General features: G+C 44.0%; 1 long non-coding RNA gene across 1 annotated transcript; it reads left to right on the forward strand.

The window, feature by feature from the left end:
• Positions 1-5,318: 5,318 nt before the first annotated feature.
• Positions 5,319-41,703, forward strand: LOC130358060 (uncharacterized). The gene is made up of 3 exons (XR_008889390.1): positions 5,319-5,375; positions 24,988-25,011; positions 41,532-41,703. It is a non-coding gene; the product is annotated as an uncharacterized LOC130358060 (long non-coding RNA).
• Positions 41,704-72,089: the final 30,386 nt, after the last annotated feature.

Consider the following 72,089-nt stretch of genomic DNA (forward strand, 5'->3'; position numbering starts at 1 on the left):
TTCCTTTGGAGCATACAGCAGCTCATTAGTACTGGAAGGATTAAGATTTTTTAATAGAAGTAATTTACAAATCTGTTTAATTTTCTGGCACCAGTTGATTAAAAAAAATTGTTTTCCACCGGAGTACCCCTTTATATAAGCTATACAAGTTTTACCGTACAGGATTGGACGCTTGACCTCCTTCTTCTATAACAATAGGGTTCAATAGACGTCTACTAAATTGTCAGGTCATGCTGAGAATTGTAGTTTATCAACAGCTGAAAAAACATAGGTTGAAGACTACAGGTCTAAAGCATATGTGGGGCCCATGTGGTTCCTGTTTCTTTTTTTTTTACTTCACTGGTTATTAATTTTCTTGCTGTCACATTATTTCTAATACTGTATTGCTCGGCTTAACTTACTGATGCTGAACATCTGTTAACAACTTTTACAAAGAGGTCTCTAAAGCAATATGGGATTAAGATCTTACACATTCTGATTGAAAGTCACCAAAGCCCCATCTGCTATCAGCGCGGTATGTTTATGTATTCATAGGTTGATTTACAGAAAATGTCATTAACACAATTTCTTTTACATAAGTTTATTATGTTATTGTTGTTTTCTTCATCTTTGTTTAATGCAATAATGGCCTATTGCTGTAAAGGTTCTCATTACAGTTCACAGTTTTTAGTCAATGGCATACAGAATGCCCAAGGGACCAGAGACTGATTTTTTTAGGTAGCGGCTGGTATTCGCAGTGGGAGCTAGAATCCCAAGAGAATATCTATAAATGAAGTTTCCAATCCTACGGTTATACGGTTTTGCAAGACTATAAAATGGACAATTAGACCTGACTCTAGTAACCTTATGGCTCAATATAAACAGGGCTCCTAAGCAGTTTAAGCTGTATCCAAGGATTCCAGATGGTGGCAAACACTAGTGTATCATCTTGCTATACTTGAGATCCTGTTAATCGCAACATGACCGTACTTATTCTCGGCCAATTGAAAGCGCCGAAAAATAAGCCATAGAGCTCTGGAATGGGGACAGACCATAACAAAGAGTCAGCTCTGAGAAGGTATTTTACTTGTCTATTTAGATCTGACAAAATCAGAGATGTCAAGATTACTGTGTTAACCCAAATCAGAAGACATTGAGAGGAACACAATAATATGTGTTTGGAAAGTACAGTATTTGACACACAAAAAAAATATATGAAAAAAGCAGTAAACAGACAAAAGACAAAATAAATAAATAAATAAATGAAAATTTAAGTTCCCCTTAAAAAATTGACTTAGATTTTGGATTTTGGAGTAGATTTTGGTCTTCCAAATTATGACTCTGTACAGTCAGTATTTATCAGTTTTGCCTGTTGACAGTTTCTTTTTACCCTTTTTTTTTCACTTTGGTTTTCGTGGACATGCACCAAACTTATCATTTGGTGCAAGTTGTTAGTAATTTTGGCTCAAATGTTGAAATCAGCTGTTCACAGCGCCTTTTACACAGAACTCACCACCACAGAGGACATGTATTTTACCCTGTAGAGCAGCCATTTCGGAGTCCCTCCTGCAGTATATCAGCAAGCGACATGAGTTACCGTATTTATCGGGGTATACCACGCACTGGCCTATAACATGCACCCTCATTTTACCAAGGATATTTGGGTAAAAAAAGTTTTTTACCCAAATATCCTTGGCAAAAGGAGGGTGCGTGTGTGTGCATACGTATACCCCGATACACTGTTTCTGAGCGTCGCTGCCCGCTTTTCTCCCCCTGCCTTTCCTGGGGTCTAGAGCCCTGCTGCCGCCGCTTCTCTCCCACTGGCTATCTGCGGCGCTGCCCGTTCTCTCCCCCTGGCTATCGGTGCCACTGCCCCATTGCCGGCGCCGATAGCCAGGGGGAGAGAAGCGGCGCCGGCAATGGGGCAGTGGCGCCGACAGACAGGGGGAGAGAAGGGGCAGCGGCACCCATTGCCGGCGCTGCTGCCCCGTTGCCTCCCCCATCCCCGGTTGTATAATTACCTGTTGCCGGGGTCGGGTCCGCACTGCTTCAGGCCTCTGGTGTGCGTCCCCTGCGTCGTTGCTATGCGCTGCGAGACGCAATGATGTCACTCGTCATTGCGCCGCGCCGTGCAGTGCATAGCAACGATGCAGGGGACGCACCACGGAGGCCTGAAGCAGCGAGGACCCGACCCCGGCAACATGTAATTATACAACCGGGGATGGGGGAGGCAACGGGGCAGCGGCACCGGCAATGGGTGCCGCTGCCCCTTCTCTCCCCCTGTCTGTCGGCGCCGCTGCCCCATTGCCGGCGCCGCTTCTCTCCCCCTGGCTATCGGCGCCGGCAATGGGGCAGCGGCACCGATAGCCAGGGGGAGAGAATGGGCAGCGGCACCGATAGCCAGGGGGAGAGAAGGGCCGGCAGCAGGGCTCTAGACCCCAGGACAGGCAGGGGCAGAGAAGCGGGCAGCGACGGCAGGTCTCTGCACCTGCAAAGCCACTGCAGTTCATTGATTTAAAGCACCCACTTTAAATAATTGAACTGCAGCTGCTTATAGGTGTATAACACGCAGGTAGACTTTAGGCTAAAAATTTTAGCCTAAAAAGTGCGTGTTATACACCGAGAAATACGGTATTTTCTTTTGTGGGGTTTATAGCCACCATGTGAAATGGATTTTTATTTCCAACTTGGGTATTTTTTTATTTTTTTTACTTTAGTGCAGTGGTCTTCAACCTGCGGACCTCCAGATGTTGCAAAACTACAATTCCCAGCATGCCCGGACAGCCTGGGAGTTGTAGTTTTGCAACATCTGGAGGTCGGCAGGTTGGAGACCACTGCTTTAGTGCTTTACCTTTCCTGAACCTGTGTGGCCATGTCCAATGCTGGCTCAACGGAGGGTGAAGGTTCCTCAGAGACAACTATGTCACAGGATAGTATTGAGCAGCCCTGGAGGCGTCGCTGCTTTCACAAAAAAAAATTTTGTAATGTATTTTGATGCCTTTACATTTTCTGACATTGCTAAATGTGTTTTCCATGTGCAAAATTTCTTGGCGGGGATTTGTGCCAAAAACTGGATTTGCGCCAAAATTGCACCAAAGATCGATTGGCGCAAATGATGAATTACTGACTAAAGTTAAAATCACACACAGGACCGTGTGATTTTGAGAAAGTTGTAAAAATGACAATGGAGAAGATGCTCCAAACTTTGGCACAAAAAGACACTGCGCCAAAGTATTGCGCCAAAGTTACGTGAAAAAAACCCCCACATAAATCCTTTGATAAATACCCCCCCAACGTCCTGATGTAAGTTAGAGAGTTATTCTCATCTATTCCCAATACTAGGATGTGCTATCACTTTTTGATTGGGACTTCCTCTGGAAACTCTACCGATCCTGAGATTTAGGTACCGTTATTCCCTTGCCATCACAATTTGGTCCTTTTTAAGGACTCTCCATACTCTTGCTCATTTTTCCAATCACTTCACAAACTGATTGTTGGTTTGTTGCCTAATATAGCCCACACTTTGAAAGAAACCTTTGTAATTCCTATGAACTTTGTGAAAAACAACATATTATAATGTTATTTATGAGGGATTTGAAGAAAAAAATAGATAAGCTAAAGGACTGAACAAATATGAGTAGGCAAAAAAGCCCATTGCTTGCTCCAAAAAGGGGGAACATTTTTGTTCCCCTGAACTAACCCTCTATCTTTAAAATTATTTATAATATGACCTTATCTACCGTTTCGGGAAGTCACCCAACCAAAGAAACAGGATCACCAATACAATTTACAGTAGAAAGTATGTGCCTCCTTGTACTCTAATTATTATAGCACTATAAGAGCTTGGTTAACCCTAAAAAGGGTTATCCCACAAACAACTCTTATCTCCTATACACAGGATAAGTGATACCTGTATGTTCATTTAGGGTCCAGCCATTGGGGCCCAAATTGATCTAGAGAATGGGGATTCTGAGTTTTCTTTCACGATGGACTGGTCTCATGTGGACACTGCTTCTCCATTCAGTGACATTTATCTAGCCGAGCACTGTACTAGGCTATAGTAAGCAGGACCATAGACAGTGACTACAGTGGTGAATCCCCAGAAACCATATACTTTGGACAGGGGATAGGTTTACCCAGAAGAATCTGTATTACATTTCCAAACATTGGAATCAGATCAAAGTACATACACTGGTTGCCATGATTTATGATTGATATTGGGTGGAAAGAGATGTGCTTGTTTACCTAAAAAGTAACATTATGGGGGACATTATGGGCTGCCCTTGCATCAAGTGCAGAAATATAGTCCTGCCAGGGAATGATGTACATTTCTGCAACATTCAGTGTTGCAAGTTGGCCCAAAAGTCACATGCGAGGAGGACAAGCCCCAACACACCCCCTCCATGCTAGGCCAAGCCCCCTTCTAGCCTCCTTAATGTTTGCACATATATTGCTTTTTTTTGTGTGAACATTTTCCATTTATCCACAAAACTGAGCAACACTTGGGTATGTATGCCACTAACGCTGCTTAAAAAGTGCCCCCTGTTGTTAGAAACCATTGGAATACTACTTCATCTACTATACCATACACTACCATACTGTCCACTATTAAGGACACTACTTTTGGGTCATCTACTACATTTCTATGGTCAGCTATTAATATCCAGTGGTTTAGGTCTAGACTGCATATTGTATTGAGTCTAAAAGTTATTGCTACTGTAAATAGTATTGCCATTGGATGATTACAATTATCCTCTTCTTCTAGAACATACATGGCAGAGTGAATAAACAAAGCAATACCCAAATCTTATGTCATAAATACCCTCCTGTGAAAGCAATGCATACATTTAAAAAAAAAGTCCCAATTGGACTAGAAGAGCCAATGTGAGTGATAATAATCCTGATTCAGTGCTGTGGAATGCATTGGTGCTAAAAAAAAAAAAATCAATCAATAAATAAATAAAATAAGTAAAAACAAATAAACATTTCACATAACATGATCCAAATGCACTCTTTACATTGTAAAATGATTTCACGTTATCCAAATAATTTCTAAATTCTATCTATGTAAATTATTGCATGCAAAAATTTTTCTACAAAGCAGCCACGGAACATACCACATCCTGCTGGGGGAGACTGAAAGTAGGACTCGCTGCTAGGTCCTTTTCCTGGTGAACAGACAAAAACACAAAAATGACCTATTTGTTTTGTGGTGCCTGTTGAGCCGTGGGTGATTAACATTTAAATATTATTATTATAATTTGTCATCATGCAGCAAAATTCCTTTAATCCAGCATCCTATAAACCATAACGTATAATAAACTAATTTTTTTTTTTCAGACAAAACTGAAATATATTGTGGAATTGTAGAACACTGGAAGCAAAATATCAAACCAGTAAGGAAATACTTCTGTTTAAAAATAAGCTATAATAGCATATTATGTGTTATATTATATTTTTATTATGTAATATTTTGGAATTTCTTCATTTTTTTTATGCCCATGTGTCTTATCCACTTATCAAAGACTATCTGATAATGCTAAAACTTCAATAATCTGCCACATATTAATTCTCACTAATACTAGATTTAATTAATTTTAAGTGAAAGCTAAGGGCTTGTTCACATCTGCATTCGGGAATTCATTCAAAAAACTGAGCTGAATGGTCTGTTGCCCAACAGACACCAATGGGTCCTGACAGAACCCATTGGGGGAGATTTATCAAAAACCTGTGCAGAGGAAAACTCTCCCAGTTGCCATTAACCAATCAGATCACATCTTTCATTTTTAGGAAGGCCAGTGAAAAATCAAAGAAGGGATCTGATTGGTTGCTATGGGAAAATGGACAACTTTGCCTCTGCACAGGTTTTGATAACTCTCCCCCATTGACTTTACTGGGGTCCATCTGGTGTCTGTTGATTTGCAGGATTTGAGCGGAGAAAATATTACTGCCAGCAGGATTTACTATTGACCACTGAATGCATAGAAGTAGGCCGTCTTGGCACTATAATTGAACCAATGCTTGAGTGTCACATGGCAGCAATGCAATTTTTTTTAATCCATTGTGCATTAGAAAGTATTGTACAGAGTGGTGCACATAGTCGGTGCTCCATAACAAAGATACTAACACAGCTGTAACCACCCAAGACTGGAGACTCTGGTGCACACATCCCATTTTCACAATTGTTATACATTTTTCACTTCCTTATTTTCTTTGCCTTTGGAGACCACATCTCTGTAAGGTTCTCACAAACCCTTAAAGATGACCTCTCCTGATATGTTTTTTTTAGATATCTATTTTATCAGAATACAAAACAAGAGCTGGGAATATCATGCCAAAACATTTTCCATTGACAGTGCTACTACATAATAGAAACATTAATGACTACCTGTCACCAAATAAAACTTTTAATATAATGTTCCTTGTGTAATTAGCAGACACTTTACCATTCACTTGCTTTTAAAATTATCAACAGAAATATGTTTAAAATGTAAAAGAAAAAATGGCCACTAGTTGGCTCTGTTCTGTTCCCTGCCACAATTAATACAGTGAGTTTCGTAAGTGAAAGCTCCACAGATTCTCACAGAAAGCTGCACAAACTGAAAGCTGCAGGAGAGCTTAACTGATAGTAGCACAGACTTAAAAATGCTCAGAGCCTGAGGTCTTCTATTCATCACAGCACTACAAAGATGTGAGGGCGGAAGTGGTCCCCCAGCAAGCTTCAGTGATGTCATGCCTGCTGGGAAAGAGCCACTTTCTCCTGCTGGGAGATTGCACTATGTGAGCAAGAAGAACGGTAAGATAAAGCTTTTTAAAGAACAGTTTATTTGGTGACAGGTACTCTTCAATCGCGAAATAAGGGCAAGCTTCAATGTGGTCCAGTTGTTCTGTTGTCATTGAAAGGGTGAAACCATGAAGAGAAAAATGAATGATTTTAAATTGTGCCTCCGTCTAAATTTCATTTTTGGCTACCCTAATGTCTCCTGCTGACCTTGCCAAATATTGGCTTGGCAAGGTCAGCAGTTGCAACTTTAGATTGTTCAAATTTTTCTGAAAAGATATGAAAGAGAATGGATAGGGCCCTTACATCACAGAAAGTCATCAAACTAATTTGGGGAACAGTCCTTCGATAGATCACGAAAATAGGGGGTGGGGGGAAAATGCTGTCTGTTGGATATATTACAAAAAGTGTCCTGATCCAAGCTAGTCCCAGAATTCAGAAAAGGTAAAGCAAACCTTGGTTCAGAGTGATGGAGACAATGCCCTACTGTTTAATTCCCATATTTTTCTAAGTTCTATACAATTTATTGTCCCTGCCTAATATGGATTCTGGATGAGACCATAACGGAATGTCTTTCCTAACTAAGAAGTACAGTTTTGCCCCAACCTGCATACCTTCCATGCTGCTATAGTGTCCTGGAGTAACAAGCTGCATTTCAACAGGAAAGAAAGACCAGAATATCTGGTGCACAAAAGGTGAGGTTCACCGATAAACCAAGTGAGCTTTTATGTAAACATTGATTTAACAACCGATACCTCTAATACAACCAACTCCATGGCAGAGAAGACAGGATAAATTATACATTCAGACATCAGAAAAGAGACATCCCTGTTTTGTCCCTTTCTCGGCTAAGAAGCAGTAAAAAGAAAACCCAGAGTATGAATTCAAGGCTACAAAGATGCATAAAGGGATAAAAGGCCAGTCAGAAAGAGCCCATAAAATCCCATGTGCACCCTCCACACCTATTCCTATCGCATTACCAACAGCTTTTTAAGCATCAATGAAGGTAATAGTCGGGGCTGGGGCCTCCTGATGTGTGTTTTAGTGAAAACTTGCATTCTCTGTGCATTAATAATTCTGTAGCAACTTTTCCTATACTTCTGCTTTGTGACATTCCACAGTTATTCCACAGGGCATTCCCATTACCCTTGACAAAAAGGTGTATCCATTTTCATATTCTGGTTTCATCAGTGCAGTGTCCCAATACCCATGTCACTGCTCCAAAAATATGAAGTTGTCATATCTTGTGTAGAATTTGTGAAGAATTCCTTTCCAGGTGCCTAAATCTGAATATAGGGTATAGGGAGTTAAATGCTTAACTGTCCTTTTGTTTGTTATATAGCCATTTCAGCATACTCTAAGGTATCACAAAAGTGTAAGGATTAAAATCGATCATTGGTCGCTTGATACTCTCCATTCAGTTTCTATGTAGAAACTTCTTGTAGCGCATTTTTCTGCCCTAATAAGTGCATACCACATATGTACATCTAAGTAGTGTACTATTTTTTACCTGTTAATCTGTCAAGAGCCTACATACTGTGAAAGGACAGCCAAAAGTGCTCATCGCCTGGTGTTGTACTCAGATACTTTTTTAAGTGTACTCTAGTGCATTTTTCTGCCCTCATAAGTGCATACCACATACCTACATCAAAGCAGTGTACTCTTTTGTAGCTGTAAATCTGAAACAAGTCTACATACTGGGAAAGTCCAGGCAAAAGCAATCACTGGCTGGTTTTCCAAGTGTACTGTAGCACATTTTTTGCCCTCATACGTGCATAACACATACCTACATCTAAGTAGTGCACTTTTTTGTACCTTTTAATCTGTAACCTACATATAGTGAAAGGCCAGGGAAAAGTAATCACTGGCTGTTTTATGAAAATACGTTTTCCAAGTGTATTGTAGCGCATCTTTTTGCCCTCACACATGCATACCACATACCTACATCTAAGTGGTGTAACATTTTGTATCTGTTAATCTGTCAAGGGCCTACATATTGTGAAAGTCCAAGCAAAAGTCCTCACCGGCTGGTGTTTTACAAAAATACAGAGTTTTTAGGCATATTGGTGCCCATTTTTCTGCCCTCATCAGTGCATGCCGCATACATACATCTAAATAGTGTACCATTTTGTACCTACTAATCTGTCAAGAGCCTACATACTGTGAAAGTCCAAGCAAAAGTACTCATCGGCTGGTGTTGTACTCAGATCGTTTTTTTTTTTAAGTGTACTGTAGAGCATTTTACCACCATCATCAGTGCATGCCACAGACGTACATCTAAGTAGTCTACTATTTTGTATCTGTTAATCTGTCAAGGTCCTACATACTGTGAAAGTCCAGCCAAAAGTACTCATCGGCTGGTGTTGTACTCAGATACTTTTTTAAGTGTACAGGAGAGCATTTTTCTGCCCTCATCGGTGCATACCACATACCTACATCTAAGTGGTGTACTATTTTATACCTGTTAATCTGTCAAGGGCCATTTATTAAAACATACCTGGATAGCATGCAGCGAGCACATATATATGTGAATGAACAAGCGTGTAATAAATTACTCACAACCACATCATAGTAACATAGTTCATAAGGTTGAAAAAAGACCAAAGTCCATCAAGCTCCACCTATAACCCTAGTGAGTCCCTACTGTGTTGATCCAAACGAAGGCAAAAAACCCTCATACTAGAGGTAAAAATTCCTTCTCGACTTCAAATATGGCAGTCAGAATAAATCCCTGGATCAATGTTATGTCCCTAAAAATCTAGAATCCATAACCTGTAATGTTATTATTCTCCAAAAATGCATCCAGATCCCTTTTGAACTATTTTATCCAGTTCACCATGACCACCTGCTCAGGCAGAGAATTCGTCTGGTCTTCTTGCAGATTTCTTTTAATTGCATGATTTCGTTACGGTCACATAAGATATTTCTTTTCAATCCTGTTTGAAAATATCTGGGGTACGATGATTTACATCCATAGGCGTGCGCACGCTAATCAAGCCCACGCTCAGGGGCGTCACTAGGTCAATTTATTCGGGGCCTGGGTCCCTGATGTCAACTGCCCCGGCTTTTTTTTAAATCTTCCTCCATTTTTTTAAATATATTTATAAAACAGTGGGGCGCTCTGGCCCCTGCGAGGTCCCCTTCAGGAGCACGCAGAAGGGGACCCCGCTCAGGGCAGGTCCTCCGGTCCGAAGTTCATTAGGCCTGGCCGGGGACACTGCTACTTTAGGAGTAGCACACTTCCGTGCGCAGGGACGCCCCCCTGCCCCGGCTGCTCTGAGCAGGACGGAAGCTCGGAGCTTAAACCACTGCAGAAGGCAGCAGCCAGGCGTGACCAGGAGCCGCCCAACGTGATCTACAGCCCGCCTGATGTCATCTGCAGCCCGGAAAGGTAAAAAGGGCGGGGGGGGGTTGGGGGGTTGTTGGGGTCAGGGATCAAAAGATTGTGAAGGAGGGGGTCTGTGGAGGGACAGTCACAGAACAGTGCGAAGAAGTGGTGGCAGAGGGGGCTGGGAAGGGGCAAATGTACAGGAGGAGGGGACAGAGGGGCAGGGAGCGGAGGAGTCTAAAGTAGGGTGCCACCTGGCCGGTATTTATATAACCAATCCACCAACTCCCAGAATGTTGCACCATATACTATACCAGTGTTTCCCAACCAGAGTGCCTCCAGCTGTTGCAAAACTACAACTCCCAGCATGCCCGGACAGCTGTTGGCTGTCCGGGCATGCTGGGAGTTGCAGTTTTGCAACAGCTGGAGGCACCTCTGGTTGGGAAACACTGACCCATACTATATTCTACTATATAGTCCAACAGGCTGGGAGTTGTAGTTTTCGTTTGGGGCAGCTGCTGAGCCACAGGCTGTATCAAGGCATGCTGGGAGTTGTAGTTAGTAACTAACTGCAACTCCAGAATTTAATCAAAAAGACAAAAGAAAGCAATCAAAAGGTCCCATCGAAACAAAAATGAAACCGTTAAAAAACACAGATCGGGGCGCAAAAAAATGCCCCTCATACAGGACGTATAAGGCGAAATAAAAAAAGTTATAGGGGTCAGAATAGGAAAAAAAATCCCCCCGCATATGTGTATCCTGTGATGTCACGCATATATAATTAATTGTGTGTATATTTTGTGTGTTTTTATACACTGTTTTTGCACTTTATATGGAGTTTATCCTGAGAAACTACTTATACTCAAGTGCAATAAGATAAATGTGGGCTAATCCATAGGTGGCAGCCTGTATATTTTATTGTATGGAAGGTCCCTATTCAAATCAGTGTCTATATTATTAATGTACTGGGAGACCCATCATTTTAACCTGATAAGTGTTAATTCCTACATGCCAATCTAGCTAACAACCTACCTAACTGGTTTCCTACTTCCCTGGCTATCTAACTACCTGGCTACCTACATAGCAAGCTGGCTACCTGACTACCTACCTGGCTATCTAGCAACCTGAATATGTACCTACCTACCTATCCATCTACCTAACTACCTACCTAGCTATCTATCTACCTAGCAACCTAACTACATGGCTACCTAGCTAATTACCTACCTGGCTACCTAGCTAGCTATCCACCTATGTTGCTAATAACCAACCTTGCTACCTACCTAGCTATCTACCTAGCAACCCAACTACCTACCTGTATCTACTTAGCTAGCTAACAATCTACCTAGACACTTAACAAGCTATCTAGCTAACAACCAACCTAGCTATGAACATACCTAGCTACTGACATAGTTGCAACCTACCAATGTAGCTAGCTACCTACTTACCTGCCTACCTACCTATCTAGCTAACTAACAACCTACCTACTTTCAGACGTATTTATCTAATGAGGGGGTCTATGTGGGGGATAGGCCTACTTAATGGGGGTCCTACTATCCTTATTATGAGAGGGCATTGCATTGGAAAAATGCAGAGTCAAACATGTTTTTCCTGCAGATGCTAAAGAGACGATTTTTACCTGGAAGAAGTTGACATGTCAATCTGATCCAGATGCACAAGAAAAGGAAAGAGGACATCGCTGATCAGAAATGATGTTACCTGTGAGTCCCTAGATGTTACTATAATCCCCTATATGGTATACAGATCCTTTGTACAGCTGGTGTCTACCTTTATATGATCCTGGATACAATTACTTATATGGTATGCAGGTTTGCAACAAAGTCCAAGACCACAGCACAATAGTTTATTGGTTCCCCAAAAGGTTTTTTTGAGGAACCAATAATTAATAGCTCTTTTTTTCCAATTTTGGTGCTGTGGTCTTGGACTTTCTTGCATGTTTGGTATCTGGGTGACTACGGGGACAATGGATTTATCTAGTGCTGTCTTATCTGTTTATGTATGTGTGCATGCAAGCAAGAGTGTATTTGTGTGTTTGTATATGTGTGCGTGTATGTGTATGTATATGTATGTATGTATGTGTGTATATATATATATATATATATATATATATATATATATATATATATACACGCATGCGTGCGGCGTGAGTTTGTGCTTTAGGGTGCACACCCTAATGCAATAAGCTGCGCACGCCTATGTTTACATCCAAAACAGCATGAATACCTCAGCTCCAGCCTGCCGCACTACGTTGCGGAGACCACCCCCTTAATCATTCGCACCGGTGTGGAGCTCTAGCTAGGTTAAATATGCTGGTGAACACTATTGTATTAACCCTTTTAGCGTTGGTTTTATTTCAACATAATATAATCACCACCAGCTCTTTCACATAACCATAGCTATTTACAAAAATGCTTTATAACAGCACACTTCATTCATCCCTTTCGGTTCGATCGTTGCTAATTCTGTTAGCCAATATGCCTCAGTAGTGCTTTTTTGTTCTCTTCTTTATTTATTTTTTTTCTACTTCTTCAATTACTTGCCATTTGCCAGATCTATTACTGTATGTCCAAATTGTTTAAAATGGCATGCTACGCTAGTTTCTCCATAGTGCGTTTCTTTCATTCCTTCTTGCTCCAAATGTGAATACCTCATTATCATTGATTTATGTTCACTGAGTCTCACTTTGATTTGTCTTGAAGTTTGGCCAAAATAGGCTTTGCCGCAAGGGCATTTTAGGAGGTAAATCACATTGAAACTCAGACAGGAAAAAAAAAACGTATTTTATATTTTTGGTATCTTTCGTAGGATGATGAATACAATCACTCCTTATGATACTATGGCACTGGAACATGATAGACAAGGGTAAGTACCATTCTTTTTTGTTGCTAGAAAATCTTTTTTTTTTTTATTTTTTTTTTATTTAACATCGCTTCTTATCAATCTATCTCTGATTGCTTTTCCTTTTTTTTTAAACGCAAACATTGGTGGATCTCTAAATAATTTCCGTTATTTTGAATCAGCTCTCAAGATACTCCAATATTTTTTAATTACATTTTGTATAATTATTGACCATTTATCATATTTACCTGTATACATAATTGTGTTTTGCATATTTTTTCTGTTCTCTGTCTAAATCTTTCTCTCGGTGTTCTTCCAATTTCTTCTGATATTTTTTCCATTTCTCTTTTTTTTATAACCTTTCTCTACAAATTTTTCAATCAACTTTCTTTTATTTTTAGTGCACTTTTCATCATTGCTAGACATCCTTCTTGCTCTTATGAATTGACTTTTAGGGAGTCCCTTAAAGGTAGTGGGTGAATGATAAGATTTACGATGTAACCTGCTATTTCTATCTGTGGGTTTATTATATAACGTGGTTGTGATATCTGCACCCATTTTATGAATTTCTACATCTAAAAAATTTATAACTTCTGCATTATATGTTAAGGTAAATTTGATGGTCTCATGACTTGATTAAATTTTTCCACAAATATTAGCAAACATTTTTCATCACCTTCCCATAACATGAAGACATCATCCACGTAGCAAAGCCACGTGGATGATGTCTTCAGGCCACACGTACCAAAGACATGTAATTCTTCATAATTTGCCTTAAAGGCGTTAGCCAGGCTAAGGGCTACTGATGAGCCCATAGGAACTCCTCCTATCTGGAGAAAAAAAAAATCATCATCAAAACGAAAATAATTTTTGGACAGAGTAAGATCCAACAGGGACATCAAAAAATTTAGTTTTCGATTATTTATATTAGCATTCCTTGCCATAAGTTCTTGTACACATTGCATGCCCTCACTTTGGGGAATGTTTGTGTACAAGCTTTGTACATCTAGCGTACAAAGGAATGTAACATTTTCAAATTTACATTCTTCTAATTTATCCAAAAAATGGTTAGTGTCAAGTAGACATCTACTAAATTTTTAAATTTCTGGTTGTAAATAGCTTACCACAAGAATCGAGAGGGGCTGCCACAGGGACGGCGATCCGGAAACGATCGGTGGTCCCGGTGGTCTCTCGGCAAGGTGTAAAAAAAACGGCATTCTAGAATTATTAATGTGTTTGCTAATTTTTCAGAACTAATACCTTCTGTAATGCTTTCCCTAATTAAATCATCAATTTCATGTTTAAATGTCCATGTTGGATCCCCCCTGAGTTTAACATATGTTTTAGAATTAGACAGTTGAGATAAAGCTTCTTCCATATAATACTCACGATTCATCACTACAATAAGGGGGTGGGGCCATTGTAGTGATGAATCGCATGTATTATATGGAAGAAGCTTTATCTCAACTGTCTGATTCTAAACTCAGGGGTATCCAACATGGACATTCAAAAGTGAAACTGATGATTTCGTTAGGGAAAGCGTTACAGAAGATATCATTTCAGAAAAATTAGCAAACACATTAATAAATGATAATCCTAGAGTGCCGTTTTTTTTACACCTTGCCGAAGATCCACAAGAATCGAGAGAGACCACCAGGACGACCGATCATTTCAGGATTAGTGTCCCTGTTGCAGCCCCTCTCGATTCTTGTGGATAGCTATTTACAACCAGAAATTTAAACATTTTGTAGATGTCTACTTGACACTAACCATTTTTTGGATAAATCAGAAGAATGTAAATTTGAAAATGTTACATTCCTTTGTACACTAGATGTACCAAAGCGCTTGTACACAAACATTCCCCAAAGTGAGAGCATGCAATGTGTACAAGAACTTCTGGCAAGGAATGCTAATATAAATAATCGAAAACTAAATTTTTTGATGTCCCTGTTGGATCTCGCTCTGTCCAAAAATTATTTTCGTTTTGATGATGATTTTTCTCCCCAGATAGGAAAAGTTTTTATGGGCTCATCAGTAGCCCCTAGCCTGGCTAACGCCTTTATGGCAAATTATGAAGACATACATGTCTTTGGTACGTGTGGCCTGAAGACATCATCCACGTGGCTTTGTTACGTGGATGATGTCTTCATGTTATGGGAAGGTGATGAAAAAATCTTTGCTAACATTTGTGGAAAAATGTAATCAAGTCAAGAGATCATCAAATTTACCTTAACATATAATGCAGAAGTTATACATTTTTTAGATGTAGAAATTAATAAAAAAAAAAGGGTGCAGATATCACAACCACGTTATTAATAAACCCACAGATAGAAATAGCAGGTTACATCATAAATCTTATCATTCACCCACTACCTTTAAGGGACTCCCTACAAGTCAATTCATAAAAGCAGGAAGGATATCTAGTAATGATGAAGAGTACACTAAAAATAAAGGAAAGTTGATAGAATTATGTATACAGGTAAATATGATAAACGGTCAATAATTATACAAAATGTAATAGCATGTCTTTGTTTGTACCCCATAATTGTAAGCGCTGTGGAATCTGTAGGCGCTATATAAATAAATAAATAATTAAAAAATATTGGAGTATCTTGAGAGCTGATACAAAATATGGGAAATTATTTAGAGATCCACCAATGTTTGCTTTTAAAAAAGGAAAAACAATCAGGAATAGACTGATAAGCGATGTGAACTCAAAAAAAATTTTTAAGTCAGATTTTTTAGCAACAAAAAAGAATGGTACTTACCCTTGTCTATCATGTTCCAGTGCCATAGTATTATAAGGAGTGATTGTATTCATCATCCTACGAAAGGTACCAAAAATATAAAATACGTTTTATTTTTTCCTGTCTGAGTTCCAATGTGATTTACCTCCTAAAATGCCCTTGCGGCAAACCTATTTTGGCCAAACTTCAAGACAAATCAAAGTGAGACTCAGTGAACGTAAATCAATGATAAGGAGGTATTCACATTTGGAGCAAGAAGAAATGAAAGAAACGCACTATGGAGAAACTAGCGTAGCATGCCATTTTGAACAATTTGGACATACAGTAATAGATCTGGCAAATGGCAAGTAATTGAAGAAGTAGAAAAAATAAAAATAAAGAAGAGAACAAAAAAGCACTACTGAGGCATGAGGCATATTGGCTAACAGAAGAAGAGCTGGTGGTGATTATATTATTATGTTGAAATAAAACCAATGCTAAAAGGGTTAATACAATAGTGTTCACCAGCATATTTAAAGGGTTATTCCAGGAATTTTTATTTTTATTTATGCTACAGGGGCTGTAAAGTTAGTGTAGTTCACAATATAGTGTCTGTACCTCTGTGTGACGGTTTTCTCACAACTCTTCTGTGATTTTCACCCCGATATTTATTTTTACCAGCACACAAAATGACTGTTGTCTCAGATTTTTCCCAGGTTGCAATGCGGCCGAGACCTGACTCACTAGTCACCTGATTACATGGAGCCTGTCTGCTTCAATGGGTGGAGGGATCGCTTGGTGGGAGAGAGATCATTCTGCGACTAATGCAACAGCTGTAGGCACCCTGATTGAAAACAACAGGTCTTTTGAATGGATGAAGCTCATTTATGTTTCAATTGGTGGGGTGAATGATGTGTGGGATAGAGGAAAATGGAATTTTGGGATTTGTAGTAAAAAAAGAAGCCCCAAGACAAGTGCAGATCCTTCCTAAGCATATCCATTACTACCTGCCAGGTACTTACTAAACTCACCTTATGGTGGATAACCCCTTTAACCTAGCTAGAGCTCCACACCTGTGCGCATGATTAAGAGGGTAGTCCCCGCAACATAGCGCAGCGGGCTGGAGCTGAGGTATTCAACATCTTACCTGTTTGGGATGTAAAACATCGTACCCCAGATATTTTCGAACAAGATTGAAAAAAAAATATCTTATGTGACCGTAAAGAAATCATGCAATTAAAAGAAATCTGCAAGACCAGACAATGTGGTCGTGAGTAATTTATTACACGCTTGTTCATTCACATATATATGTCCTCGCCGCATGCTATGCAGGTATGCTTTACTAAAAGTGCATTGATGGTGAACAATAGCACCAACTACCTGTGATGAACTTGTTATATGTTTAACAATATATCGTACAAAGAAGTGTAGCCTACTGTTATTGAATCTGTCAAGAGCTTACAATAAAAAAAAAAAAAAAATTACAGAGTTTTTAAGCTCATTGTAGCGGATTTTTCTGCCCTCATAAGCGCATACCGCATACATACATCTAAGTAGTGTACTATTTTGTACCTGTTAATCTGTCAAGGGCCTACATACTGTGAAAGGACAGACAAAAGTAATCTCCTGCTGCTGTTTTACAAAAATACAGAGTTTTTCGGCGCATTGTAGCGCATTTTTCTGCCCTCATAAGTGCATATCGCATACGTACATCTAAGTAGTGTACTATTTTTGACCTGTTAATCTGTCTAGGGCCTAAATACTGTGAAAGGACAGCCAAAAGTACTCATCGGCTGGTGTTGTACTCAGATACTTTTTTAAGTTTACTGTAGTGCATTTTTCTGTCCTCATACATGCATACCACATACCTACATCAAAGCAGTGTACTATTTTGTAGCTGTAAATCTGTAACAAGTCGAGATACTGGGAAATTCCAGGCAAAAGTAATCACCGGCTGGTGTTTTACGAAAATAAGTTTTCCAAGTGTACTGTAGCGCATTTTTTTGCCCTCATACGTGCATACCACATACCTACATCTAAGTAGTGCACTTATTATACCTGTTAATCTGTAACAAGCCTACATACAGTGAAAGGCCAGGGAAAAGTAATCACTGGCTGTTTTATGACAATATGTTTTCCAAGTGTACTGTAGCCCATTCTTTTGCCCTCATACGTGCATACCACATACCTACATCTAAGTAGTGTACCATTTTGTACCTGTTAATCTGTCAAGGGCCTACATACTGTGAAAGTCCAAGCAAAAGTACTCACCGGCTGGTGTTGTACTCAGATACTTTAAGTGTACTGTAGAGCATTTTTCTGCCCTCATCAGTGCATACCACATACCTACATCTAAGTAGTGCTGTTTTGTTCCTGTTAATCTATCAAGGGCCTATGAAAGGACATCCAAAAGTGTACACCTGCTGCTGTTCTCTACAAATACTGTTTTAAGCGCAGTGCAGCGTATTGTACTCCCCTCATATACACACTAAGTATGTCAGGCAGAGAAGTGCCAGGACGTGCACAGAGGAGTGGCAGAGGCCTAAATCCTTCAGGCAAAGGGCGCAGCAGACTAGGGGCGAGTGGCCGCAGGAGTCACAGCGAGAGGCCTGAGCTCCCGTTATCAGCTAGCGGTCATGTCTTGACCAGCAACCCATCTGCCGTCGTCGATTGATTAACACGGTCATCCACTTCATCACAAGTGACATCTTACACCCCCAGTCAACAGTCAGTGGGTTCCTCAGAAACAACCCTCAGTTGGCATGGCCCGAGAGCAGTCCCTGTCCTCCCATTGCCTCTGTCCTATGCTGTTCCCTCTCCTACAGAATAATCTTATGCTGTGGGTTCAGCTCCACCATTCAATGAGGAAGATCTAATAGAGGACAGTCAGCAGCTACTGCCCTGCCAAGAAGTGGAGGAGACATCCGACGCTTGCTCCGCTCGGTGGGGAAGTAGTGATGAGGAGAGTGACGTGGGAGGCGGTGTTGCCAGGGTTCAGGGTCCTGAAGCAGACACTGTTGAGGAACCTGAGGAGGATATCAGTGACATGCAGACACTTGTTGATGATGAAGCCGATTGCAATTGGGAGCTGGGTGCAGAAGGGGCTACATCATCATCAAGAGAAGAGAGTTGCAGGTTGCCTGTGAAGCAGAAGCTGAGCCAGCAAGGCGGTAGCATGGTTGGCAGTCAGCGTGGTGGCAGAAGTGGAAATTCTGGAGCCAAACATGCCGGGGGAGACCACCTGCTTTGCGGCAGCCTACCTTTCCGGGATGTAGTGGAACAGGGGTTCCTTGAGACGGCGGCAGTAGCAGTCAATTAGTGCAGACTGTTGGTGGGAAAATCAGCTACTCGCCCGTGTGGCAGTTTTTCATTAAGCATCCAGAGAAGGTTCACATAGCCACATGCAAGATATGTCGGCAGAAGGTGAAGCGTGACCAGGGTCCCAATGTTGTCACCATGGCCCTCCGTCAACATATGCTTTGCCACCCTAAAGCGGCCTGGGAGAACCGTGGCTCCGATGTACTGGTCCAGCCTGCTGCATCACCCAGTGACACGCCGCTCCCTCTTTCAGTCAGCCAAGGCTCCACCACCTCAGCCTAAGGGAGCTGTGTGTCCTCCCCTCCCTCTGTTGCTCCAGATGCTCCTGCTTCTCCCACTTCTAGTCAGCCATTCCGCCAACAACCTATCTGCGTAGCCATGTCCAAGAGGCAACAGTATGCGCTCACTCATCCAACGGTGCAGAAGCTGAATGTGCTCCTATCTAAGTTGCTGGTGCTGCAGTCCCTCCCTTTTCAAGGGGTGGACTCTGCACCTTTCAGAGAACTGAAGGTTTGTGCCAAGCCAAGGTGGAGAGTGGCAAACCATTATTTCTTTGCGAAGAAGGCAGTACCAGCCCTGCACAATGTTGTGCAAGAGAAGATGGGCCAGTCCTTGAGCCTGTCGGTGTGTACCAAAGTGCACGGCAGCGCCGACTTCTGGAGCTGTAACTATGGTCAGGACAATATATGTCCTTTACAGCTCACTGGGTGAATGTGGTTCCTGCACAGCCAAAACCCCAACTTGGACAGGTCACAACGCTTCCGCCTCCACGCTCTCAGCCCGTTGGTCCTGTGACAGTGTGCGAATCCGCCTCCTCCTCTTCCACCATGTCCTCAGTGTTCGTCCACTGCCCGGACAAGTCTCAGTGGCCCTTCAGCCATACATTTGCCTTGGTGAAAAGTCACACAGGGGAGGAACTGCTAAAAGTCATTCATAAAGAAATCGGAGCATGGCTTACTCAACAAAAACTGGAAATGGGAACCATGCTGACTGACAACGGGAAGAACATGTTGGCCGTGTTGCGAGAAGGAAGGGTGAGCCATGCGCCCTGCATGGCATACGTGTTAAATCTGGTTGTCAAGCAGTTCCTGAAGTGTTTCCCCCATTTGCAAGACATCCTAAAAATGGGAAGGAAACTGTGCATGCACTTCAGCCACTCGTACGCCGCAAAGCATAACCTCCTTCAGCTGCAGCGTCAGAATGGTATCCCCCACCATAGTCTGATTTGTGACGTTGCCACACGTTGGAATTCCACCCTCAATATGTTGGAACGACTGTATGAACAGAGAAAAGCTATCTCTTGATAGCTGATTTCTTGATGATCCAAGCGGATACGGGTACTCCCCTTTGTAACTTCAATGTGAACCAGTGGCAGCTCATACGTGTCACCTGCAGTTTGCTCAGGCCCCTTGAGGAAGCCACATTGTACGTAAGTCGCCAGGATTACGGGATGAACAACGTCATTCCACTGCTTCATTTCCTACAACAAGTGTTGGAAATGATGGCTGGTCAGGGCAATGGAGATGTTGCGCCTACATCTCACGGCCACATGAGCCCTGTGGGGGCAGAACTGGAGAAGGAGGAGGAGGAGGATGAGGGGCATAGTGGAGCTCAGTTTAGGTTTCATGAGATGGGCGGTGTTTCTAATCATCTGACAGGAGAGGAGGAGCATGATCAACTAGAGGAGCTAGAGGGTTTTGAGGAAGGCGAGACAGAGGACCCAGACACACCATGGCAGTATGCAGTGGAGATGAAGGCAGGGAGCCCCTCGAGTCACTTGCACAAATGGCACAATGCATGCTCAGATGCTTTTGTCAATTGTCAACATTCGGCAGCGGGATGACTTCTGTGTCTCCACCTTATTGGACCCTCGCTACCGGCATAAAATGGGGGCCTTTATTACACCCACTGAGAGGAAGGACAAACTGACCTACTACAGAGAGATCCTATGTAGTCAGTTGGCCAATGTCTATCAGCGCCATTGTCCATATAATCGCAGGTCTGTCTCGGGGGGGCCCTCTGCGCTCACCTTCCACTGCCATGGCTGCTGGGGAAGTGAGGGGTGGCAGGATCAGTACCAGCTCCATCAGAAGCAGCCAAAGTCTACAGTCGCTGATGAGTACCTTTCTTCACCCGCATAGTAAAGCAACTCATCAGCAGCTGGTAGACCTGGAGCTGGACCTAAACCAGCAGGTGGTGGAATACCTTGACATGACCATGCCAACAAACCTTGAAGAACCGCTGGACTTCTGGGCAGCCAAACTTGATTTATGGCCGCAGCTAGCAGAGTTTGCCCTGGAAAAGCTGTCCTGCCCGGCCAGTAGTGTGCCATCAGAGCGGGTGTTAAGTGCGGCGGGGGTCATAGTCCAAAGAGAACTCGTCTGTCCAAGAAAAATGTGGAGAGACTGACCTTTATGAAGATGAATCAGGCATGGATCAGCCAGGATTTCCACCCACCAATGCCAGATGCATCAGGGTAGATTGACCATGGTGCTACACCAACACTTCACAAATATGGATAGTGCCAAACAGATTTAAGGCACTACTCCGCAGTTACAAACATTCCAGCCACCTTCATCACCGGGTACTGGTATTGCCACCCACCGCACCATTCTGTCACCGGGTCACTTTCAGGACTCCTGATGCTGCTGCTGGCACCTCCAGGCTGTTTCATTCAGCCACTATTTTGTCTCCTTATGCTTCTGCCAACTCAAGGCTGTGCCATTCATCCACTATATGGTCTCCTCATGCTTCGGCCCCCTCCAGGCTGTACCATTCAGACACTATATGGGCTCCTTATGCTTTCCCCACCTCCAGGCTGTGTCATACAGCCAATATATGGTTTACTGATGCTGCTGGGCCTGGGCATAAAAAATTTGGTCATAGTAGCACTAGCTTCCCAAAATCTTCAGTTTAAATTTTAAACTTCATCTTTTTTTCTTAGGGATTGTGAAGCCCTGGGGTCTCCTCATGCTTCAGTCAACTCCAGGCTGTGCCATTCATACACTGTATGGTCTCCTCCTATTGATGCCACCTCCAGGCTAGGTCATTGTGCTGCCATGTGACATGGGACTCCTTGTTGGATTAGATACTAAAACTTGGGAGTAAAAATTTCAATTTCAAAATCCTCAATTTCAATATCTTAGATTTAAATTTCCTATATTTCAATGGTCTCTTCATGCTGCTGCCAACTCCTGGCTGTGCCATTCAGACACTATATGGTCTCCTCATGCTGCCAACACCTCCACGCTGTGTCATTCAGCCACTATATGGTCTCCTCACGCTGCCAACACCTCTACGCTTTGTCATTCAGCCACTACATGGTCTCCTCATGCTGCCAACATCTCCACGCTGTGTCATTCAGCCAGTATATGGTCTCCTCATGCTTCAGCCTCATCCAAGCTGTGTCATCCAGCCACTATATGGTCTCCTCATGCTGCCGCTACCTCCATGCTGTGTCATTCAGCCACTATATGGTCTCCTCATGCTACCACACCTCCACGCTGTGTCATTCAGCCACTATATGGTCTCCTCATGCTGCCGCTACCTCCACGCTGTGTCATTCAGCCACTATATGGTCTCCTCATGCTGCAGACACTTCCACGCTGTGTCATTCAGTCACTATATGGTCTCCTCATACTGATGACACCTTCAGGCTCTGTCATTTTGCCGCTCTGCAGCAGTGATTCTAAAAGCAATGCCGGTAATTTGCATGTTTTTCTGAATAACAGTATTATTTCACTACCCCAGCACACTCCATATGCGTGTTAGAACACAGCAAAGTGTTCTTCACCCCTATTAAAGCTCTCTGTAATCCAGAAATAGCCGTTTTTAATATAGATTAGCCACGAATAAATTCAGATCGAAATATATTTTTTCAAAAAATTCGGCGAATTGGCCGAATCAAATTTTTTTAAAAGTTCGCTCATCTCTAGCATCTGTATCTGTAACTGCATTTGTGTAACTACCTCACTAGCAACACAACTAAAAAAAGTGTGAGAAACACAATAGAGAATATAGTCAGTAAATTTACAGTTAAAGCATTCTTAAAGGAAACAGTTATGCATCTCCTCAAAAGTTGTAGCTTTGCAATCTTGTGCCAAAGAGACTTTAATATCTGGAATTTACCCAATAACGTCAAGTTCTCTTCTTTACTGCACTTAATACCACAGGTAAAAACCCCAGACACTGCATCACGTGACCCCCAGGGACAAAGACTTTATATCCAGACCCCTAATGTTAAAAATGTTCCTTGGGCTCACATGGGATCCATTAGGTTACAAAAATCACCCTACCATATGCACCCAGAGGCTACTACCCCAAGCTAGTTTGATTACTACTCCTATTCTCCTTGTGAGTACCACATTAGCACTGACAAGACAGTGTCTGAGTGTATGAGGACAACATCCCCCAAATGGTAACACCCAGTTGTCAATGTATTCTTAAATTTCTTGTATTGTGGAGATGTCTCCTAGTAGCAACCATTTGAAATGCACAAGCACCATAATTATATTGTCAATTGTCTGGGAATTAAAGGGGTACTCACTTAAAAAAAAAAAAACGTTTGAAAGCTTAATAAAACTTTACATGAAAAGAACCATAAAACGCTTCCCCTCTCCAAGGTAGGGTTTAACTGCTCGGACCCCTGGCAATCTCCTTTACTAGGCCCCAGCACTCACCTTTACATGCAGGGTTCGTTGCGTCTCCCTAGCAAGCCCCTACCCTTGGAGATGTGCTCGGCTGGTGATTGGCTGAGCAGGCAATTACTTTTGTTCAGTAAGAGTGTGTCTCTAAGGGTGGGGGCTAAAACACTTATGCCCTATGCTTTAGATAAGGGGTAAGATTTTGTAAAATAGGGTACCCCTTTATTGGTCAGTAGTCTCAATAGAGTCTACTGTAAGTCTCCTCCAAGGATTAGAGACAGGCAATGGAACAGCATACCTGAAAATGGATATGGATATGAACTGCAAGAATGAAGATCAGTCAACCTCTCTACAATTTCTGATGATGCATTCCCTTTAAGAATAACATGTCTCATGGACCAATTTGGAATTAAAGGGATTCTCCAGGATTAGGAAAGCATTGCACCTTTCTTCCTATAACAGCTCCACACCTGTCCTCAGTTTGTGTGTGCTTTTGGGTCCACTTACTTTAAAGGAGTACTGTAGTGGAAAATAACTATCCATGATCTCCTCTACGGGCCCCGGCAGTCTGCAGGAAGGAGGTGTGTCTGTCCCCAGCATGACCCAGTGGGCGACAAGCCCCTTGTATCCCATAGAGATACATGGAGGGGGCGTGTCAGGCGCCCCTTCATGCGGGGACGGAACACTCCCTTCCTGATGACCGTCGGGGCCTTGTACAGGAGATTGCGGTGGGTTTCCTTCGGATAGGGGATAAGTTATTTTCCACTACAGTACTCTTTTAATGGAACTAAGCTGCAATACCACACACAAACTGGGGTCAAGAGGGGTGCTGTTTTTGGAAGAAAGCAACTATATTTTTCTAATCCTGGAGAACCTCTTTAATTCCAAATGTGTCTCCCTGTGGGTTTTTAGATTATGTTCTATTTCAAATGCGGTTTTATTTCCTATTGAAGTCAATGGGATTCATGATGCAGCTGTTGATGATCTTTGTTTGTAGTAGATTGTTTTACATAAATTTGCATCTAAAAATTTTCCGCCTAAACAAACTTGATTGATTATTGATTTGTTGTGTAATTACAATGAAGTGCTGCGCCATAATAAAGATTTCATTATTTTCCATTTCATTACTCACACTTTCCTACATGAAAAGACAGTTTATCTCCCATGTTCATATTGCGACAATCTTTACAGTAGCTCATTAAAAATCTTGCAGAAAAATAAAACAGAGCTCAGTAAAAACCAATTGCCCCTATCCAATGTCTCGGTGTAATTACTGGAGAATTCGTTCATTAGTTCTCAGCTCCAAGAGTTTGTTTCTTTTTTATGACTGTTTATATTTTGTGGTTGTTCTTCCAGAGTGAAGCCACAATAATCACAGAGGTAAGTCTTTCCTCCGCTTATGTAGTGTATGGTATTTACAGATTATAAATATGACGTCTACATCAAGTGAACAGGTTTAATCTGCTTCTCAGTCAGTACTAGAGTAAAAACAAGACTTAGCAACAGAGGACAGTAAAGCATCAGTAAGTTGTTGGCTTACATTCATTAAATGGGGTCATCAATAGAAATGGTACCAGAACAAAAAATACTTTTTAGCATTGTGTTATACATTGTGTTGCCTCATTACAATCAGGAAAATGTTTTCACTGTAAACGCTAAACCTCTCTATGCCTCAATCCCAGCAGGAGGTCGCAGCACCATCTCAGTACCATCTCAGTAACAGTTCAGAAAAATGACTAGTTGCATATATACCTAACTTATCCCTGTCTCCTACATACAGGAAAGAGGTGGACTGCCTGTTAATTCTACAGTGAGCTCTGACACAATTATGGGCTGTAAATTTCTGGAGAAGTCAACCCAATTTGGAGCTAACTTTGAAGCCAGTGATTTCTTTCTAGTGTTTGTTTATAATGCTTTGTTCATGTTTGTCTCATTATAAAACTTTCCATAGACCTTTACACAATGGACACTACACTTTTCACAATGGATCCCACAGATTTAGGTTTACTCTAATGTCACACCTAAAAGGAGCCATCACCTAACAGCTGTCTGAAATGGAAGTGTAGGCAGTACTGTGCAGGTGCCTTATCTCCTCTACTCTACTGTAGTAATATGTTTGTCCAAGCCATACAGGTATGTGCATGCCACCAAAGATAGGGGCGTAGCTATAAGGAGTGCAGAGGTTGCAGTCACTCCGGGGGCCTGGTACCTAAGGAGGGCCCAAAGCAAATCTGCCCCATAGGAGACCTGTTACGCCTAGCGCTCCGGGTCCCCGCTCCTCCCCGGAGCGCTCACGGCGTCCTTCTCCCTGCAGCTCCCCGGTCAGCGCTGACCGGGAGCGCTGCTCTGCCATGGCCGTTGGGGATGCGATTCGCACAGCGGGACGCGCCCGCTTGCGAGTCGCATCCCAGGTCACTTACCCGTTCCCGTCTCCTGCGGTCATGTGCTGGCGCGCGCGGCTCCGCTCTCTAGGGCGCGCGCGCGCCAGCTCCCTGAGACTTAAAGGGCCAGTGCACCAATGATTGGTGCCTGGCCCAATTAGCTTAATTGGTTCCCACCTGTTCCCTGCTTATATCTAGTCTCCTCCCTTGCACTCCCTTGCCGGATCTTGTTGCCTTAGTGCCAGTGAAAGCGTTCTTGTGTGTTTATACCCTGTGTACCAGAACTATTGCTATCTCCCCTGACTACGAACCTTGCCGCCTGCCCCCGACCTTCTGCTACGTCCGACTTTGCTTCTGCCTACTCCCTTGTACCTCGCCTATCTTCAGCAGCCAGAGAGGTGCCGTTGCTAGTGGATACGACCTGGTCACTACCGCCGCAGCAAGACCATCCCGCTTTGCGGCGGGCTCTGGTGAAAACCAGTAGTGTCTTAGAACCGGTCCACTAGCACGGTCCTCGCCATCCCTCTCTGGCACAGAGGATCCACCTCCTGCCAGCCGGCATCGTGACAGTAGATCCGGCCATGGATCCCGCTGAAGTTCCTCTGCCTGTTGTCGCCGACCTCCCCACACTGGTCGCCCAGCAAGCCCGACAGATTGCCCAACAAGATCACCAGCTGTCGTACTTGACCACCATGACTCAGCAACTCCAGTCGCAGCTACAGCAGATTCAGTCTCAGCTACAGCAGCAGCAACCATCTCCTCCGCCAGCTCCTGCACCTCTTCCGCAGCGAGTGGCCACTCCTAGCCTCCGCCTGTCTTTGCCGGACAAATTTAATGGGGACTCTAAGTTTTGCCGTGGCTTCCTTTCCCAATGTTCCCTGCATCTGGAGATGATGTCGGATCAGTTTCCTACTGAAAGGTCTAAGGTGGCTTTCGTAGTCAGCCTTCTGTCTGGAAAAGCCCTGTCATGGGCCACACCGCTCTGGGACCGCGATGACCCTGTCACTGCCTCTGTACACTCCTTCTTCTCGGAAATTCGAAGTGTCTTTGAGGAACCTGCCCAAGCCTCTTCTGCTGAGACTGCCCTGCTGAACCTGGTCCAGGGTAATTCCTCCGTTGGCGAGTACGCCATACAATTCCGTACTCTTGCTTCTGAACTATCCTGGAATAATGAGGCTCTCTGCGCGACCTTTAAAAAAGGCCTATCCAGCAACATTAAGGATGTTCTGGCCGCACGAGAGACTCCTGCTAACCTGCATGAACTCATTCATCTAGCCACTCGCATTGACATGCGTTTTTCTGAGAGGCATCAAGAGCTCCGCCAGGAAAAGGACTTAGATCTCTGGACACCTCTCCCACAGTCTCCACTGCAATCTGCGCCTAGGCCTCCCGCCGAGGAGGCCATGCAAGTGGATCGGTCTCGCCTGACCCTGGAAGAGAGGAATCGCCGTAAGGAAGAGAATCTTTGTTTGTACTGTGCCAGTACTGAACATTTTCTGGTGGATTGCCCAATCCGTCCTCCACGTCTGGGAAACGCACGCTCGCACTCAGCTCTCGTGGGTGTGGCGTCTCTTGATGCCAAGTCGGCTTCTCCACGTCTCACGGTACCTGTTCGGATTTCCACTTCAGCCAGCTCTCCCCTCTCAGCCATGGCCTGCCTGGACTCTGGAGCTTCTGGGAATTTTATTCGGGACTCCTTTGTGAATAAATTCCGGATTCCGGTGACCCGTCTTGTCAAGCCACTCCACATTTCCGCGGTCAACGGAGCCAGGGTGGACTGTACCATACGTTTCCGCACGGAGCCCCTTCTTATGAGCATCGGATCTCACCACGACAGGATTGAACTTTTGGTCCTCCCCAATTGCACCTCGGAAATTCTCCTTGGACTTCCCTGGCTTCAACTTCATTCCCCAACCCTGGATTGGTCCACTGGGGAGATCAAGAGTTGGGGGTCCTCTTGTTCCAAGAACTGTCTAAAACCGGTTCCCAGTAACCCTTGCCGTAACTCTGTGGTTCCTCCTGTATCTGGTCCCCCTAAGGTCATTAAGGACTCTGCCTGCCACAGGAAATGCCCCTCCCCCCCTCCCAGTTCCATCAGGCAAGCTTCTGTGTCCCCTCATGGCCCTCGTCCTGGTGTCACACTGCCCCGTGCCAGGTCCCGCCCTCTGCCCTCTCTCCCCATTCCTACTCCTGCGGTTCTGCCTGCCGTTGAGGAATCCCTCCATCCTTTCCCGGTGTCCTCATCCCAGGGGAGGCAGTTACCCGATAAAGAGAAGGGGAGACCTAAGGGGGGGGGTACTGTTACGCCTAGCGCTCCGGGTCCCCGCTCCTCCCCGGAGCGCTCACGGCGTCCTTCTCCCTGCAGCTCCCCGGTCAGCGCTGACCGGGAGCGCTGCTCTGCCATGGCCGTTGGGGATGCGATTCGCACAGCGGGACGCGCCCGCTTGCGAGTCGCATCCCAGGTCACTTACCCGTTCCCGTCTCCTGCGGTCATGTGCTGGCGCGCGCGGCTCCGCTCTCTAGGGCGCGCGCGCGCCAGCTCCCTGAGACTTAAAGGGCCAGTGCACCAATGATTGGTGCCTGGCCCAATTAGCTTAATTGGTTCCCACCTGTTCCCTGCTTATATCTAGTCTCCTCCCTTGCACTCCCTTGCCGGATCTTGTTGCCTTAGTGCCAGTGAAAGCGTTCTTGTGTGTTTATACCCTGTGTACCAGAACTATTGCTATCTCCCCTGACTACGAACCTTGCCGCCTGCCCCCGACCTTCTGCTACGTCCGACTTTGCTTCTGCCTACTCCCTTGTACCTCGCCTATCTTCAGCAGCCAGAGAGGTGCCGTTGCTAGTGGATACGACCTGGTCACTACCGCCGCAGCAAGACCATCCCGCTTTGCGGCGGGCTCTGGTGAAAACCAGTAGTGTCTTAGAACCGGTCCACTAGCACGGTCCTCGCCATCCCTCTCTGGCACAGAGGATCCACCTCCTGCCAGCCGGCATCGTGACAAGACCAGTATTAAATTGGCACATGGGGCTCTCTTGCAGATTTAGCATTGGGGCCCAGAAGTTACAAATTACGCCTCTGACCAAGGACACTGAAGTTGATACACTTTACCTAAACAATGGTTAGTGCAGTCACACCACGTTTCAGAGATCCGGCTACCGGACCTGCCTGGGAAATTTTTTAAACCGGCTGCATCCGTATCCCAGCCGGACCTGTGCCAAATCTCATTCATGTAAATGCGCCAACCGGAGTCAGATAGTGACTCCGTTCGGCTCATTTTTTGCTCGGCATCTGGTTTTGTGGCTGGACTCAAAACCGTGGTATGCCACGGTTTTCAGTCCGGCTACAAAACCGAATACAGGGCAAAAATGAGAGAGCCGAAGTCACTATCTGACTTTAAATCGGCGCATTTAAATGAATGAGATTTGGCACCAGTCTCTGAATCGTGGTGTGAATGCAACCTAACATCTATGGATGCATCTGAATATTAATAAAAAATCAGAATTTAGTCTTGTAAATATATACAGCTCACCATGGAGTAGGATCTTTCATGTGATGACATCTTTATGAAGGTACAAGGTGGACTGCTTGCTCTTGTATCTTTGTTCCTGCTTGTTTCTTGTAGGTTCTCTACCGGCTCATACAGGCTATCCATGGATCCCTCCTGCAAAAAATTAATCGATAAATAAATTGAAAAAATGCTAAAAATAGACAATAGCGGCTCACTCACACTTATCACCGAGTGCTAACTCCCAGAACCACCTTAAAATACTGATATTTATGTATAAAACAGAAAAAAAGTGGGGTTAGCCCCCCTAGGCTACACAGTCATACTTGTCTACAGAGGCTTGGTTATATCTGTAGTGGTATATACTACTATTGTATGCTTATGTGCACAATATCTTTATGGCATTTCCAAATGATGTAGTAAAATAATAAAATGCAGCAGTATATAATATTTGCCCCTATTTATACTCTTTATGGTGCGTATTGAAATATTTCATATACACTTGTGTTAAGTATTTTTATTTATTACTTCTTAAAACATTTTTTACAGTTTAAAAGTATACTTGTTGCATAAGAGAGAAAGGACAGATATATTGAAAGTAAGAAAAAAAAAGGTGCCAAAAATAAATAAATAAAGTAAAAGTAACAAGTAAATCTAAATGTTCAGCTCACAGCAATACAGGACCTCTTGTAATTAAACCTCGTTTAGGTATGCAGCTGGTAATCATTTTTCAGAGTGTCTGTGGTGAAAACCAATGTTCCTCTGGCTATTTAGGTTTCCATATAGTTCATACAATGCAGGGTGCTGTATTTACCTTTCTCAGCGCTGCGCTCGTAAGTGATACTGTACTCACCGCTTCTTCGCCCCAGGAACAGCGTCCCGCTCCTTCTGTGTACGGGCTCCGATGTTACTGTGCGGCTGTCTGTATCGCTTCTCCTATGCGCATGCGGTGATCCTTAGACTTGTAGTAACCAACACCACTTGTTTTCTGGTCTCTGTTCGGTGTATCTTTGTAACAGTTGTATCTTTGCTGTGTTGGGGGATGGTAGTTATTTCAAAGTTACAGAAAATATCTGTGTTTGTAGCGACATGCGGACCCGGTCCTCTGCTGGGTATGCCTGATGTAACCAGCAGGGACTTAGAGCTGATGGCTGGATGCATTTCGGAGTCTAGTTTACCCCCTTTTCAACAACCTACTGATAAGGCCGTGTGCTGGGATTTTTATAGGGATAATTCCACTCACATAAAACCCGGTTGGTGGATTTTGGCCGGATACTGGAATAAGGGTTCCATACAAAACATGGTATGGAACCTAAAAATAAAATAATATAACCGTGAGAATAAGTAAAGAGTTTGGAAAAGAGTGATAATATATACAGTGAAATCTCCCTTAGTGGACACCTCCCAATAGTGGCCAGTTTTTAATTCCCCAGCAGATTCACATAAGACTTAATGTATTTGCACCCTCCTAATAGGGAACATTTCCAATAGCAAATGCAGAGACCTCTGAAAGGGGACAATAGGGGACAAAACACTCCCATTAGAGAACAAAACACTCCCTTAAGGGGATAAAACACACCCAATAGAGGACAACTAAGCTTATGTGCCAGCCCTACCTTGTACACAGGGCTGCCGTCAGGGGGTACAGACAATACAAAAATAAAGGGCTCAGCCCGTGATGCACCCCCCTGCAGAAGCCCCAGCACAGAAGCAGAAGACCAATGTTTAAGTAGTTATTTCCTGCTTTTGTACGTCCGCCGGCCACATCATTCATCCTCCTCCTTCCCTTGCCACTTTATTCCCCTGTGCCAAATCATCCCCCCCCCCTTTATTACCCCATGTGCCACATCATTTCCTCTTGATCCCCCCCCTGTGCTATTTAATTCCCCATTTATTGCCCCCTGTGCAAAATTCATCTCCTCCTCTTTACCACCCCCTGTGCCATTTCTTCCCCCCATGCCATTTTATTCCTCCTTTATCCCCCTGTGGCATTTCATTCCTCCTTTATCCCTTCGTGCCACGTCATAAAGAGGGGTGTGATGAATTTACACAGAGGGTAATGAAGGGAAAATAAAATGACACAGGGGAGGGGGGATCAAGGGGAAATAATATGGCACAGGGGGTAAGAGGGGGGGGATAATTTGGCACAAGGTATGGGGGAATAAGGTGGCACAGAATTTGAAGGGGGGGTGAAATCTTATGGGGGAGGGATAAGGGGTGATTAAAAGGCACTGGGAGATTCTACTGTAATATTGCTTTTTATCATGTTTTATAGATAATTACACTCTGGAGTGAGTACAGTACAGTATTCCATCATTTAGGAAGAATTTTGAGCCTTTTTCCCAATACCTGACATTTCTCAATAGCGGACACTTTTTTAGTCCCTGTGCTATTGGGAGATTCTACTGTACCTAATAAATGCTCATACCAACATTTCAACAATGTAATCATACAATCAAAGGATATAGCTCTATATGGTGGCGATGAAGTCTGTATATTAATGTGTGTATATATATATATATATATATATATATATATATATATATATATAAATTTTATAATAAAATATATATATATATATATATTATAATAAAAACATTTCTTTTAAATAATAATGATAATTTGTAGAAATGTTGATAAAAGGTTGGGATTTTCTGGGGATGGAAATATATAAATATAAATGTTATCTGAGAAATGTCTCAACTTTATAAAAAACCCAAAATCTCCAAATCAGTGTTTAATCCTTTCGGAAGGAGCGTGTCCATTTTGAAAATCATTTTCGATTCTGCCCAGGACATTTTGGCAATATGGTCTCCTCCCCTCCAATCTTTCTACCCCATATGTAGTGCGGCAAATTTCATGCCAGTGCAGTCTTGATTATGTGCGTTCTTGAAATGGCTCGACAATGTGCGCTTCTCAAAGCCCATCCTAATGTTGTACAAATACTCTGTGATACTCGTCAGTACGACAGTGACACAGACAGGTTATGATGTACATCACTCATGTGCTCCTACAAGTTATACATTCTTTAATTTCGTATGGATGTTTGTTTGAGGTGGAAATGATCTCAACAGTATATATCTGGACTTAGTACATTTACACCCTCTACATGTTCCACATCTGTGGAAACCTTTCATCTCAAGCCAGGTTTTTTGTTTTTCTTCTGCATTGTTGTTATTCCAAATCGCGGGGGCTACCTGTATCTTCAGATTTGGTGCCCTCGTATTTACAATTAGGGGTTTCTTTGGGAGGACATGTAGTTCCTCCCAATTTGCCATAAATAAATTGGTGCAACTGGGCGGGAACCTGGTGCCCATGGCGGTACCATTGCGTTGTCTAAAGAAACGGGGGTCGAACCAGAAATAGTTGTGGCATATTAAAAAGTTCATACCATTTATCAAGAAATTGATCTGTTCTGTGGGGATGGTTCCTTTTCTCCTTAGGAAGTGTTCTACTGCGTGAAGACCAAGTCTGTGCCTAATGCACATGTATAGGGAGGTAACGTCTAAGGTGCACAGGATCCAGTTAGAAATGGACACGCTCCTTCCGAATGGATTAAACATCAATTTGGAGATTTTGTTTTTTTTATTAAGTTGAGACATTTCTCAGTAACATCTAACATTTCTACTAATTCTCTTTTTTCTTATAATTTAATTTTTTTAATGATATATATATATATATATATATGCATTAATATACAGACTTCATTGCCACCATATAGAGCTATATCCTTTGATTGTATGCGTACATTGTTGAAATGTTTGTATAAGTGTTTATTAGGCATATATTATCACTCTTTTCCAGACTCTTTACGTATTCTCACGGTTATATTATTTTATTTTAAGGTTCCATACCATGTATTGTATGGAGCCCTTATTCCAGTATCCAGACAAAATCCACCAACCGGGTTTTACGTGGATGGAATTATCCCTATAAAAAGCCCAGCACAGGGCCTTATCAGTAGATTGTTGAAAAAAAGGGCAAGCTAGATTCCGAAATGCATCCAGCCATCAGCTCTAAGTCCCTGCTGGTTACATCAGGCATACCCAGCAGAGGACCGAGTCCGCACGTTGCTACAAACACAGATATTTTCTGTAACTTTGAAATAACTACCATCACCCAACACAGCACATTTGCCTAGTGTCTGCAGGGCAACTGTTCCAAAGATACGCCAAACAGAGACCAGAAAACAAGTGGCGTTGGTTACTACAAGTCTAAGGATCACCGCATGCGCATAGGAGAAGCGATACAGACAGCCGCACAGTAACATCGGAGCCCATACACAGAAGGAGCGGGACGCTGCTCCTGGGCGAAGAAGTGGTTAGTACAGTATCACTTACAAGCGCAGCGCTGAGAAAGGTAAATACAGCACCCTGCATTGTATGAACTATATGGAAACCTAAATAGCCAGAGGAACATTGGTTTTCACCACAGACACTCTGAAAAATGATTACCAGCTGCATACCTAAACGAGGTTTAATTACAAGAGGTCCTGTATTGCTGTGAGCTGCAGATTTAGATTTATTTTACTTAATTACAAGAGGGTCTTGTTACTTTTACTTTATTTTTTTTGGCACATTTTTAATTTTTTCTTACTTTAAATATATCTGTCCTTTCTCTCGTATGCAACAAGTATACTTTTAAACTGTAAAAAAATATTTCATCCATATATATAAAACTCAAGGGCCCTCATTTACTAAAAGTGGCGTGTTTATTGTGGAGTGTTTTCTATATCACTCCATTTTTTTCCCAGGCTTATTTACTAATCTGTCGCACATGTCGGTTATTTTTCTGTCGCACAGGTTTTTTGTGTCGCACTAGTCAATTGTGTCGCACAAACTCCAAACACGTAGAACAAACCTTTTTTGGACCTTAACGACCATTTATAAATAAAAATGTCTTTGTGTGAGTCAAAAGGTTTTGGACTAGTTCGTTTATAAACAGTTTCATTAATTAAAATTATTCAGGTGTTATAATGTAAAAAAAATTAATTTATCACCCAAACATTAAATATTTTATTCATAAAAGTGTTTAACTGTACAAAATGTTTTCCAGTTATAAACCAAGTTACTTTCACACAAAACACAATGGCAAACCGTCCCTTGTTACAAATCACTAAATTTTGGGAATTTCACTCGGCCTCTTGGCTGTTGGTTATTGTGTGAGGCAACCTCACACTTTTTCTCAAATGATTTTGGAAGTACTCCAAGTATTTTTTGTTTTTTGTCGGTAAAACGCCAATTTTTGCATAAGCACGCCCATTTCAGGGTGAAAAAAAAACACTCCGAGTGCTTTCTAAAATGTCGGTTGTGCAACTAAAATTTGGTCGCATAATTGGTCGCACAGATGTTGCGACCAAAATTTTGGCGCAATAACCGAGAAAAAGAGTCGTTTGGACTTTAGTAAATGAGGGCCAATGTGTGTATGTTCCAGCATCATGTCCAAACCACTGAAGATATTAACATGAAACTTGGCACACATGTTACTTATATTAACCCTTACTCACCCCCATTTGCCAGGGTCGGGGGTCTTGTTTAAAGTCCCATACAAGTCTATGGGAAATATATGTTACTGCATAACTTCCAAACGGCTGGAGATATTTCGATAATACCTGGTCCCATGTTACTTATATGTCAACTTAAAATATAGGATAGTTCATTTAACCCTTAACTACCCCCATTTGTGAGGGTCGGGGTTTTTGTTTAAAGTCCCATGCAAATCTACGGGAAATGTATGTTCCCACATATTTCAATAATACCTGGTACACATGTTACTTATAACTCAAATAAAAATGTATGATAGTTAAATTAACCCTTACCTACACCCTTACATAAAAGATGTGTTTTTGTTTCAAGTCCCATGCAAGTATATGGGACTTCCAGTACCTTACTCAACAAGCTCCGCTCTGCATCTCCTGGTGAATGTGTCAATCCGGCTTGCAAGCCACACCCCATCTCACAAAGACACATCCACATTTTAAACCCCACCCTTTTATTATCTACCCTTTTTGTGCATCGGTCTGGCTTGCAAATCATGCCTAATCCCACAAAGCCACGTCCCCTTCTATTTTCAGCTTACAATATCTTCATCACAAATCAGTCCCACCTGAGGACAGGATATGAAGATGGGACATAAGGACGGGATATGAGGATGAGATGTGAAGATGGGATATGAGGACAGGATATGAGGATGGGAAAGGAGGTCTGGATAGGAGGATGGGATATGAGGACGGGATATGAGGATGGGATAAGAGGTCAGCATAGGAGGATGGGATATGAGGACGGGATATGAGGATGGGATAAGAGGTCAGCATAGGAGGATGGGATATGAGGTCAAAATAGGAGGACTGGATAGGAGGTCAGGATATGAGGTCGGGATAGGAAGTCAGGATATTTCGATAATACTTGGTCACATGTTACTTATATGCCCACTTAAAATATAGGATAGTTAATTTAACTACCCCCATTTGTGTGGGTTGGGGTTTTTGTTTATAGTCCCATGCAAATTAGTGGGAAATGTATGTTCCCACATTACTTCTGTACGGCTGGAGATATTTCAATAACACCTGGTACACATATTACTTGTATATGTCCAATAAAAAAATATGATAGTTAAATTAACCCTTACATAAAAGATGGTTTTTTGTTTCAAGTCCCTTGCGAGTATATGGGACTTCCAGTACCTTACTCCACAAGCTCCGCTCTGCATCTCCTGGTGAATGTGTCAATCTGGCTTGCAAGCCACACCCCATCTCACAACACAAAGAGAGGAGGTCAGTATAGGAGGTGGGGATAGGAGGTCGAGATATGAGGTCAGGATATGAGGACGGGATATGAGGTCAAGATAGGAGGATGGGATAGGAGGTCAGGATATGAGGACGGGATATGAGGTCGGGATAGGAGGTCGAGATATGAGGTCAGGATAGGAGGTCGAGAAAGGAGGATGGGATAGGAGGTCGGGATATGAGGACGGGATATGAGGTCGAGATAGGAGGTTGGGCTATGAGGACGGGATAGGAGGAGAGGATATGAGGTCAAGATATGAGGATGGGATAGGAGGTCAGGACATGAGAACAGGATATGAGGTCAAGCTATGAGGACGGGATATGGCAACCATATGTGAGTATGGGATATGAAGTCAAAAGCTTCCTCCTTTGTTGATAGGAGGACAGAATAGGAGGTCGGGATATGAGGATGGGATATGAGGTCGAGATTTGAGGTTGGGATATGAGGATGGGATATGAGGTCAAGATATGAGGACGGGATATGGCAACCATATATGAGGATGGGATATGAAGACAAAAGCTTCCTCCTTTGTTTATTTTCCTCCCCAACAAGGATTAGGAAGGAAGAACCAGGCAATGCCGGGTACTCAGCTAGTAAGTAATAAATAAACATACTTTATTAACACAAGTGTATGTGAAATATATAAATATGCACCATAAAAGGATATAGCTCTATTGCAATAGGGGCAAATATTATATACTGCCACAATTTATTATTTTACTACATCATTTGGCAATGCCATAAAGATATTGTGAATATAAGCATACAATAGTAGTATATACCACTATAGAAAACCAAACATCTCTAGACAAGTCTGACTGTGTAGCCTAGGGGGGCTAACCCCACTTTTCAATAAATAAATATTAATTTGCGTATTCTTAACAAATGTATATTATTGGTGAATAGGCACCTGTGGACATGTCATACATATGTTTGGAAAATATCTTCGCATTATCCTCTTGTTATAAATGCTGTCCAGTCATATCTTAGTAAGAGCTCATGCAAATGAAAAAGATATATATATATATATATATATATATATATATATATATATATATATATATATATATACACACACACACATATATATATATATATATATATATATATATATATATACACATACATACACACACACACACACACACACACACATATATATACAATTAAAGGGGTGCTCTGGTAGAAAACTATTTTTTTTTTTTTCAAATCAACTGGTTCCAGAAAGTTAAACAGATTTGTTAATTACTTCTATTAAAAAATCTTAATCCCACCAGTACTTATCAGCTGCTGTATGCTCCACGGGAAGTTTAGTTGTTCTTGTCAGTCTGACTACGGTACTTTCTGCTGACACCTTGGTCCCCATAGCAAACCTCTCCTGCTCTGCACTGTTCCTGACATGGAAAGAGGTGTCATCCGAGAGCACTGTGGTCAGACTGAAAAGAACTACACAGCTCCCTGTGGAGTATACAGCAACTGATAAGTACTAGAAGGATTAAAATTTTAGAAGTAATTTACAAATCTGTTTATCTTTTTGGCACCAGTCGATTTAGAAAAAAAAAATTTCCACCGCAGTACCCCTTTAACTGCAAGATTTCAGGATTATTTTAAAATATAGACAGTAAAATAAAAACTTATATAAATATGTTTACCAAAAATTCTTTAACCACTTAAGGACGCAGGGCATACCTGTATGCCCTGCGCCCACTCCTCTGCTATGACGTGGACTCACTTGCTTACCGTGTGTCATAGCTAAGTGGTCCCGGCTGCTATCAGTCACCAGGACCCATGTCTAATGCCAAACATCACCGATCGCGGTGATGCCCGGCATTAACCCCTTAGACGCGGCAATCAAAGTTGATCACCGCATCTACAGGTAAAATAAAACAGACAGCTCAGTCGGGCTGTTCGGGACCGCCACGGTGAAATTGCAGCGTTCCAAACAGCTGAGAGGATGGCAGAGGGGCACTTACCTTCCTCCTCGCCATCCGATCAGTGATCTGCTGCTCCATGCCTGCTCAGCAGGCTGGAGCAGCAGAGTGCCGATAACACTGTTCAATGCTATGCTATGACATAGCATTTAACAGTGTATGCAATCAGAAAATTGCATGTAATAAAAACTTTAAAAAAAGTAAAAAAATAAGTTAATAAATGTGATTTAACCTCTTCCCTAATAAAAGTTAGAATCACATCCCTTTTCCCATAAAAAAATATTAACAAAAATAAACAAACATATGTGGTATCACCACGTGAGTAAATGTCTGAACTATAAAAATATAATGTTAATTAAACCGCATGGTCAATGGCGTATACTAGAGATGAGCGAACTTACAGTAAATTTGATTCGTCACGAACTTCTCGGCTCGGCAGTTGATGACTTATCCTGCGTAAATTAGTTCAGCTTTCAGGTGCTCCCGTGGGCTTGAAAAGGTGGATACAGTCCTAGGAGAATCTTTCCTAGGACTGTATCCACCTTTTCCAGCCCACCGGAGCACCTGAAAGCTGAACTAATTTATGCAGGATAAGTCATCAACTGCCGAGCCGAGAAGTTTGTGACGAATCGAATTTACTGTAAGTTCACTCATCTCTAGCGTATACATTAAAAAAAATTCCAAAGTCCAAAATGTGTATTTTTGGTCATTCTGTATACCTTAAAAAAATGTATAAAAAGCGATCAAAAAGTCCCATGAAAACAAAAATGGTACTGATAAAAACTTCAGAACATGGCACAAGAAATGAGCCCTCATATAGACCCATAGGTGGAAAAATAAAAAGTTATAGGGGTCAGAATATTACAATTTTAAACATACAAATTTTGGTGCATGTAGTTTAAATTTTTTTATGTAGTATAATAAAATAAAAACTGTATACATTGGGAATCCTTGTAACCGTATGGACCTACAGAATGATTATAAGGTGTCATTTTTACCAAAAAGTGCACTGTGTAGAAACGGAAGCCGTTAAAAATTACAAAATAGCTTTTTTCTTTTCAATTTTATTGCACAAATATTTTTTTTGGGTTTCGCCATAGATTTTGTGGTGAAATGACTGATGTCATTACAAAGTAAAATTGGTAGCGAATAAAACAAGTCCTCATATAGGTGTGTTGATGGAAAACTGAAAGTGTTATGATTTTTAGATGTGAGGAGGAAAAAACCAAAGTGCAAAAATGGAAAAATGGAGTCCTGAAACGGTTAAAAGTATGTTTAATATAAAAAAATAATTTGAATCAACATTTTTCTTAAGGAAAGATCTATGTTTCTGAACATCATAGAGATCACTATATAATAATACAGTGAGAATGTTTAGATTCCCTGAATAGACTAGTTACAAAGACTTGCGGAAATAAGAATCATAGAATGACAAGGGGGGGTCACTTATAATTTGCAAATTGAAAAAAATATTGCAAGACTATCTCAAACTCTGCACAACAATTCTTTTAAGGAGGGCCACTTATGGCAGACATTTTGCTGATTTTCACACGTGTCATTAGAATATATATATTTGTCAACAAAAACTTTTTATATGATGGAGATAATACCATTATATGTATATTTGTAATATACATTGGTTAAAAAATGTGTACATTTTTGTTCCTGCAACTATTGCTTGTGTGTCTCTATGAGGAGTCCAAATACAGGAAGTGAGGGTGGACAAGAAGGGCTCTGAGCACTAAGAAAAAGCAGGACAGTGTGCACTGAGGCTCTATCACATGACCCTGGCTCACACATCAGGATGATTGACAAGCCAGGAGTCTGCACAGATCCCTGCTTGTCCTGCCCTCACTTCCTGTTTTTGGACTCATCATAGAGACACACAGACAATAGCTGCAGGGACAACATTTTTTCACCCAAAAATATACACAATATTTAATCAATGTACATTACAAATATACATATAATGGTATTATCTACATAAAAAGTTTTTGTTGACGACAAGTACACTTTAAGCAGTTTTTATATAAAAGTGCAAGACTCTATCTATCTATCTATTCATCTCTCTCTCTCATATCTATCTATTATCTATCAATCCTTCCTTCTATTTATTATCTATCTACCTATCTACGTAGCACTATTTAGCCAGTCCAAATATTACATGGTGCCAGAGGCCCAAACCCAATCATGATTCCACTGAATATAGAGATACAATGGCGCAGTGCTTAAAAAATAATGTAAAGGTGAAAAAATTTTTAACTCATGTTAAAGGATGCAACATTTCAGTTCGCTTGAGAATGGTTCCATGGAGGAACTGAAACGTAGTGTCCTTTTGACATGAGTTAAACAAAAATTTCTATTTATCATTTTCTGTTATCTATCTATGTATTCTATTCTATCTATATGTTTATCTACTGTATCTATCTAGAAAATGCTGCATATCATTAAATGATAAAATGGCTCGAAACATATTTTGGTACATTTGTAAGTATACTAAAAAAAAACACGTAAAACTTATAAACTTACAAAGGCATAGATACTTATATAGTAGAGATGAATGTATTGGATGCAGTAGAGCTTACAATATTATGTAATACAACATAGTATTCACATGTCACACACATGGTTATATATATAAGGAAACCTAGTAAGTGAATTGACATATGGTTACAAATTCAGTCCTACTATTCCTCTTTTTGCTGAACAAATGTGTAACACACGTGTGTGGAGAGAGAGAGGGAGAGAGAGAGCGAGACATATATCAATTTTAGGGGTGCACAGTAACTATAGATAGGTGTTATGGCTTACATGGTGACTAGATTGGGTGATGACTGCTGTATTTAAGAATTTCTAATCATCATTTGCTAACATTATACATCCCATGTATCTCCCAGTATGGTTGTCGCTGGTTCCACCATCTTCCCATCAATATGCCACTTACCAGAGAGAAACAGAAGAGATTCATTTTGGAATGTGGGTTAAGTTCTGTCCTCAAAAGTTGTCTTCCTCAGCGCTCCAATGGAAGAATGCTGATCTGTCGTGTCCTCCCAGCTGTTTGTATATTTCTTCCTAGAGATTACAGCAAGATAAAATCCCCGCAGTAATCCATGGGACTCAGAGTCCATTATTAAATGAGACAGGCTTTCTGAGTGCCAGCCATTCTGCAAATAAAAGAGACAGCATTCCCATCAAGACAATACCAGCCAGATAAGAGATGGAAAGTGCTCCCAAATAATGTTATTGTCAGGTCACTGCTCACATAATTGAAATAATTCATTGTTATGTATTTTATAGGTCAAGAACGGACATACCGGTGCAGCAGCCCATGTCTGATGTAGCTGAGTTGACTTTGCGAGATATAGCATCAGACAATCTGTTATGTGAGATTGTACATGACAACGAAGAACCCTACATGATCACCTTCACTCAAGATAACCCCATGTGCCAACAATACAGACACAAATGATCAAAGGACAGTTATAAAAATAAAAAATTATAACAGGGATTCAAATATTTATTCTCTAAATATCACATTTTTATGTTAATGTAGAAATAAAATCCTAAAAAAAAAAAAATCCAGGCAAAACTGATTGTAGTAATAATATTCTGAGCAAATGATGCATATTATTCTACTGTGGGCTCCTAACATTTGGTTCATCTAGTAATTTGCAAAAAAAATTGCAAATACAAATTAGAAAATTGCTTATCTATCCTTAAGTAAAAGTTTTAAAAAAAATTACTTGAAAATTGCTGTAAAAAAAAAAATAAAAAAAGGAAATATTGTCCTTATCTCTATTTAAGTGAAATTTGAAAAAAGTACAATTTGCTTATCTTGTCTGAAGTCAATAAAAAAAAATAATTATAATAATAATTTAAATTGCCCATAGCTATTTTTAAGTTAAATTGCAAAAAAAAAAAAAAGGTTGGTCATCATTTCAATTGAAGAAACAAAAATGAACAATGTAAACAAATAAATAAATAAAAATTTACATTCTACAAAAAAAAAAAAAATACAAAAAAAAAAAAGGTTGGTCATCATTTCAATTGAAGAAACAAAAATGAGCAATGTAAACAAATAAATAAAAAAATTTACATTCTACAAAAAAAAAAGAAAAAATGAATAGTTGGTCATCCTTTTTTTGGTCAATTGAAAAAAGAAAAATTTAAAATGTAATCAAATAAATAAAAAAAATTGCATTCTCCTTGGATTACTGCCTTCATCCTCTGACAGCAGTCGATCAACTCAAGTACTAGTACAAATGAATTGCTTTTATAATAATAAGGATACAGCAGAGCCGAGTTTTTTTTGTCATTTTTAGATGACATAATGATACCCCTCTATATTGTCTGTAGATTTCAAGTAACACTAATATGCTATCTTAGCTGTATAAACTCTCCTAATGTACAAAAGACAATACAGGCACTGCTACATCTATATAAACTCATATTTTTCATAGATTTCTGCATAAAATGCTACATAGGAAGCGGGCATGTGATCTTTATAACAGTGTTTCCCAATCAGGGCACCTCCAGGTGTAGCAAAACTACAACTACCAGCATGCCCGGACAGCCTCCGGCTGTCCGGGCATGCTGGTAGTTGTAGTTTTGCTACACCTGGAGGCACCCTGGTTGGGAAATACTGGTTCATAAACTTGCACGCAATATAGTATTGCACATGCATGTGATTTTAATATGTAGTAGTTATAGCTATAATATATATTGATACAGATTATTATTATTTCTTTAGTATTAGCATTATTGCCCAAATCAATTTTTTCCCCCCAATTTTTTTTCCCCTGCAGTGAAATGAATTGCGGTAAAATAAACATGGCGTTAATGAGTGTTAATGCTTATTAGAAATGTCATGATTAATTTTATCCACCATCCAATTCGGTGATCATCCGGTAATACTCACCACCGCCTTGCAATCCTGAATGTGCTTTTGGCATTAGACCCTGTTTGAGTGTTTAATTCCATAAGCCTTGACTCAGGAGACTGTACACAGTAAATTCAGCTACAGCATCCCTGCAACACTGGGGTTTAAGCTCAGATGGAAATTCCAAGCAGATATTATTTCTGTTTGCTCAGTAGAACTGTGACCTTGTTAAGGACAATATACCAATGACTGCAAAGTTGTGTTTAATTGCGGCACAGCTGGACATTCCCTCGGGGCCTTGGCAAAGTGATAGGGCACCGTGTGGCAAGTACGAGTAAGAGAAATCTTGCTAAGCCCTTCATTTGTAGACATCAGCTCAAACAGCTTAGAAACTCCAAATTATAGTTGACAAATTAAAATTGACCCTTCAAATGGTTTTGCTGAAGGTGGACCTGTCACCTGGACATTGAGGAAGCAGGTATTTGGCGTTTTAAGCGCTCCGGTAATTTCTGCTTACTGGGAATCTGTCATAGGATGGACATATGGACATCAACATGATGAAGGGGAGCTCAGTAACATGGTCAGTACCCCTGGGCTGCCTCCGACATCTCCAAGCATACTAAGAAACTGGACCAATGGCAAAAATAGTTTTATGGGCCTTAGGGAAGATTTGGGACTTGGGAAATCACATCTGCATTGCTATAAAAAAAAAAAATTAGCACACACCCGAAAAAAAATTAAAATAAATAAATATATACATTATATATATATATATATATATATATATATATATATATATATATATATATATATATGTACAAACAAGAAAGTTGCAACAGCACTCTAGGTCAAAAAATGGAGGCTCTCAGCGCACTTTTTGATCAAAATGTGTCCCCCCATCCACCACGCGGAGGTGGCCTCATATCGGATGGGACCCTAACATGATAACTCACCTCTGCTGTGCATATAGCCTCTGACTGTGTGACATGTTGGATCAGCCATTGACTAAACCACCTCCAGTCTGAGAGGGGTGGGGTGCACGGCTAAAGAGGGTGCCACACCCCCCAATTTACAAAGTAAAAACAAAAGGAAAAATAGCCAGCACAACAACCTAATACACAGGTGCCCGCTGCTGTGGCAAATACAAAATGTACAAACAAGAAAGTTGCAACAGCACTCTAGGTCAAAAAATGGAGGCTCTCAGCGCACTTTTTGATCAAAATGTGTCCCCCCATCCACCACGCGGAGGTGGCCTCATATCGGATGGGACCCTAACATGATAACTCACCTCTGCTGTGCATATAGCCTCTGACTGTGTGACATGTTGGATCAGCCATTGACTAAACCACCTCCAGTCTGAGAGGGGTGGGGTGCACGGCTAAAGAGGGTGCCACACCCCCCAATTTACAAAGTAAAAACAAAAGGAAAAATAGCCAGCACAACAACCTAATACACAGGTGCCCGCTGCTGTGGCAAATACAAAATGTACAAACAAGAAAGTTGCAACAGCACTCTAGGTCAAAAAATGGAGGCTCTCAGCGCACTTTTTGATCAAAATGTGTCCCCCCATCCACCACGCGGAGGATCAAAAAGTGCGCTGAGAGCCTCCATTTTTTGACCTAGAGTGCTGTTGCAACTTTCTTGTTTGTACATTTTGTATTTGCCACAGCAGCGGGCACCTGTGTATTAGGTTGTTGTGCTGGCTATTTTTCCTTTTGTTTTTAATATATATATATATATATATATATATATATATATATATATATATATATATATATATATATATATATATATATATATATTGCAATTTTATGTATCTAAGCATATCTAAGCATGCAGGCAAGCATGGTCAAGACATGGCCTTGATGAAGGGCCAAGTGAGCATCAGAATGCAGAAGAACGTGGCACGGTTGTTGGGGACAGATTGGCTGGTCTGACTTTTTCAGAAACTGTTGGTCTACTGGGATTTTCACCCACAAGCATCTCTAGGGTTTACAGAAAATGGTCTGAAAAAAAAAAAAGGAAATATCCATTGAGTGCCAGTTTTTGGGACAAAAATGCCTTGGTGATGTCAGAGGAAAATAGGCCGTCTGGTTCAAGATGACAGAAAGGCAACCATAACTCAAATAACTACTCGTTATAACCAAGATATGCAGAATACCATCTCTGAACGCACATGTCCAACCTTGAAGCGGGTGGGCTACAGCAGCAGAATACCACACCGAGTGTCACTCCTTTCAGTTAAAGGGGTATTCCAGGAAAATTTTTTTTTTAATATTTCAACTGGTTCCAGAAAGTTAAACAGATTTGTAAATTACTTCTATTAAAAAATCTTAATCCTTTCAGTACTTATGAGCTTCAGAAGTTAAGGTTGTTCTTTTCTGTCTAAGTAATCTCTGATGACACGTGTCTCGGGAAGCAAATCCCCATAGCAAACCTCTTCTAAACTGGGCGGTTCCCGAAACACGTGACAGAGATTACTTAGACAGAAAAGAACAACCTAAACTTCAGAAGCTCATAAGTACTGAAAGGATTAAGATTTTTTAATAGAATTAATTTACAAATCTGTTTAACTTTCTGGAGCCAGTTGATATATAAAAAAAAAGTTTTTTCCTGGATAACCCCTTTAACCTCTTAAGGACCAATGACGTTGTGGAACGTCATGGCACCCTGGGCTTTAAGGACCAATGACGTTCCACAACGTCATGGCGTTTTCCGGTCTCTGCCGCTCGCCGGGCAGAGATCGGAACCGGGTGCCTGCTGAAATCCTTCAGCAGGCATTCAGGGCAAACGCCGAGGGGGGCCATGTAGGCCTTGCGATCTGCGGCGATACTGGGCTGATCGGGTCTCTGGGACCCGATCGCCCGGTAATTTTGCATGATCCCGGCTGTCACAGACAGCCAGGACCATGCTGGAGGCTAGGAGCGAGGTGGCAAGCCTGCCACCTTCTCCAATCCCCTGCGATCCGTCGGTTAACTAACCGACCAATCGCAGGGGGGGGGGGGGGGGGGGGGGGCGGTTACTTCCTCCCGTCCTGCCCGGCCCCTTGAAGTCCGGAGAGGACGGGAGGAAGACCAGAGGATGCGGCGGGGGACGGGGGAGTGCTGGGGACCGGCCCCGGTACTTACCTCGTCCCTGAAGACCCGGATCCCGGCGGCGGAGACGGCGGCGGCGGCGACAGGTGAGTTCCTCTTCAGCCGCGATCGGGCCCTTTACAGCAATGCACTGTCCAGGCATGCTGGGAGTTTTGCAAAAGCTGGAGGCACCCTGTTTGGGAATCACTGGCGTAGAATACCCCTATGTAAATCCCTAATTCAGGCCTCAAATGCGCATTGCGCTCTCACTTTGGAGCCCTGTCGTATTTCAAGGCAACAGTTTAGGGTCACATATGGGGTATCGCCGTACTCAGGAGAAATTGTCTAACAAATTTTGGGGGGCTTTTTCTCCTTTCACCCCTTATGAAAAGGTGAAGTTGGGGGTCTACACCAGCATGTTAGTGTGAAAAAAAAATTTTTTTTACACTAACATGCTGGTGTTGCCCCATACTTTTCATTTTGACAAGAGGTAAAAGGGAAAAATGCCCCCCAAAATTTGTAATGCAATTTCTCCCGACTACGGAGATACCCCATATGTGGGCGCAAAGTGCTCTGGGGGCGCACAACAAGGCCCAGAAGGGAGAGTGCGCCATGTACATTTGAGGTGATTTGCACAGGGGTGGCTGATTGTTACAGCGGTTTTGACAAACGCAAAAAAAAAAAAAAAACCCACATGTGACCCCATTTCAGAAACTACACCCCTCACGGAATGTAATGAGGGGTGCAGTGAGAATTTACACCCCACTGGTGTCTGACAGATCTTTGGAACAGTGGGCTGTGCAAATTAAAAATTTTGTACAGCCCACTGTTCCAAAGATCTGACAGACACCAGTGGGGGGTAAATGCTCACTGTACCCCTTGTTACGTTCCTCAAGGGGTCTAGTTTCCAATATGGTATGCCATGTGGGGGTTATTTTGCTGTCCTGGCACCATAGGGGCTTCCTAAATGAGACATGCCTCCCGAGCAAAATTTGCTCTCAAAAAGCCAAATATGACTCCTTCTCTTCTGAGCATTGTAGTTCGCCCGTAGTGCGCTCCAGGTCAACTTATGGGGTACCTCCATACTCAGAAGAGATGGGGTTACAAATTTTGGGGGGTATTTTTTGCTATTAAGCCTTGCAAAAATGTGAAATTTGGGGGGAAACAAACATTTTAGTGAATTTTTTTTTTTTTTTACGTATGCAAAGGTCGTGAAACCTCTGTGCGGTATTAAGGCTCACTTTATTCCTTGTTACATTCCTCAAGGGGTCTAGTTTCCAAAATGGTATGCCATGTGGGTATTTTTTGCTGTCCTGGCACCATAGGGGCTTCCTAAATGCGACATGCCCCCCGAGCAAAATTTGCTCTCAAAAAGCCAAATATGACTCCTTCTCTTCTGAGCATTGTAGTACGCCCGTAGTGCACTTCAGGTCAACTTATGGGGTACCTCCATACTCAGAAGAGATAGGGTTACAAATTTTGGGGGGTATTTTCTGCTGTTAACCCTTGCATACATGTGAAATTTGGGTGGAAACACACATTTTAGTGAAATTTTTTTAACATTTTTTTACATATGCAAAAGTTGTGAAACGCCTGTGGAGTATTAAGGCTCACTTTATTCCTTGTTACATTCCTCAAGGGGTCTAGTTTCCAAAATGGTATGCCATGTGGATATTTTTTCCTGTTCTGGCACCATAGGGGCTTCCTAAATGCAACATGCCCCCCAAAAACCATTTCAGAAAAACGTACTCTCCAAAATCCCCTCGTCGCTCCTTCGCTTCTGAGCCCTCTACTGCGCCCGCCGAACAATTTACATAGACATATGAGGTATGTGCTTACTCGAGAGAAATTGGGCTACAAAAATAAGTATACATTTTCTCCTTTTACCCCTTGTAAAAATTCAAAAATTGGGTCTACAAGAACATGCGAGTGTAAAAAATGAAGATTGTGAATTTTCTCCTTCACTTTGCTGCTATTCCTGTGAAACACCTAAGGGGTTAAAACGCTGACTGAATGTCATTTTGAATACTTTGGGGGGTGCAGTTTTTATAATGGGGTCATTTATGGGGTATTTCTAAGATGAAGACCCTTCAAATCCACTTCAAACCTGAACTGGTCCCTGAAAAATTGTGATTTTGGAGATTTTGTGAAAAATTAGAAAATTGCTGCTGAACTTTGAAGCCCTCTGGTGTCTTCCAAAAGTAAAAACACATCAATTTTATGATGCAAACATAAAGTGGACATATTGTATATGTGAATAAAAAAAAATTATTTGGAATATCCATTTTCCTTACAAGCAGAGAGCTTCAAAGTTAGAAAAATGCAAAATTTTAAATTTTTTCATCAAATTTTGGAATTTTTCACTAAGAAACGATGCAAGTATCGACAAAATTTTACCAATAACATAAAGTAGAATTTGTGGTCGTTGCTACATGACTGAAATGCGTAAAACCCTAATACTAACCTAACAACCAACTGTAACCAATAATCTATCAACCTCAACTAAGCAGTTTGAAGTGTGCCATAACTGCGGCGTAAAGAATATGCCTGGAAAAGAGGGCATACCCTGTGGTAAGTGTGAAGGAATGAAAAGAAGGGGGGGCGGGTGGGAGCGAGGAACCCACGGCGTCATTGAAGGGGGGAGAGCCGTGAGTTTTATAGTCATCCCGCTCCTCCCACAATTACAGGCCAGCTGCGCAGGCCTTTCCATTTGTGGTCGTTGCTACATGACTGAAATGCGTAAAACCCTAATACTAACCTAACAACCAACTGTAACCAATAATCTATCAACCTCAACTAAGCAGTTTGAAGTGTGCCATAACTGCGGCGTAAAGAATATGCCTGGAAAAGAGGGCAGAACCCGGATTTAAACAAACATTTGTTTATTGCGGATTACAACACAAGAGACTGGAATGCGCTAGCCATTTCTTTGCGAGGGTTAGGGAAATACTGCATATAGCATCCGCATTTCCAACATCCTAATTTCATGATTACGTGGGTTGGGACCCCGTGCTTAGAATTGGCTGTAGCTGCGCCAATACGGAAGGAATGACCGGATAATGAAGTCGGGACTCCTCCCAGTGACCCGAGCGAAATGCGTAATGTTTGATGAATTGAGAAGTAGTTAGCGGGTTGGACCTGAAATGGAGTAAAAGGTCGTCAGCTGATAGGTTAACACAGGCATTCAACAATTCACGGAGGACTGTGGCAGGACACCCTTTGTGCACGGTGGGGAACACCGAACAACCACAGTTTGACCCGGTGACGAGGTCTTGGTCTGACTGGGGGACAGCTGGAAATGATCAGAGACATGTGACAGTTGACTGACCTTAGGATAGGGCGCGTTAATGGTCCGAGTAGTACACTCACCCGGTCTGAGAAACCCATAACAGGCAAGGTACATGGCCGCTTTTAATGTGAGGCTATCACGGATACCCAATGGTGTGGAGTCTAACAAGTCGGACAACTGCCTGAACATGTTGCCTGTGATTGGTTGTCTGACTGGGCTGCGAGGGACTTCCTTCTCAAGGATGCCCTTCAGAGCGGATTTCACCAAGCGAGAAGAGAGTATAGAGTAACTACGGGTATTGGTCAAGGATAAATGGTGTTGGATACCGGCTAGATAACTCTTAATAGTATTGTGGGATAAATGCAGTGTGGAATGGCAAAACCCGACATATGCTAATAGGAAGGGAACTGAAATCTTGTCGCCCTCGGCGTGCTTGGATCTGGATTTGGAAAACGAGTTCCACGCCGTACCATAAATTTTTGCGTATTTGCGGACAAGGCATCTGCTGCAATATTCTGGACTCCTTCAACGTGAGCACATGTGAAAGTAAATGTATGTAGTAGGGACAGCCAAACTAACCGTCTAGCCAAGCTCATTTATCTATAACATAGCTGACCGTCTAACACCAGGACAGAGAGAGAGTATCCGAAGACGTGACGGATGAGAATTGTATACGTGACTGGGCCTAGACAAGTATGTGCCCGGTGACAAGAGCGAAACGTTTATACAAGTACCTTAACAACCTAGAACACCCTGAAGAGCATCTTTAGGAACGAGACTACACAGAGAAAGGAGTGCATCGACAACGCAAGCAATCACAACCTGAAAGCGTATCAGGTTCATGAGGTGATTACTTGGACAATAATAATCAACTCTTTAAACCAGGACAGAGGGAAAGTATCCGAAGACGTGTTGGACGAGAATCGTATGCGTAACCGGGCCTAGACGAGTATGCGCCCGGTGACAAGTGCGAAACGTTATACAAGTATCATATCAACCTAGAACACCATGAAGCACATTTTTGGGACATGACTACACAGAGAAAGGAGCGCATCGACAACGCAAGCAATCACAACCTGAAAGCGTGTCAAGTTCATGAGGTGATTACTTGGAGAACAATGTACGCCACTTTAAACCAGAACAGAGGGAAAGTATGCGAAGACGTGTCGGACGAGAATCGTATGCGTAACCGGGTCTAAACGAGTATGCGCCCGGTGACAAATGCGAAACGTTAAACGAGTACCATATCAACCTAGAACACCATGAAGTACATTTTTGGGACATGACTACACAGAGAAAGGAGCGCATCGACAGCGCAAGCAATCACAACCTGAAAGCGTGTCAGGTTCATGAGGTGATTACTTGGGCAACAATAAGAAACTCTTTAAACCAGGAGAGAGGGAAAGTATGCGAAGACGTGTCGGACGAGAATTATATGCGTAACTGAGTCTAGATAAGTGTGTGCCCAGTGGTAAGTGCGAAAGTTCATACGAGTACCATTACAACCCAAAACATCGTGAATTCCGTTTTTGAGAACGTGACTGTATCGTAAAAGAGGTGCACCGACGACACAAGTAAACACAACCTGAAGACGTGTCAGGTTCATGAGGTGATTACTTGGATAATAAAACAAATCTTATCACCTATGTGTGGCGTTATTGCTGTTCTGAAGGCGTGTCAGTAACAACCGTGCAACGTACTCCCTGCAGGCGTGGGAGGCATGATGGGTATACATCACCTATGTGTGGCGTGTCAGTCATAACAATTATGCGACATACCCTTTCTGTAACATGACAGGCTTAACAGGTAAATACCACCTATGCGTAGTGTCAGTGTCGTTCAGAAGGCATGTCAGTACCAACGATAATGAGACATACCCCGTCTGCAACGGTTTACTGGGTCAGCCCCGCCTGTGCGTCGTGTAATAGTCGTTCTGAATATGTGTCAGCAGTGACAACTGCTATGTATCACCCTGCCTATATAAAGATGCGTGCAGAATGACTACGTGTGAAACTGTCGTGAACCGCTAAGCATGGCTATACCACCAACTTGATGAACCTATACTCGGGCCAACCATATACGCGTATAGACCACCAGTGAATGCCTGAAGCTAACCACGACCTGATGGCAGAGAATATGCCGGCAAGTAGTAACTATTATAACCACATACCTGCGTACAGGGCCACACCCCATGTGCTGTATGAGCATGTGCGCTGCACAAAACTGCGGGTGTACGAACTTCACAAATAGCGCAAGTGCATGTACAGAACACATGCCACGAGTGCACACGCAGCCTGATTCCCGCGTGCACCCGAGTAATATAACCCTACAAACACGCGTGATACAGGTCCTGCGAGCGGGTGTGCAGCACGAACCTTATGAGTGCATGCTCAGTAGTAATCCTATGAGCGTGGGCCATGTAATACTATAAACGTGCGTACAGTGTGACTCGTATGAGCGTGTACAAGGTAAGAATCCTATGAGTGTGTACAACATGACTCCTACAAGAGTGTGTGTAGTATGAACCCTGCAGGCGAGTGCAAGCGTGTATACCACGTAAACCTACGAGCAAGTGTACAGTATGGATGCTACATTGGTATGCACCGCATGAACTTTATGAATTATGCAAGCGAGTGTACCGTATAAAAGCTACCGCGAATGTACTGCAAAATCCTAACGCGTGTAAAGTAAGAATCCAACGAGCGTGTGTACAGTGTGTACTGTGTACAGCATGAATCTTATAAGTGTGTACGCAGCATAATGCTACAAGTATGTACAAGCGTGTGTATAGAGTAAATGCTACAAGCATGCACCCCCCAACTATGCGCAAGTGTGAGTGCAGTATGAATGCTACAAGCAAGCGTACAGCATGAACCCTAAGGGTGAATGTACAATATAATCCTACAAGCGAGTGTACAGTATGAAACCTGTAGGCAAGTAAACGGTATAAACACTACAAGTGTGTACTGAATGAATCTTACAAGCGTGTGTGCAGTATAAACCTTACAAAGGGGGTGTACAGTATGACCCTAAAAGCGTGTGTACGGTATAAAACTACAAGTGCGTAGAGAACGAATGAACCCTAAAAGCGTGTGTGGCGTATAAATGTAACCGGCATGAATCCTACCAACGTGCATGGATACCAGGATGTGTACAGCATGAACCCTACGGCATGATTCCTATAAGTGAGAATCGTAGCTCCACAACAGCTGGAGGCACACCGCCCGGAAACACAAATATAAAATAAATGAAAAGAAAACTGTGAGGAAGTTAGTTAAGAGACAGAGATTGGAAGTGAGCGCAGCTGTTGGTGTAGCGTGCCTTAGACTGACCAGATTGGCAGCTTGTGGGGGTGAAGCATAAGCCCACAGGGTGGGGCGGAGCGGTGAGTCCGATTGAGTGTAAAGGTGTGCGAGTCTCAGTATACCGGAGACACATATAGATCCTCCCCGCAGCACAGAACTACAAAATGTGATAATGATATATATGTGCAGGAGGCTGTTCACATAGAGCGATAATGTTATACATGTGCAGGAGACTGTTCACATAGTGCAGTAATGTTATATATGTGCAGGAGACTGATCACATAGTGCAGTAATGTTATACATGTGCAGGAGACTGATCACATAGTGCGGTAATGATATATATGTGCAGGAGACTGATCATATAGTGCAGTAATGTTATACATGTGCAGGAGACTGTTCACATAGTGCGGTAATGATAAACATGTGCAAGAAGCCTAACACATAGTGCGGTAATCATATACATGTGCAAGAAGCCTAACACAGTGCGGTAATGATGTACATGCGCAGGAGACTGTTCACACAATGCAGCAATCAAATACATGTGCAAGAGGTCTAACACATAGTGCGGTAATGATATGCATGTGCAGGAGACTGTTCACACAATGCAGTAATCATAGTGCAGTAATGATATACATGTGCAGGAGACTGTTCACACAATGCAGCAATCAAATACATATACAAGAAGCCTATCACATAGTGCGGTAATGATATGCATGTGCAGGAGACTGTTCACACAATGCAGCAATCAAATACATATACAAGAAGCCTATCACATAGTGCGGTAATGATATGCATGTGCAGGAGACTGTTCACACAATCCAGCAATCAAATACATGTGCAAGAGGCTTAACACATAATGCGGTAATGATAAGCATGTGCAGGAGACTGTTCACACAATGCAGTAATGATATACATGCGCAGCAAGCCGTTCAAATGGCGCGGCAATGATATGCACGTGCAGGAGGCTGTTCACATAACAAAGTAATCGTATGCATGTGCAGCAAGCCGTTCACATAGTGTGGTAATGATATGCACGTGCAGGAGGCTGTTCACATAGTGCGGTAATGATATGCACGTGCAGGAGGCTGTTCACATAGTGCGGTAATGATATGCACGTGCAGGAGGCTGTTCACATAGTGCGGTAATGATATAAATGTGCAGGAGACTGATCACATAGTGCAGTAATGATATACATGTGCAGGAGGCTGTTCACATAGTGCGGTAATGATATGCATGTGCAGGAGGCTGTTCACATAGTGCGGTAATGATACACATGTGCAGGAGGCTGTTCACATAACAAAGTAATCGTATACATGTGCAGCAAGCCGTTCAAATAGTGCGGTAATGATATGCACGAGCAGGAGGCTGAACACATAATAAAGTAATCAACACATAATAAAGCAAGCCATAAGAAAACACATACATGCGCAACAAGCCGTTCACCTAGTGCGGTAATGATATGCACGTGCAGGAGGCTGTTCACATAGTGCGGTAATGATATGCACGTGCAGGAGGCTGTTCACATAGTGCGGTAATGATATGCACGTGCAGGAGGCTGTTCACATAGTGCGGTAATGATATAAATGTGCAGGAGACTGATCACATAGTGCAGTAATGATATACATGTGCAGGAGGCTGTTCACATAGTGCGGTAATGATATGCATGTGCAGGAGGCTGTTCACATAGTGCGGTAATGATATACATGTGCAGGAGACTGTTCACATAACAAAGTAATCGTATACATGTGCAGCAAGCCGTTCAAATAGTGCGGTAATGATATGCACGAGCAGGAGGCTGAACACATAATAAAGTAATCAACACATAATAAAGCAAGCCATAAGAAAACACATACATGCGCAGCAAGCCGTTCACCTAGTGCGGTAATGATATGCTCGTGCAGGAGGCTGTTCGCATAACAAAGTAACCATATACATGCGCAGCAAGCCATAAGTAATCATATACAGCTGAAAACCGTAAAATGCTACCGGCGAATGCCGAATGCCGATATGTAATACAATAACCTGGGGCCGGGCTGACCAAGGGTTTCCCTGAACTCCGGCTCACCTCCGGAGTCCGGGAACAGCCAGCGTTACCCCCGGTCAGCCACGGCCACTTACCACCACCATGCCGGCTGAAGCGAGGTTCCTGTCAGCTGACTCGTGCAGTCAGCTGACCGGTGGGAACGTGACTCCACTTCCTGCCGACATCACGTGACAACCCTCAAGCGAGGAACCCACGGCGTCATTGAAGGGGGGAGAGCCGTGAGTTTTATAGTCATCCCGCTCCTCCCACAATTACAGGCCAGCTGCGCAGGCCTTTCCATATGTCACGAAAAAACAATCTTGGAATCAGAATGATAGGTAAAAGCGTCTTAGAGTTATTAATGCTTAAAGTGACAGTGGTCAGATGTTCAAAAAACGCTCTGGTCCTAAGGTGTAAAATGGCCTGGTCCTTAAGGGGTTAAGAACAGAAAACTAATGGTACAATTTATACAGGTCACCAAAATTGGATAACATTTGTCTCGATCCCGTGAACCAAATTCGGGAGAGAATGCATGAACTTCTCTCGGCTCATTCTCCTGATCGGTGGAGGTCTGAACACTCAGGTCTGAACATGGAAGAAGCATCATTTGATGCGAAACTAGCTGGTTGTCTAGGGACCTCCCCGCAGCGTCCACTAGTGTTGCTCGCGAATATTCGCAATGCGAATATTATTCGCGAATATCGCATATTCGCGAATTCGCGAATTTCGCGAATATAGCGCTATATATTCGTAATTACGAATATTTTTTTTTTTTTTTTTTTTTTTTCTTCACAATACACATCACAGTGATCACCCCTCTCTGCTTCCAGCTTGTGTGGTGTAAAGAAGGCTCTAATACTACTATGTGAGACTGGCGTGCGAAAATTCGCATATGCGAAAATTAACATATGCTAATTTTCGTATATGCGAATTTTCACATATGTTAATTTTCGCATAGCCGTATTTTCGTATATGCGAAAAAAAACGGAAATATAACAAATGTGCGAATATTCGCGAATATATGACGAATATTCGTCCATATATTCGCGAATATTCGCGAATTCGAATATGGCCTATGCCGCTCAACACTAGCGTCCACATCGCCCTCTCTCCCCCACCCACAGCCCCGATGTCGGTCCACCACAAGCGGTACTTGTACTGAGGATGTGACTGCAATAAAGACAAAGCTTTAAAGTGATGAGTCGCAGCGTTTTTTCTTCCTTGTCTTGATGATATATATATATATATATATATATATATATATATATATATATATACACAGCAACAGGAAAATACAGCAGCACACTGCTAGCACAAAGATATAGATGAAACATGAGTATATAGATAAAACATGAGTATATAGATAGAACATGAAAAGCTATACAGCTGTAGTGCAATGAATGAAGATATGAAACTATGAAAATATGAGGTACTTAGCTTGCAAATTTGGCGCCAAATAGCGTGGACCGTCCCACCACGGTAAGGTGACCTCATTCTGGGACGGACCCTACACTGTGTATATGCCTCTGTGTGAACAGTACAACAGGCATTGCAAGGTCTGAAACATCCAAGGCACCTTATATACACCTAATAGAGGTGGGTGGGGTGCAGGAGCCAACATGGAGGTAGCCACTCCCCCGTATGTGTAATACAACCAAAGGATAAATTGGCCAGCACCATTGATCCAAACTATTGTAAAAACCTGGCTTGCAGGTGCAAGCTGCTGGGCTAAATATACAGCAACAGGAAAATACAGCAGCACACTGCTAGCACAAAGATATAGATGAAACATGAGTATATAGATAAAACTTGAGTTTTATACTCATGTTTCATCTATATCTTTGTGCTAGCAGTGTGCTGCTGTATTTTCCTGTTGCTGTACATTTAGCCCAGCAGCTTGCACCTGCAAGCCAGGTTTTTACAATAGTTTGGATCAATGGTGCTGGCCAATTTATCCTTTGGATATATATATATATATATATATATATATATATATATATATTTATTATCTTTCTCTATCTTCTGGTTAATATAAGATAATATGATTTCATTTTCCTCTCCAAAGAAGTTTTACATTCCCACTATACAGGAATATTATACTCTTGTTTAAACACTGCCCATGAAAAATTTATAACCTAAGACAGTCATATTCTGAAATACACTTCGGAGTTTTTACAGCTGAATTGGAGGGCATTTATTTGCACCATAAAACATGCATAAAGCTAATTTTGCAAGAAAATGACTCGTCCATCAGTCTTATCACTTAATTTCAGATGAAATGACTCCAGCAGAGACATTTCCGTCATCACATAGCAAATCTTTAAATAGAACAGTCAGTCAATCAAAATTTTCCATCAAAGGTTTACTAGTCAATTAATTGGGCTTTCCCCTTCTCCATTTACTTATTTGAGATGGTCAATTGAGCTGAAAAATTAAGCAGCAATGCTCTTTAAACGGATGGCTCTTTCCTATCTGCAGCACAGATGGGAGATTACAGCAGGAGGATGAAGTGGCAGTTTTCACATTAGGGATAACATGGGACATGGTACTGCTGACTACTCTACATGTACAGCTGACACATCGGGTATCAATGTGTTTTACTCTGCACTTTGCTCTCTGCTCTCTGGCCGCAAGCATCGTCCGTGAGCGCAGAGTCTCTGTATCCCCATCTGCCACCGGGCCGGGATTCGCATCGCGGGACATGCCCGAATGCGAATCCCGGCCTGTCACTCACCATGTACAGCTGCCGCCTCCCGTCTCCTAGGGCACGTGCGCTAGAACTCTGAAATTTAAAGGGCCAGTACGCCCATAATTATGGTTCGCACCTGACACTACGGTATAAAGTCCCTGCACCTCCCACACTTTCCTGCCGGATCTTCAGTGCCCCTAGCCTGAGTTTAAGCTTTCCCTATAGCCTGTTAGCCTTACCCGTGTATCCAGACCTTCCGCTACGTTATTATACTCCAAACCTTTGCCTCCTGTCTTGACCTTCTCCTACGTTTGACTACGCTACTGACTTGTCCTTTGGTACATTGCCTTGCCCAGCTACCTGTGTGGTTGAGCCATGTCGGGGGTAGCGACCTGGGTGTCGCCTGCCGCAGCAAGCCCATCCTGCTTTGCGGCGGGCTCTGGTGAAAACCAGTGGCACCTTAGACTCCGCTCCCCGATACAGTCCGTGTCATCGTCCACATACAGCTTCGTTACAGATAGAGGGTGTAATCTACTAGTTCAGCCTTTAAAGTACCACAAGATGGTAAGTTGGATGAAGGATGTCAACTTGCTTCACATAGGACAAAGACAGAGAGTGGAGCTACAGTATTTACAGGAAAATGACCACCCAGAATTACAGTTACATCCAGTGACTCACAGGTGACGTCTTCTTGTCGTTGTTCACTTTTGCTTTTTTCCTCCATCTGGCCCAGACCACCATGAAGACTTCTTCCAGCCATGACTTGCTGGTGCAGTTTGGTGCCTGCATTGGTGCACCATATGATAGTAGAGTCCTCCTTAGTGCTTCAAACAAAAATAGAGGCTCCTTACAGCCCCATAGTAGTAATGCCCCTTTTGTGCCCTACAGAGTACCATTGCCACATGTATTTGTGCAAACTTAGTGCCTTTCACCAACTTAGTTATAATTCCCCTTAGTTCCTCCTTTCAGTAACAATGCTCATTAGAGCCCCCACTCAGTGAGGAGGCAAATTAGAGTCCTAACTCAGTAATGATTCCCCTTAGTGCACCCACTCAGTAATAATGCCCCTGATGTGCATCCAATTCAGTGATAATGGGGGAGATTCATCAAAACTTGTAAAAGGGAAAAACTGACCAGTTGCCCATAGCAACCAATCAGATTGCTTCATTCATTTTTGAAAAGGCCTCTGAAAAATAAAAGAAGCAATCTTATTGGTTGCTATGAGCCACAGGTCAACTTTTATTTAGCACAGCTCTTGATGAATCTCCCCCAATGTCCCTTATCTTCCCCATTAAGTAATGATGTCCACATACTGCCACCCATTTAATAAAAATGTCTTTCTTGGTGCCCCATCCATTTTATGATATCCCCTTACTGCAACCCACTTTGTAAGAATGCACTCCTTAGTGCTGCCACTGATGCCCCACTTATGAGCACCACTCAGTATTGTTGCCACTTGGTGTTCCTACTAAGTAACTAGTCCCCTTTTATCAATGATGATCCCACTTAGTAATAATGCCCCACTTAGTAATGATGCAGCTTGTAGTCCCCCCCCCCCAGTGAATACTGATACCCCCATTAGTGGACCCCCTAAGTAATATTGACTCCCTTAAAGGAAATCTGCAGTGCTAGACACATATCTCCTATCCGCAGGATAGGGGATGAGTGTGTGATCGCGGGGGGGGGGTCCAAACACTGGGACCCCTGTGATCTCCGGTATGGGGCCAGGGCTCTGCTCCGTGACTGGCACGCCCCCTCCATGTATCTCTATGGGAGAGGTGGAGATGCAGCGTTGGTGCATGCTCGCCTCTCCCATAGAGCTGTATGGAGAGGGCATGTTGTCAACCTCAGTGAGGTTGACTACACGCGCATTAGCCGTGCAGAGCTGCAGCAATGCCGGGGCTCCGTATGGGAGACCCCTATCCTGTGTCTTAAACTGCAGATCTCCTTTAATTATCACAAGGCTTCTGAACAGAAGGTGAAGTGCTGGCACTGCAATCCCTCTATATGCACTCCCTTTGATGGTCTATGTCGGCAATCTAGCTAGCAGTGTATCTTCGTGCGGTGGTGCTCATGTACTGTAGCAGTGTGAAGATATGTACTAATCCATTTGATAGAGAAGAAAGTACAGGCAACTCACCACGTTGTTGTAACTTCGTGTTTATTGCTGGGACATGCAGGCAAAGCGGCTCCACGCCACACCGGGATGCCGAACACTAGTGCGTTAACCGATGACAGCTGTTTCTTTCCGTTCAGGAACTTCAACAGATCGATCTGTTGAAGTTCCTGAACGGAAAGAAACAGCTGTCATCGGTTAATGCACTAGTGTTCGGCATCCCGGTGTGGCGTGGAGCCGCTTTGCCTGCATGTCCCAGCAATAAACACGAAGTTACAACAACGTGGTGAGTTGCCTGTACTTTCTCCTTTAATTATACTTCCTTATAATTGCCCTCACTTAGTAATACTGTCACCCTTATTACCCCTCACTTAGTAATAATGCCCCCTGATTTTTGCATTATGGTCACAAAGATAAAAATGGGTATGGACTCCTTGTGCCACTTACCAGTATGGCTTTGGGCCAAACTTGGGAGCAGAGTCTAAGTATTCCCCTGGTTCTCACCCCTAATCCAGCTTCTGGATGTGGAAGCTGGACTTCAGGGCGCTACCGCAAAAGTGGTCCTGGTTGAGTGCCTGTGGCCTGGCAGGCCAAAACAGACTACAATGTAGAAAAGCTGACTTGGTCATAGTAGCAGAGCTGACTTGGTCATAGTAGCAGAGCTGAATAGTTTGAAAGCAGCCAGGTGGTGTTTAACTAGCTCAGTATGCAGAGCTATGGTCGACAATCTGGGTTATGCACTGGAGAATCAGGTAGGTACAAGCAGGATCAGATAGAGGCAAAGTTAGGTAACATGCTTGGTTCTGGAACACGGGAACACAGTAGATCTTATCATCAGAAGATACCCTCGGTAGTAAGGGAGGAATGTTCTCATATCGGTTGTGCCTGGCAGGAATTGGAAGAGGACAGGAGTCAGCCAAGGTAAGTAGTAGGTTGCGCTGCACACTGACGGCTGCCAACCGTCAGCAATACACCAATGAGACTGTGCATGGATTCCCCGGGGAGGTGAGATATCTGTCACGATTCGGCTTACAGGTTGTGGATCCACTGTGTCAGCGAGGGATTGGCGTGGACCGTGCTGGTGGACCGGTTCTAAGAGGCTACTGGTGTTCACCAGAGCCCGCCGCAAAGCGGGATGGTCTTGCTGCGGCAGTAGCAACCAGGTCGTATCCACTAGCAACGGCTCAACCTCGCTGACTGCTGAGAAGGCGTGGGACAGAAGGACTAGGCAGAGGCAAGGTCAGACGTAGCAGAAGGTCGGGGCAGGCGGCAAGGTTCGTAGTCAAGATGGATAGCAGGAGTTCAGGTAACACAGGCTTGGACAACACTAAACGCTTTCACTGGCACAAGGCAACAAGATCCGGCAAGGGAGTGCAGGGGAAGTGATGTGATATAGCCAGGGAACAGGTGGAAGCTAATTAAGCTAATTGGGCCAGGCACCAATCATTGGTGCACTGGCCCTTTAAGTCTCAGAGAGCTGGCGCGCGCGCGCGCCCTAGAGAGTGGAGCCGCGCGCGCCAGCAGATGAAAGCCGGGGACCGGGACGGGTAAGTGACTTGGGATGAGATTCGCGAGCGGGCGCGTCCCGCTATGCGAATCGCATCCCCGCCGGCAATGTCAGTGCAGCGCTCCCGGTCAGCAGGTCTGACCAGGGCGCTGCAGGGAGAGAAACGCCGTGAGAGCTCCGGGGAGGAGCAGGGACCCGGAGCGCTCGGCGTAACAGTACCCCCCCCCTTAGGTCTCCCCCTTTTTTTGTCCGACAACTGCTTTACCTGGGACGAGGACACCGGGAGTGAATGGAGGGTTTCCTCAAAGGCAGGCAGTACAGCAGGAGTGGGAATGGGGAGGGAGGGCAGAGGGTGAAGCTTGGCATGGGGCAGTGTGTCACCAGGACGGGGGCCATGAGGAGGCACTGAGGCTTGCCTGACGGGACTGGGAGGGGGGGAAAGGCATTTCTTATGGCAAGCAGAGTCCGAGTTCTTGATCTCCCCGGTGGTCCAGTCAAGGGTGGGAGAATGAAGCCGGAGCCATGGCAGACCGAGGAGGACCTCAGAGGTGCAGTTAGGAAGTGTCACGATTCGGCTGGCAGGAGTTGGATCCTCTGTGCCAGAGAGGGATTGGCGTGGACCGTGCTAGTGGACCGGTTCTAAGTTACTACTGGTTTTCACCAGAGCCCGCCGCAAAGCGGGATGGTCTTGCAGCGGCGGTAGTAACCAGGTCGTATCCTCTAGCAACGGCTCAACCTCTCTGACTGCTGAAGATAGGCGCGGTACAAGGGAGTAGACAAGAGCAAGGTCGGACGTAGCAGAAGGTCGGGGCAGGCAGCAAGGATCGTAGTCAGGGGGAACGGCAGGAGGTCAGGAACACAGGCTAGGAACACACAAGGAACGCTTTCACTGGCACGATGGCAACAAGATCCGGCGAGGGAGTGCAGGGGAAGTGAGGTATACATAGGGAGTGCACAGGTGAACACACTAATTAGACCAACTGCGCCAATCAGTGGCGCAGTGGCCCTTTAAATCGCAGAGACCCGGCGCGCGCGCGCCCTAGGGAGCGGGGCCGCGCGCGCCGGGACAGGACCGACGGAGAGCGAGTCAGGTACGGGAGCCGGGGTGCGCATCGCGAGCGGGCGCCACCCGCATCGCGAATCGCATCCCGGCTGGAGGTGGTATCGCAGCGCACCCGGTCAGTAGATCTGACTGGGGCGCTGCAGTAGCGAGGATGTTGCGAGCGCTCCGGGGAGGAGCGGGGACCCGGAGCGCTCGGCGTAACAGTACCCCCCCCCTTGGGTCTCCCCCTCTTCTTGGAGCCTGAGAACCTGAGGACCAGACTTTTGTCTAGGATGTTGTCCTCAGGTTCCCAGGATCTCTCTTCAGGACCACAGCCCTCCCAATCAACCCAAAAAATTTTTTTCCCTCTGACCGTCTTGGAGGCCAGTATCTCCTTCACGGAGAAGATGTCAGAAGAACCGGAAACAGGAGTGGGAGAAACAAGTTTGGGAGAGAAACGGTTGATGATGAGTGGTTTAAGGAGAGAGACATGAAAGGCATTGGGAATACGAAGAGAAGGAGGAAGAAGAAGTTTGTAAGAGACAGGATTAATTTGGCACAAGATTTTGAAAGGACCAAGATAGCGTGGTCCCAGTTTGTAGCTGGGGACACGGAAGCGGACATATTTAGCGGAGAGCCATACCTTGTCTCCGGGAGCAAAAATGGGGGGAGCTCTTCTTTTCTTATTGCCAACTTTTTCATGCGAGATGAAGCCTGTAAAAGAGAATTTCGGGTCTCTTTCCATATGGTGGAAAGATCACGAGTCACTTCATCCACAGCGGGCAAACCAGAGGGCAAGGGAGTAGGGAGGGGGGGAAGAGGGTGACGGCCGTACACCACGAAAAATGGGGATTTAGCAGAAGATTCAGAGACTCTGAAGTTGTACGAGAATTCGGCCCATGGTAGAAGATCTGCCCAGTCATCCTGGCGGGAGGAAACAAAATGCCGTAAATAGTCACCCAGGACCTGGTTAATTCTTTCTACTTGCCCATTGGATTGAGGATGATAAGCAGAAGAGAAGTTTAATTTAATCTTGAGTTGTTTACAGAGAGCCCTCCAGAATTTTGACACGAATTGGACGCCTCTATCCGAGACGATCTGCGTGGGCAAACCGTGAAGACGAAAAATGTGTACAAAAAATTGTTTTGCCAACTGAGGCTCTGAAGGAAGACCAGGAAGAGGAATAAAATGTGCCATCTTGGAAAATCGATCAACGACCACCCAAACAACAGTGTTGCCACGGGATGGGGGTAAGTCAGTAATAAAGTCCATACCAATCAGAGACCAAGGCTGTTCGGGGACAGGCAGAGGATGAAGGAGACCAGCAGGCTTCTGGCGAGGAGTCTTATCCCGGGCACAGACAGTACAGGCCCGCACAAAATCAACAACATCCGTCTCCAGAGTCGGCCACCAATAGAAATGAGAGATGAGTTGCAAGGACTTTCTGATGCCCGCATGGCCTGCGAGGTGGGAGGAGTGACCCCATTTGAGAATCCCGAGACGTTGGCGTGGAGAAACGAAGGTCTTCCCTGGAGGAGTTTGCCTGATGAAGGCTGGAGAAGTGGAGATCAGACAGTCAGGAGGAATGATGTGTTGCGGAGAGACCTCTACTTCCGAGGCATCCGAGGAACGAGAGAGAGCATCGGCCCTAATGTTCTTGTCGGCAGGGCGAAAATGAATTTCAAAGTTAAAACGGGCAAAGAACAACGACCACCTGGCCTGGCGAGGATTCAGCCGTTGGGCAGACTGGAGATAGGAGAGATTCTTGTGATCGGTGTAAATGATAACTGGAAATTTTGATCCCTCCAGCAGATGCCTCCATTCCTCAAGTGCCAATTTAATGGCCAGTAGTTCTCGATCCCCGATGGAGTAGTTCCTCTCCGCCGGAGAGAAGGTCCTAGAAAAAAAACCACAAGTAACAGCATGCCCGGAAGAATTTTTTTGTAGAAGGACCGCTCCAGCTCCCACTGAGGAGGCATCAACCTCCAATAGGAAGGGTTTAGATGGGTCGGGTCTGGAGAGCACGGGAGCAGAAGAAAAGGCAGACTTGAGCCGTTTAAATGCGTCTTCCGCTTGGGGAGACCAGGACTTAGGATTGGCATTCTTCTTGGTTAAAGCCACGATAGGAGCCACAATAGTGGAAAAATGTGGAATAAATTGTCTGTAAAAATTGGCGAACCCCAAAAAACGTTGGATAGCACGGAGTCCGGAGGGGCGTGGCCAATCTAAGACGGCAGAGAGTTCATCTGGGTCCATTTGTAGTCCCTGGCCAGAGACCAAGTATCCTAGGAAAGGAAGAGATTGACATTCAAACAGACATTTCTCCATTTTGGCATAAAGTTGATTGTCTCGAAGTCTCTGAAGAACCATGCGGACATGCTGGCGATGTTCTTCTAAGTTGGCAGAAAAAATCAGAATATCGTCCAGATACACAACAACACAGGAATATAAGAAATCACGAAAAATTTCATTAACAAAGTCTTGGAAGACGGCAGGGGCGTTGCACAGGCCAAAGGGCATGACCAGATACTCAAAGTGTCCATCTCTGGTGTTAAATGCAGTTTTCCATTCGTCCCCCTCCCTGATGCGGATGAGATTATAAGCACCTCTTAAGTCCAGTTTGGTAAAGATGTGGGCACCTTGAAGGCGATCAAAGAGTTCTGAGATAAGAGGTAGGGGGTAGCGGTTCTTTACCGTGATTTTATTAAGTCCGCGGTAATCAATGCAAGGACGTAGGGAGCCATCTTTTTTGGACACAAAGAAAAATCCAGCTCCGGCAGGAGAGGAGGATTTGCGGATAAACCCCTTTTTTAAATTTTCCTGGATGTATTCAGACATAGCAAGAGTCTCTGGGGCGGACAGAGGATAAATTCTGCCCCGGTGTGGAGTAGTGCCCGGGAGGAGGTCAATAGGACAGTCATAAGGCCTGTGAGGAGGTAAAGTCTCAGCTTGTTTTTTGCAAAATACGTCAGCATAGTCCATATAAGCCTTAGGGAGACCGGTTACAGGGGGAACCACAGGGTCACGGCAGGGAGTACTGGGAACCGGTTTAAGACAGTCCTTGAAACAAGAAGTACCCCAGCTCTTGATCTCTCCTGTGGACCAATCAAGGGTTGGGGAATGGCGTTGAAGCCACGGTAGTCCAAGGAGAATTTCGGAAGTGCAATTGGAGAGGACCAAAAACTCAATTTTTTCGTGATGAGGTCCGATGCACATTAGGAGGGGCTCCGTGCGGTAACGCACGGTACAGTCCAATCTTTCATTGTTAACACAATTGATGTAGAGGGGTCTGGCGAGACTGGTCACCGGGATGTTGAACCTGTTGATGAGAGAGGCCAAAATAAAATTTCCTGCAGATCCGGAATCCAAGAAGGCCATAGTAGAGAAGGAGAAGGTAGAGGCAGATATCCGCACAGGCACAGTAAGGCGTGGAGAAGCAGAGTTGACATCAAGAACTGTCTCACCCTTGTGCGGAGTCGGCGTACGTCTTTCCAGGCGGGGAGGACGGATAGGACAATCCTTCAGGAAGTGTTCGGTACCAACACAGTACAGGCAAAGATTCTCCATGCGGCGTCGTATCCTCTCTTGAGGTGTCAAGCGAGACCGGTCAACTTGCATAGCCTCCACGGCGGGAGGCACAGGAACGGATTGCAGAGGACCAGAGGAGAGAGGAGCCGGGGAGAAAAAACGCCTCGTGCGAACAAAGTCCATATCCTGGCGGAGCTCCTGACGCCTTTCGGAAAAACGCATGTCAATGCGAGTGGCTAGATGAATGAGTTCATGCAGGTTAGCAGGAATTTCTCGTGCGGCCAGAACATCTTTAATGTTGCTGGATAGGCCTTTTTTAAAGGTCGCGCAGAGGGCCTCATTATTCCAGGATAATTCGGAAGCAAGAGTACGGAATTGGATGGCGTACTCGCCAACGGAAGAATTACCCTGGACCAGGTTCAGCAGGGCAGTCTCAGCAGAAGAGGCTCGGGCAGGTTCCTCAAAGACACTTCGAATTTCCGAGAAGAAGGAGTGTACAGAGGCAGTGACAGGGTCATTGCGGTCCCAGAGCGGTGTGGCCCATGACAGAGCTTTCCCAGACAGAAGGCTGACTACGAAAGCCACCTTAGACCTTTCAGTAGGAAACTGGTCCGACATCATCTCCAAGTGCAGGGAACATTGTGAAAGAAAGCCACGACAAAACTTAGAGTCCCCATCAAATTTATCCGGCAAGGATAGTCGTAGGCCGGAAGCGGCCACTCGCTGCGGAGGAGGTGCAGGAGCTGGCGGAGGAGATGATTGCTGAAGCTGTGGTAGTAGCTGCTGTAGCATCACGGTCAGTTGAGACAGCTGGTGGCCTTGTTGCGCTATCTGTTGCGACTGCTGGGCGACCACCGTGGTGAGGTCGGCGACAACTGGCAGTGGAACTTCAGCGGGATCCATGGCCGGATCTACTGTCACGATTCGGCTGGCAGGAGGTGGATCCTCTGTGCCAGAGAGGGATTGGCGTGGACCGTGCTAGTGGACCGGTTCTAAGTTACTACTGGTTTTCACCAGAGCCCGCCGCAAAGCGGGATGGTCTTGCAGCGGCGGTAGTAACCAGGTCGTATCCACTAGCAATGGCTCAACCTCTCTGACTGCTGAAGATAGGCGCGGTACAAGGGAGTAGACAAGAGCAAGGTCGGACGTAGCAGAAGGTCGGGGCAGGCAGCAAGGATCGTAGTCAGGGGCAACGGCAGGAGGTCAGGAACACAGGCTAGGAACACACAAGGAACGCTTTCACTGGCACGATGGCAACAAGATCCGGCGAGGGAGTGCAGGGGAAGTGAGGTATACATAGGGAGTGCACAGGTGAACACACTAATTAGACCAACTGCGCCAATCAGTGGCGCAGTGGCCCTTTAAATCGCAGAGACCCGGCGCGCGCGCGCCCTAGGGAGCGGGGCCGCGCGCGCCGGGACAGGACCGACGGAGAGCGAGTCAGGTACGGGAGCCGGGGTATGCATCGCGAGCGGGCGCCACCCGCATCGCGAATCGCATCCCGGCTGGAGGTGGTATCGCAGCGCACCCGGTCAGTAGATCTGACCTGGGCGCTGCAGTAGGGAGGATGTTGCGAGCGCTCCGGGGAGGAGCGGGGACCCGGAGCGCTCGGCGTAACAGGAAGGACAAAAAATTCAATCAATTCGTGATGGGGTCCAATGCACATTAAGAGGGGTTTAGTGCGGTAACGCACGGTGCAATCCAATCTAACTCCATTGACCACGGAAATGTAGAGCGGCTTGACGAGACGGGTCACCGGGATGCAGAATTCATTCACAAAAGAATCCAGAATAAAATTCCCAGAGGCACCAGAGTCCAAGCAAGCCACGGCTGAGAGGGAGGAGTTGGCAGAAGGAGAAATCCGCACGGGCACCGTGAGACGTGGAGAAGCAGACTTTGAACCAAGAAACGCCACACCCACGTGAGCTGGGTGCGTGCGTGCGTTTCCTAGACGTGGAGGACGAATAGGGCAATCCACCAAGAAATGCTCGGTACTGGCACAGTACAGACAAAGATTTTCTTCCCTACGGCGATTTCTCTCTTCCTGGGTCAGGCGAGACCGATCCACTTGCATGGCCTCCTCGGCGGGAGGCCCAGGCGTAGATTGCAAAGGATAATGTGGGAGAGGTGCCCAGAGATCTAAGTCTTTTTCCTGGCGGAGCTCCTGATGTCTCTCAGAAAAACGCATGTCAATGCGGGTGGCCAAATGGATAAGTTCTTGCAGGTTGGCAGGAATCTCTCGTGCGGCCAGCACATCCTTGATGCTACTGGATAGGCCTTTTTTAAAGGTCGCGCAGAGAGCCTCGTTATTCCAAGATAATTCGGAAGCAAGAGTACGAAATTGGATGGCGTACTCGCCTACTGAAGAATTACCCTGGACCAGGTTCAGCAGGGCAGTCTCGGCAGAAGAAGCTCGGGCTGGTTCCTCGAAGACACTACGGACTTCAGCGAAGAAGGACTGGACTGTTGCTGTGGCAGGATCATTGCGGTCCCAGAGCAGTGTGGCCCAAGACAAGGCCTTTCCTGAAAGAAGGCTCACTACGAACGCCACCTAAGACCGTTCTGTTGGAAACAAGTCCGACAACATCTCCATATGCAGGGAACATTGAGACAAGAAGCCACGGCAGAGTCGGGAGTCCCCATCAAATTTGTCCGGCAGGGACAAGCGGAGGCTAGGAGCGGCCACTCGCTGCGGAGGAGGTGCAGGAGCTGGCGGAGGAGATGGTTGCTGCTGTAGCAGAGGCAGAAGTTGCTGTAACGTGGCGGTCAACTGCGACAGCTGCTGTCCTTGTTGGGCAATTTGCTGCGATTGCTGAGCGACCACCGTGGTAAGGTCAGCGAGACTTGGCAGCGGCACCTCAGCGGGATCCATGGCCGGATCTACTGTCACGATTCGGCTTACAGGTTGTGGATCCACTGTGTCAGCGAGGGATTGGCGTGGACCGTGCTGGTGGACCGGTTCTAAGAGGCTACTGGTGTTCACCAGAGCCCGCCGCAAAGCGGGATGGTCTTGCTGCGGCAGTAGCAACCAGGTCGTATCCACTAGCAACGGCTCAACCTCGCTGACTGCTGAGAAGGCGTGGGACAGAAGGACTAGGCAGAGGCAAGGTCAGACGTAGCAGAAGGTCGGGGCAGGCGGCAAGGTTCGTAGTCAAGATGGATAGCAGGAGTTCAGGTAACACAGGCTTGGACAACACTAAACGCTTTCACTGGCACAAGGCAACAAGATCCGGCAAGGGAGTGCAGGGGAAGTGATGTGATATAGCCAGGGAACAGGTGGAAGCTAATTAAGCTAATTGGGCCAGGCACCAATCATTGGTGCACTGGCCCTTTAAGTCTCAGAGAGCTGGCGCGCGCGCCCTAGAGAGCGGAGCCGCGCGCGCCAGCAGATGACAGCCGGGGACCGGGACGGGTAAGTGACTTGGGATGCGATTCGCGAGCGGGCGCGTCCCGCTATGCGAATCGCATCCCCGCCGGCAATGTCAGTGCAGCGCTCCCGGTCAGCAGGTCTGACAGGGGCGCTGCAGGGAGAGAGACGCCGTGAGCGCTCCGGGGAGGAGCAGGGACCCGGAGCGCTCGGCGTAACAATATCATTGTGCCAACCTGTGCACAAATCCTGTCACATTGCTGCATAGGCTGAAGGACTGAAATTCTTGCAGTCCCTGATATTGGATAATGGAGCTGAGAGCTCCTGAAGGAGTTGAAGGAGGCAGTTGTCCCAAGATCTTGGGCACTGGGTAAAGAATTCAAGGTGTGCACCCCAGATGTCTGCTGGTTAATTCACTTGGGAGACAATTGCCCTTCATTCTCATGATCTACTGGGGTCCGAGCAATCTTGCCCCCGCTGATCAGCTATTTATTCCCTATCCTTCGATATAGGAGAGGTTTTAGTCTTGTGATAAACCGTTTAACAGCTGTGATGCACAATTGCACTACTTTATGTAAGGCAATAATGGATTGGTTTGCAATGGCTCTTTCATACAGCAGTATTGTGGTTAGTATTTGGCAAGAATTGTACCACTTCTGGCTTTGGATAACAAATCATACCAATGATTCTGCCAAGAAAATGTGGCCAACTGCTGGATTTTCTTCTACTAAACTTCCTGTGCCAGTTTACAGTGTTTAGCGGTGTCCTAAATACAAATAACCTACACTCATACTTGTCAATAAGAATTTCTCCACAGTGTTGCCCAAACTTCTGCAGCAGGAAACCTGTTGCTGAGTGTGAGGCAATAAAGGGGCATCATTAATTAGTTTGGGGCAATGAGGGGCCATTAATGCTAAGGGTGGGTTCACACTACGATTTGAAGACAAGGCTGGGGGGAGCAAAAACCGGGTGCACCTGTATCCCAGCCGGATCTGGCCCGTATCTCATTAATTTCAATGAGCCGACCGGACTCATATAGTGACTCCGGTCGGCTAATTTTTGCCCGTATCCAGTTTTGGGACCGGACCCAAAACCATGGCATACCACGGTTTTATGTCCTGTAACAAAACTGGATTAGGGGCAAAAATATGGATCCAGTTCCCATATCTTCAAATCGTAGTGTGAACCCAGCCTAAGTTTGTACCAGTGAGGGAGCATTGGTGTGGGGCAATAAGGGGGCATTATTCCTAAGTATGGGGCAATGGTTGACATTATTAAGTGTGAGGGCAATAAGGTTACCTACACTATGTACCTATCTACCAACTGGGGGCTTTTACCTAATAGGCGGGATTCTGTACTTACATACCTGCTGGGGGCTTCTGCCTAAGAGAGGGATTCCCTAACTATCTTCAGGGGGCTTCTACCTAAGAGAGGGGATTTCTTACCTACCTACCTACCTGCTTGGGCCTTCTTATTCAGAGGAAGGATTGTCTATCCTACCTACCTACCTTCCTACCTAGTGGGGGCTTTTACCTAATAGGGGGGATTTCCTACCTACCAACTGGGAGCTTCTACTTATGTTGTTCTGGTGTTGATGTATTATTTTATGTTTTCAAACTCCAACTCTTGAGAAAATCCTGGCAAGTGATGATCTATACACTGTACACACATTTAGTGGCTGGTTGGGGGGTGTTAGCCCGTGCTGCCTGATCTCAGCTTGGCAGTCAGTGCTGAGGCCATTCTATGTCAGTAAGCAGTGGCTGCCAGTGCTTGTGATAAGTGATGCCAGGGACATCAGGAGATATTGAGCCTGGATCCTGGTGTGGACCCTGGAACGGGCACCAGGACAATAACTAAACTAGCACCCATGTCAGCTTCAGTGCTCCACTGCTCCTTTGATTTGGGGACCTACTGCTATGGCCCAGCTCTAACAATACAGTCATGTTAAATGTTGGCACCCCTGACATTTTTCTAGAAAATGAAGCATTTCTCACAGAAAAGGACTGCAGTAACACATGTTTTGCCATACACATGTTTATTCCCTTTGTGTGTATTGGAACTAAACCAAAATAGGGAGGATAAAAAGCATAATGTCACACCAAACTCCAAAAATGGGCTGGACAAAATCATTGGCAACCTTTCAAAATTGTGAATAAATAAGATTGTTTCAAGCATGTGATGCTCCTTCAAACTCACCTGGGGCAAGTAACGGGTGTGGGCAATATAGAAATCACATCTGAAAGCAGATAAAAAGGAGAGAAGTTCACTTAATCTTTGCATTGTATGTCTGTGTGTGCCACACTAAGCATGGGCAACAGAAAGAGAAGAGAACTGTCTGAGGACTTGAGAACCCAAATTGTGTAAAAATATCAACAATCTCCAGAGATCTAGATTTGCCTTTGTCCACAGTGCACAACATTATCAAGAAGTTTGCAACCCATGGCACTGTAGCTAATCTCCCTGGGCATGGACAGAAGAGAAAAATTGATGAAAAGTGTCAAGGCAGGATAGTCCGGATGGTGAATAAGCAGCCCCAAACAAGTTCCAAAGATATTCAAGCTGTCATGCAGGCTCAGGGAGCATCAGTGTAAGCATAAACTATTTTTGTCGACATGTAAATGAAATGAAACGCTATGGCAGGAGACCCAGGAGGATCCCACTGCTGACACAGAGACATAAAAAAGCAAGACCATTTTGCCAAATTAACTTGAGTAAGCCAAAATCCTTCTAGAAAAACGTCTTGTGGACAGATGAGACCAAGATAGAGCTTTTTGGTAAAGCACATCATTCTACTGTTTACCAAAAACGGAATGAGGCCTACAAAGAAAAGAACGCAGTACCTACAGTGAAATATGGTAAAGGTTCAATGATATTTTGGGGTTGTTTTGCTGCCTCTGACACTGGGTGCCATGAATGTGTACAAGGCATCATGAAATCTGAGGATTACCAACGGATTTTGGGTCGCACTGTACAGCCCAGTGTCAGAAAGCTGGGTATGTGTCCGAGATCTTGGGTCTTCAAGCAGGACAATGACCC

Source organism: Hyla sarda, chromosome 2 (genome assembly GCF_029499605.1).
Source record: "Hyla sarda isolate aHylSar1 chromosome 2, aHylSar1.hap1, whole genome shotgun sequence".
In the NCBI taxonomy this organism is placed as follows: domain Eukaryota; kingdom Metazoa; phylum Chordata; class Amphibia; order Anura; family Hylidae; genus Hyla; species Hyla sarda.